This window comes from Natrix helvetica (genome assembly GCF_964273705.1).
Source record: "Natrix helvetica genome assembly, chromosome: 1".
NCBI lineage: Eukaryota > Metazoa > Chordata > Lepidosauria > Squamata > Natricidae > Natrix > Natrix helvetica.
In genome coordinates, this window is record NC_138548.1 from 144,067,567 (window position 1) to 144,139,655 (window position 72,089).

Genomic DNA, 72,089 nt, shown 5'->3' on the forward strand with positions numbered 1-72,089 from the left:
AAGCAATTGGTCAAGGCCTGATATTGCATACAGCACAAACCAATTAGCTAGGTATAATTCAAACCCAACTGAGAGGCTTTGGCAGGCTGTAAAAAGTATTTTAAGGTATTTGAAGCAAACAATGCACTATGTGCTGTACCTTGAACCTAATGAGGAGCTAAAGCTGACAGCATATGCTGATGCAAGTTTTGCAACAGATATAGACACAAGAAAGTCAACGTCTGGAATAGCTGTATTCTTGGGTAAGACATTGGTTGGATGGAGATCCATTAGGCAGAAACATCTGACTCTGTCTACTATGGAAGCAGAATTTTCATGTCTATCACTACTATGTACTGATATAATATGTTACAGTTACTGATAGATCTAGGAATAGAAGTAAAGATTATATTATTGTGTACGAGGACAACCAGGCAGCTATTCAAATGGCTACTAATTTGGCAGTTAAAACTAGAACGAAACATACAGATCTGCGATATTTGAATGTATGGGAGAGTATTAAAAATAAACTCTTATATCAAGATATAATAGTCCTAAATATCAAGAGAAATTAGCTGAAGGCTATATAAATACCAAATGAAAATAAATTTGATGGACGGTTTCTATAAGGAGAATTCTGGTTTTGGGATTATGCCTTCCTAAAATAAAATAAAACCTATTAAACAAAACTGAAATCTTAGCCACAGCATGGGAAATTAAATACCAAATACTACTAAGAGCCATTTAATTAAACCACTTCTCTTAATAATGCAGAGGAGGAAGTAGGTTATGTAATTAAAGACAGTACATTTGGACATGATAACTGAAAATCTAAATCATGTAATATACAATGGATTGGGGGCAGGGAGCAAAAGGAACCAAGAAAAATAAAATTTTGGATTATTTTTTAGAACAGGAAATGTTAACAAAATGACATTTTTCAATTAATCCTTAGGCAAACAGCTGATGTAACTTCTATAATATAAAATTAAACAGAACATATTTCTGCAAATAATATAATTGCTATTTATGTGAAGTTGTGCAAAATTGAAGAGGTTAAATAGTTCACCAAGGCATCAACCCAAAACATACCGTATCTCCACATCAACTTTGAAGCATAAGAAAGAAGAATAAAATCTTTAGAATGGAATTTACAATCCTCAAACCTGTGTATTATTGAAAATCTTCAGGGAGCTTTCAAACATGCACGGATGAAGTTTGAAAATATTTTTGAACAAGAAGAGTTCTGCAAGGGACAATGGTAAAAATTTCAAAAGAATAGAAAGACAATTTGCCATAGGGAAGTGCTTTGTAGTATCACCTGAAAGCATTCCAAACTTTAGCACCTATCACATTTATTCTTTTCTGTTTTGAATCTGCCAATAACCACACAAAAGTAGTAAATATGCATTAATAATTGCATAAATATGTTTAACTTTGTATAATATAAGAGATGTCAGCTTCTGTTCACTCAGGATTCAATGAAACACATAATCTGTATCATACAATAATTTCTATGGATATACTAAGCAAAAATAAATATAAGATCACTCTAGTCATTCTTAATTTGGGGCTCTTAAGATTTTTTTTGAACAAGTCTCATCAAACATGAGCTTTGGTGCCCTAAGTGACCATTTGCCATAGACCCAAGTCCTTCTACCCATTTTTGGAATGCTTCAATATGATATTCAACAGTCAGATATGGGAGAAAATTATTATTCTCCCAAAATGTATGAAAGGTTAAAAATTAAGCGGCTGAACTTGTCATCTGGAAAACTTGACAACCCGGTTCGTGAGCTGAATGCATGCAACGGGGTGAACTTCTGTTACTTGCCCCAGCTTCTGCCTACCTAGCAGTTTGAAAGCATGCAAATGTGAGTAGATAAATAGGTACTACTTTGGTGGGAAAGTAAGAGAGTTCAGTGTATAGTCATGCTGGCCACATGATCACGGAAACGTCTTTGGACAAGGCTGGCTCCCTCGGCTAAGAAATGGAGATAAACACTGTCCCCTAGAGTCAAACACGACTAGATAGGTGAAGGCTTTACCTTTGTATTAATAAATCCTATAGATGTCAGCTCTTCAAGGTAGACTGGGTTAAGAAACAGCTTTCACAAGGACTACTGGAACTCTACTATTGTAATATCTGGAAAGCTTGCTGCAGTTTCCTTCTGCATTCCCTTATATTACGTAGCATCAGGACAAGATTATTTTAATTTCTTTTTTAATTTTCTTATGCATACTTCATTTTCATGGCTGAGATTTTATTTATAGTCTCTTTTATCTGTGAAGAACTCTTGCATTCCTTCACCATCTTCAATTCTGCCTTCTCCTATGATAAGTTACTAGGATACAGAATATCAATTGCAGGCTCTTTACACAGATGTTTCTTACCAGATATGTACGATGCTTTAATTATTCATTACTCTGCACAGCTAGAAATGTATTTTGGATTTATATAGGAGTGTTCAATTAACTTCTAGACGGAAATGGTTTCTGTGCAGTAATTAGGTAATATAAAGAGTGCTTTCCCTTCTTAAAACCAACAGATATTCCAAATGGGAAATTCTTTGCCACTTCCGTAGCACGAATACAGGTAAACCTTGACTTACAAATGGTCATTTAACCACAATTTAAAGTCACAATGGCCTCAGAAAGGGTGTTTTAAACAGTTCTGGCTGTCATAAAATGTCTCCCTCCCCCGGTCATATGATTATATTTGGGTTTGTATGCCACATGTATGAACTGATCATACATGTGAGCTATTGGCAACCGGCTCATATGTAGGACTGATTCCAGCATCACATGGTCATATGGCTGCAATTTGATACTTTTTGCTAGTTTCTGGCAAAAAATGCCTTTTGGGTAAAATAAATTCGGACTTAGATCCACAATTCAAAGACTGTTGTAAAAATGGTCATAAAATTGGATCTGGTCACATGAATGCCTTAACTTCACAACCAAAATTCTGGTTCCAACTGCAGTCATAAGTTGAGAACTGTCTATATTTCCTTTTTGGATATGTAAGAATATGCAAAATGCAAAGGAAGAAAGAAATGAATGGTAAGTCAAAGAAATTAAGGATCTGAGACAAGAGAAACAAAATTAAATATGTTGACATATTTACTACGTTAATTACCAGCAGAATTCCAGCCAACTCAATGGTTTACTTTAAACTTTTAAAGCTCTAGATATCTTGGTGCCTGCATACTTAACCAGAATTAGCAAGTCTGGTATTCAACTTGTGTCCCCATTCCACATGAAGTTAAGGGGATGGCAGGCCAGACACAGAACTTCTCAGTTATGGTCACATGGTGGAACAACTTGCCCACTAAAATAAGGATATTGCCACCTTGTTTGAGATCCATTGATCTGTCTAGAGTGCTGGGGTGTCAAACTCGGATCTGGCCCACGGGGTGCTTAAATCTGGCCCGCAGGGCCTGTCTGGAAATAGCAAAGAATCAGCTTGCGGTGCCTCTGGCAGCCAAAACGAGACATGGGTGTGTGTGTGCCAAGTGTTGCAGGAGGCCATCCAGGCCAAAAATGGGCTGGGGAGGCCATGCCCCCCTGCACCGTTTTGGCCAGCAAAGTACTGCAGGTGTCCGTTCCGTCTCTCCACCCTGTGGAGAACTACAGTATTGATCCAGCCCTCAAAGAAATCCAGTTTGACACCCCTGGTCAAGACCATCTTATTTTTTTTCTCGTAACATCGGCCTGGCTGATTCAATCCTGCAGGGCTAGCGTGCTATAGATGCCTTCCATTAAACAAAGCTATCTCTCAGGATCCCAGAAGTGTCTCTCCTTATAGTGGTGGCTGCCTTTGGAACAAGGTTCCCCCTGAAATCTGGATAGCCCTCACTCTACTGTTGTTTCAAAGAGCTGTGAAGTTCTGCTTTTCACTCTGGCCTTCACTGAGGGAGAGTGAGACTCCTCTGTTCATCATCCTTGCCAATTTCCCCCTTAATTTTCATTTTATACTATACTTTCTACTTTGATTGTTGCAAGTCATCCAGAGCCATTGAAAATTGGGTGGCATAATGTTTAATCATTATCATTATTCTGAAATGCTCTGGGGGCAGGCAGTGATATAAGTTTTCTTTGAAATTTTAATTGTACGTTAATTGTACTCTGTTTTTATTTGGAAGTTAGATAATATAAAAATAAGCCTGCACAACTAAGTTTAATTTATGGCAATAAAGCATTCTATGGAGATTCTAGTCATCGAGGTCATAGTAGTCCCAAAGGTGCTTTTTTAAGAGGCACCAGTTGCCTCTTGAAAAAGCACTTTTGGGACTAATGCTACAGTATTCACTATACCTCTATGTACTTTTCTATCCTTGCACGTACTTCATACATTGCCTTTAAAGTATTACGGTATGTGAAAGATAAAATGGACTGTTTTATTAAAAGTAGAAACACCCCCTCCCCCTAATTCATCTTCATTAAACTAAACAGTTTCTTCTCTATATAGAATTGCATTAGGTGTTCCTTGCTAAGTAACTTCATAATGGAATACTTAGGAGGGTGATGAAAAAAATGTTATAACCAATCAACACATTTACAGCGTTTGCAGGCATGTAAAACAAAGCTTAAGTAAGACCATAAGCACAGTTGCAGTTTAATTTAGAGATGTTTCACTTAACAACTGAGTTGCTACTCCCAACTATGGTTGCAAAATGAGGATGCTTGTATTTGTTAAGTTGGTAGTAAATTTAATTAAATTTCCTAGCATACATTTATTTCTATAAATAATTTTTAAGGCATCAGAGTAATTTCATACACTCTACATCAGTTTAGACATACTTATAGTCTAAATTCTGATGTTATAAATTTCTTGTGCCTAAAGCAAATCTATTTAGACATCTACATTGAGAAAAAGTACTGTACTTCAAAAGGAAATCTATTTTAAACAAATGACAGATTTAATCAACTCTTTATTTACATAGAAATATGTGTACACATATATTCTGTATTTGTACACATACATTTCTAAGTATATATACATGTATAATTTCCACATACTCTACAATAAACAATCTCATTTGTATTTAAAGTAGCTACAGAATTGGGTAAAAATACAAGTTCAAAAATAACAGCTTACAACTAAATTACAAAATCACCCAGTAATGAACTCATAAATTTTAGCAAGAAATCCTAGCTTATATACAGCCAGATCTAGGCCACATGATACAAATGTGAACTAGAAGTTTTAGTTAAGTTTTTACTTTAGTAGTTTTCTTATTTGAGAAGAAAAAGCTGGGGAAAAATTAATTTGGCAAATCTCTTCAAGACTAAATAGGGAAGTGATCAGGTTTTTGATCACATACATGAAAACATACACATTTCCAAACTCTTAATTTCGAAGACCATTTCTTTCTTTTAACAAAATGATTTTGAGCATACATGTTCCTGCTGAACAGTGTGGGTGGAGATAGAAACCAACTAGATATATAAATGCCTGGGATATACTGGTTGGGAGGTGTTTATAATGCAATCTGGAGTTCCTCCCTGCTGAAAATCATGGGAAAATGTCAATTTCCCCAGATCCTGGAGAGGAAGTCCTCGGTGTCAGACATGTAGGTGAGACAGCTCTAATATTATTATTATTAAATAATATGGAACGGGCTACCTTCTCACTACATGCCAAATTACATTTCAATTTTCCTCTTCTTAAATGGCTGATTGTAACAAAGCAAATCTAATAGTCTGGACCTTACATGAGAAAGCAGCTATTTTCTCTCCTTACTGGTCCTTGAACTTTTGGGCAGAGGGTTCCTGCCCCCCTTCACAGGCAGAAATCTCATTTTACATACTTTGATTGAAGATGCCACTGCCATCATGGATTTATTCTAAAAACTGTTTGAATCTTTAATCTTTCATATCCCTCAAATATGATGGTAAATTTATTGAGTATCTTATTATCAGGCTGTTAAAGTTTGTTATTCATTTTGCAAAAAATGCATTATATTCATAGCATAATGAAATGGAGCTGTTTGCTTGCCTGCTTCTGTATGTGGCTAACAGAGTAATCTCCTATCTTCTATGAAGAGAAAACCTTTGAATCCCAAAAGTAGCTGAGTGGGGTTTCATGCAATGTGAGAATTGTTTGGTTATTACTTTTGTTGCAACAATGAATAACTTCTATCTCTTTCTATAGGTAGACATGCTAGAATCTGCTGTATAAATACTTGGGTGATATATCATCACATGTGACAATCCCAAAATGCACAAAGGTGCATTTATATGCAGTTTATATGCCACTTTCATTTCATTTCTCTTGCGGATGTGGAGAATGAAGTTCTCAGAAAGTTTAGTGATAGTGACAATTTCCATCTATCCTCTTCTCTCTCTTCAACTAAGCTCCAGAAAATGTGGAACAGATTTGTGAATGGGAGAAAAAAGGAGAAAAGGAGAAAAAAGAATTTATTTCTGCCTCTGGGAGAAAAAATGATGGATATAATCAAATATTCTCTGAAGCAATAGTTATTGGCAAATTTTTAACATTTTTTTAAAAAAGTAATTGGAGGATTGAGATGATACTATCTCATTGATGAAGCCTACCAGGTCTGAGATAAGTTAATGCATAGGTCACCTGGAAGCTACCTGATTTCAGCCAATTGATTCCTATCCAAAGGTAAAATGTTAATATTTTACATAAGCAAATCTTATGTAAAAGATTCATTTTGAAAAAAATCACTGCTTTGAAAATTTAAACAAATGTACTTTGTCTGAAATTTTAGTCAATGAAAAGCAAGGTGGTAAAAATCTCATCATAATTTTATGTTAGGTTTCTTCTTCAAGGTTTTCTATAATGATCCTGGCAAGGGTTGATGATACTAAAAAGGCAAGTCCATTTGTATCTCTACATGATTCCATTTCAGAGAAGGAGATTATCATCCCTGCTTCATTATCTCAATGAAATCAGAATTATACTTTATTGCACTGAATGAAAACAGCCACCTTTAAATAACTTGTGATTCTAATTTTAGTATGCTTTCAGAATGGCAAAATTGGTAGACACTCCAATTTCTGAATTGCATGACTAGACTAAATGGGCATTTCACTAGAATTCTGTCCTATCAAACTATGTGTTCTTTCTACCCACTGATTTTGAAAACAAAATCCGTTTTTGTTTTCATGAATGAAGAATGGCACTGTCTGCAAATCTATATAGTGAGAAACATATCCACAGAAAAAAATTATCCAGTTCTCTGCTCCTATTACAACATGTACTTTACCGATATAAACATGGCTTTAGAGGTATGCAACTGACTTACCCAATTGTTACATAAAGGACAGTTTTGTCAGATTATAGCTAGAATGGTTGTAGGTATTTAATAAGCAAATAATACTGCTTGTGAATGATTCATTCATGAACAAATTATGCAAATCTCATAGAAAGTCTTCTAATTTTAAATTCCTATAGAATTTTTGCCTACGTTTTAAGCAAAATTCATGGCAGCACATCTGAGAGATTTCTTTCTCTCAATGTTTCTCCCTAATCTCATAAAAAAAGGTTTGGCTACTTTCAGAATCCATTTTGATAACATCTCTACATGTTAGAGAGCCTGAATATTACCTTTGACAAATTTGCTGGTACTGGCAGTTTAACATTTCTAAAATGCTAACAAAGAATGTTTTTTTCCAATACTACCAGCTGAATCTGCTGTTGCAGCAAGTCTTAGTAAGAGATAATTTGTGTCTCTTCCTTGCAAAGAATTTGGCTTTTCACACTTATCTATATACTATTAATATTTGATAAGATCTGACACAATGAGAAATTAAATACAAGTACTGTATTGTGAAAAAGTGATCTTTTGATTTTTGGATATTGAAATATTTATGATAACCCCAAACCCTTCAGGCTGGTCCACTCAATCAGTGATTCATCATGAAATCACAACTGCATGGCTAAATAGGGACTCTGATCTGAAGCCTTATGAAAATGTTACGTGGTGCTTGATCATGATGGCTCATTGACATATGCAAGTGGTTACATGATGTGAATCAGCCCACAAGTGATAATTTTCCTTTAGGGAGAAGAAAGCTGCTTAATTAACCTGATTAGGAACAATGCCTTAAGAAATTTAAAACTAGAACTTCAGACAGATTTTTTTTTTCCTGATACAACAGTCACTGATGAAGAAAGAGTACATCATCCCGAGGATAAATATGGTGTCTCGCTGTGGTAGTTGTAATCAGGGCAGACCTTCTGCACTAGTTTGTAATCAACACTGTAGAAAGCAATGTAAATGCAGATGACCTTAAATGGTTTAGAACATAACCAGGACACATGGCTTTGGGTCTGCTCTTGGTAGCAGATTTTTGAAGGGTCAAAGTTACACAATGCGGTTTTCTTAGCCCTGTCAGTTTTCTCATACTCAATTCGGCAGTTGAAAGACTTGGATTCCTTAGTCTCTAGAGTTGATTGAGGGGAAGATTCAAATTCCACCACCTTGGAAGGTGGCACCAGGCTTACAGAAACATTTCCAAGACCTGTTGAATTGTGCCGGAAATAAACACTAAAGGTTCCATTGCCATGATCGACAATCTTCCCTGTTATCAGAAGATTCAACTTCACAGTTTTGATGTTAGAATGGAAGTCGCCCCATCCAAACATTTTTTTAAACTTTCCAGTTTTCACAATTGGTCTGCGTTTAGTTCGTGCAAGAGATTCCTGAACTTCAGTGATATTGGATAGCCAATCCCAAAAGTTGTCCGTGTTGTGTGAATATGGCATCCGCCCATGTTTCATTGTTGGAGAGGGCTTCACAAAAAGGCGTAAAGGGTTGATGATCCGAGAATGGACTACATTAGCAACCAACGTATCTGCAGCATCTTTATCCTCCCAGTCCAATAAGTCTGTCGCCTGGATGATTTGCTTAGAATCACAGAATATCTGTTTCAAAAGAGAAAGAGAAAAGAATTTAAGAAACACAAACACGGTATTTTTTAATCATTGCTTTCTTTTCAGAAAGAAAGTACACAAAAGTTTACAACATTGCTGAACTATTGTACAATGTTCTGATTAACTGAGCTCAGTCTTGCTGGATTCTATTTAGATGTTATTCTTCTCTTATAACTGTTAGAGTTGTGAATTAATCAAATTATTCATGTTTCCTTCTCAAACTCTCATTAAGAACTATTACACCTTCTCTTTATATAATCTTATGATGTAAATGTGTGAGACTATTCATTTTCTTTTTGTATCATGTATTTCAGATTATAAGACATTACTATAAAACAGAAAACTTCTTGTTTTACAAGAGGACTATACAGTATATACACATAGTAAATAAAATAAATATCTAAATTGGAAGTACTTCATGAATAAGTGATAGCACTCGTGAATTATTCATTCATGAATATTTTAAGAATCATAATGTTAAACACAGCAGTTTTACTTGCAAAGTCAATCACACATTTTTGATAATATTCTTCTTGTACTAGTATAAAAAGCTTCTTTCTCTTTTCAAAAATATATGTTGTAAAATTATTTATTTATTTATTTTAAAAAAATTATATGGCCACCCAAATCACTCTCAATGATTTCAGGAAGCAAGGTAAAAAACTAATATAAAAATAATAAAATGCAATACCCCCCTTCAGTCAATCCAAAAGCCAGTTGATGGGCTCCATCCCACTCTGGATTGGCCAGGTCCTTTGCCAAAGCCAGATCTTTGGGGGCTTGCGAAACAGTGTCAAAGCAGGGGGCAATCTTATCTCCACAGGAAAAAATTTTCATAGGGAGTGCGCCACCATAAACAAGGCTCTTCTTCTTGCCCCCCCTCACCCCAGATGTACCTCTTTAGGAGAGGGGACCTGTAACCTTCCCTACTCTAGTGGGTTTGGTAGATGTGACCAGGTAAAGATGATCCCTCAAGTAACCTGGTTCCAAACCACGTAGAGCTTTGAAGGTGACAATCAACACCTTGAATTGGACCCAGAAGCAAATCGGAAGCAAATGCAACTCCCACAAGAGACATGTGCACAACTAGGCCTGCACAAAACCACATGGGTTGCTGCATTTTGAACCAATTCTGGATACTTTTCAAGGGTAGCCCCATGCAGAGTGTGTTGCAATAATCAATATGGGAGGTGAGTAGGGTTGTGAGCAACTGTGAGCAGGGACTAAACAAAGCTTACTTAACATTGCTTAAGAGTTACTAAATATTATTTATTGCTTCTATATAATTTTGTTATTGTTTCTATATGACAATATACCTTGTGTATTCATCCCATCACATTTAAATGTAAGAGTTAATGCTCATAAAACTTTGGTAGTGACATGATAAGCAATGAAAGAGGAGGGATACTATATTATTTAATCCTTCCAGAAAACTAGAAATGCCTCTACTCTGAATTGAGAGATGATTAATAGTGAAATACAGCAGACTTAAAATGTTTTACTTGTCCTAAAAGTGGGCTAATTTTCTTTTTTATGAGGATTGGATTACTCATTTTTCTGTATGTGAACTGCAGCATATTGTATTTGAAAAAGGTACATTATTTTAAAATATTAATGGATTTTGTGATTTAATTAATGGTAATTCTAGGTTAATCTAACTGTGAATATGTATAAGAATATTTTGATTACTGTTTCATCTCTTATTAAAATGATTGTAATTGTTATTATAATGTATTCTTATGTAAAACTAGTATATTATGTGTGTCTGCATAATATCCAAATGTTTTTTTTTTTGCAATTAAATAATACAAAGCAATATTAATATGGAATTTTCCATATTCCTTAATTAAAAATCCTTCCTTCATACGACTTGTGTTTATTACTATCTTCCAGTCTTTAGAAGGCATGTCAAAAATATTTCAATTTCTATCAGTCTGTTTCTGAACTATTTACTCAGACTCCTCAATAATTTACATTTTTCAATGTTTCAATATATATTTTATAGCCCCTTCTCCCCCATTTCTGCCCCATGACACAAGCAAATTACAAAATGAGGTTGACATTTGATGTTGAGAGAAGATACTCAGGTATATTTCTTTTTCTTTTCTTTTTTACAATGTAGCCTTGCCTTAGATAAGCAGCAATACAGTACCAAATTCTACTAGGAGTGAATTTTAGTCACGTCAGTGCATAATCAAAAGTATATTCTGGTTGGAAAATGACCCAGTCCTTATTTCTCTCAAGGCATCTGTGTTAAGATATAAGCAAAACACTTTCAAGGTATATTATTGGCATTTATTTATTTATTTAGCATATGGCAAATATATGGACTTACAGTGGTTCAAATGTTAATGTACAGTCCACCCAGTCATTCAAGGAAAGGTGGTCTATGTTGAAAAAATATTGGCATATAATGTACGCTTACACTATTTCTCTTCTATAAGTAAATGTCTCAAAACAATTTCCTTAATGTATGTATTTAATATGGCTGCCAATCCCACCATAGCAACTTTATATCGCTAATTAACATATAATAGCACAATATATAATATTTTAATATATGATAACTGTTTAAAAAAAAATCTATAAAGGCAGAAGTGTTATAGAAAACAATATATCATACATTCAGGACTATGAATGGGTTTCAACTAAGTTCCCAGACCTCAGGCCTGGAAACACATCCATGTCTCTAAAGCCTTCCAAAAGACCAACAAAGTTGGGGCAAAATGGATTTTGGTGTCAAAGGGCAGGCACCGTAAAAGAAAAGACCGATTTCTGGGTCTCATAACACGGCAAACTGTAATTGACAGAACCCAAAACATACCGGAACCTAGGCACATTAATAACCAGATATAGTGAAAACAAGTTCCATGTCCTTCACCTTTAAAAATGAATCACATGTAGTTTGTTTCATCTACACTATACTCTAGATCAGTGTTTTTCAACCTTGGCAACTTGAAGATGTCTGGACTTCAACTCCCAGAATTCCCCAGCCAGCATTCGCTGGCTGGGGAATTCTGGGAGTTGAAGTCCAGACATCTTCAAGTTGCCAAGGTTGAAAAACACTGCTCTAGATAACGTAACAAATGGAAAAAGCAGCTCCCTCCACCAGCAATGACATCATGATCCATGATAATGCTATATTGAAACCATTGCATTGGCCTGGTTTTCCTAATTTAATAAATGAACTGCAAGTACACCAATTGGTACAATTCATATATTGACAACATAAAGCAACCTAAAGGTAGAATTAGGCATAAGCAGATAGAATAAAGGTACACTGATGACTTATTAGACTCCCACAAATACATGGGTTAATGCATCTGATTTTGGAAAATGGTGAAATTATCTTGTGCAGATCTGATAATTACCTTAGCTTACAAAATATAAAGCCTCATTTAGAACAATAAAACAGAATCAAATAAATTAATATAATATAATCAAATCACCCAAACCCCCAGCGACAGCACATCACACGAGCCATTTAATGGGTTCCACCCAGCTCTTGGTTCCCCAGGCCCGCTGGTACAGTCAGGTCTTCAGCACCTTCCAGAAGAGTGCTAGAGTGTTTAGTTTAGTTTAGTTTATTAAATTTATAAACCGCCCCCTCTCCCCAAAGGGACTCGGGGCGGTGTACAGACAATAAATATATACTAGACAACAAAACAAAGCACAAGTGGGGGGGGGGCATTCTAATCTCTCTGGGAATGATGTTCCAGAGAAGGCCCTTCTGGATCCAACCAGGTGTATCTCCCTAGGGCAGCAATGGCGAACCTTTTTTGGCTTGCGTGCCACAAGTGGAGGGAGTGCAGGGGGGTTGTGTGCAGGCGTGCTGCACCCATAATGCAATGCGCGACCCCCAGTGCGCATGCCCGCACAACAGGCACTCCCCCCCATTTTTACATGTTTTTTTCGCCCTCCTCAGGCTCTAGAGGCTTTATAGGAACCTGGGGAGGGCGAAAAGAGCCTCCGGAGGCTTCAGGGACTGCCTGGAGGCTTCCCTGAAGCCTTCAGAACGCTTAAAATGACCCTCCGAGCAAACTGTAAGTGACTTCCGGTTTGCTCGGATGGTCGTTTTAAGCACTCCGAAGGCGTCAGGGAAGCCTCCGGACAGTCCCTGAAGCCTCGGGGGGGGGGGGCAGGCTCTTTTCGTCCTCCCCAGGCTCTTATAAAGCCTCTTGAGCCTGGGGAGGGCAAAAAATAGCTTTTAAAAATGGTGAACTCAGCTGGCCAGCGTGCTCATGCGCACTGGCCAGCTGACAGGGCAGCGTGCTCATGCGCACTGGCCAGCTGACAGGGCAGCGCCTCGCGTGCCCTGACAAATGGCTCCGCGTGCCACCTGTGGCACGCGTGCCATAGGTTCGCCATCACTGCCCTAGGGGATGGGACCCGCAACATTCCCTGACTCCCCGCTCTGATGGGTCGGGTCGCTGTGACCGGGAAAAGAGGGTCCCTCAGATAACCTGACCCCAAGCCATGAAGGGCTTTACAGGTGACAACCAGCACCTTGAATTGCACCCGGAAGTAAACTAGCAGCCAATGCAGCTCCTGCAGGAGAGATGATACGTGTGCACACTGGGGTCTGCACAAAAGCATGCTGGCCACTGCATTTTGCAACAACTGAAGCTTATGGATGCTCTTCAAGGGAAGCCCCATTTAGAGCATGTTGCAATAGTAAAGGCGGGAAAAGAACGTTGGTCTTACCTGAACGTTTTTTTCTGGAGATGTGGAGGGAGGGGTCACGGCAGGGTTATCGCAGCCTGATTGGTCCATTTGACTGAGAGAAAGCTTCTTAACCTTCGGCTTCTCCCGTTGGTTCCCAGTTTCCGCAATGTCACGGTCAGCACCTGTAAATCAAACACAAACAAGGGCAAGCCCCCCCGGGGCCTCCCGATTCTACACCTCCCGGACCCTGTCTAACTAACTAGGGCGGGAATGTGACCCCTCCCTCCACATCTCCAGAAAAAAACGTTCAGGTAAGACCAACGTTCTTTTTCCAGTAGTGTGGAGGGAGGGGTCACGGCAGGGACATACCCACGCTACGTCCCTGGGCGGGCAGACTGGGTCCCAGGTGAAGAATCGGACACCACCCTCTGAAGGACCCTCCGGCCAAACGATGCCTCAGCCGAGGCATAAACATCCAAACGATAATGCCTAATAAAAGGCGTGGGGGAAGCCCAGGCAGCCGCCCTACAAATATCCTCTAAGGGCGCCCTGGTGGCCCAGGCCGCAGAAGAAGCGGCACTGCGGGTGGAGTGAGCAGTGATCCCTGATGGGGGAGGCTTCCCGGAAGCTCCATAAGCCTCAACTATGGCCAACCTTATCCACCGTCCTATGGTGGAAGACGACACCTTGCGTCCTAACGAGCCTGGGTGAAAAGAAACAAACAACGCCTCGGTCCTCCTAATGCTCTCCGTTCGCTTTAGGTAAATGCGAACCGCCCGGCGGACATCTAGCTTATGCCACACTAACTCCTGCTCCCTCGAAGGATTGGGACAGAAATTCGGGAGCACAACTTCCTGGGCCCTGTGAAACTGTGAATTCACTTTCGGAATGAACGAAGGATCTAAACGAAGGACCACCCTGTCCTGGTGAATTACACATAGGTCACTACGGGAAGACAGGGCCCCCAACTCTGAAATGCGCCTGGCCGATGTAATGGCCACTAAAAACACCACCTTAAGGGTAAGCAGACGCATATGTATCGTTCTAAGCGGCTCGAACGGGGAGCCCGTCAGAGCCTGGAGAACCAGGGTCAGATCCCAGGTCGGAAATCTATGAACCGGAGGCGGACGGATATTAGCCGCCCCCTTCAGAAAACGCTTAATCAGGGGGGAACGGGAAAGAGTCGGAGAACCTTCCCCCCCCAAAATGGTGGCCAAGGCCGCCACCTGTCGCCGGAGAGTATTATGCGACAAGCCGTCCTCCAATCCCTTCTGGAGGAATTCCAACACATCCGGGACGGTAGCCCTAGAGGGATCCAACCCCAGTGGGATACACCATTTTGCGAACGCCCTCCACGTGGCGTTGTAAATCCTAACCGTGGAAGGCCTCCTAGACGCCTCTAAGGTGGCAATGACCCTGACGAGAGCCTCCGCCCCCTCAAAATCCCCCGTTCAAGAGCCAAGCGGTCAGATGAAGCCACTGTGGCTCTGGGTGATCCACGGTACCCTGACGCAGAACGACCTCCCCTGGGGGAATCCTCCATGGATCTACTACCGACAGCTGGACCAGGTCCGCGAACCACGGTCTCCTCGGCCAGTACGGGGCTAGCATGACCACGAGAGCCCTCTCTGTGACTACCTTCCTTATCGTTCGGGGAATGAGGGGAAGGGGAGGAAAGGCATAAAGAAGGCCCGGAGGCCACCGGCTCCTGAGGGCGTCCGCTCCTTCCGCCGAGGGAGTCTGGAACCGGGTGAAGAAACGCGGCAGCTGGGCGTTCTCGGGTGAGGCAAACAGGTCCACCAGCGGCAAGCCGAATCTGATGCAGATCTTCCGGAACAGCTCCGTGCCCAGTTGCCACTCGCCCTCGTCCAGAGTCGTGCGGCTGAGCCAATCCGCCTGGAGATTCGACACTCCCGAGATGTGCTCCGCTACGATCGAGGCCAAATGCCTCTCCGCCCATAGTCCCAACAACTGTGCCTCCCGCCAGAGAGCGCGGGAGCGGATGCCCCCTTGGCGATTGACATGGGCCTTCGCCGCCACATTGTCCGTGAACAAGAGAACATGTTGCCCCCGCAGGTGATGACGAAAAGTCCTGAGGGCAAGTCTGGCGGCTTTCAGCTCCAGCCAATTGATGTTGTGGCGGAGATCCGAGGCAGACCAACGCCCCTGGGTCATGTCGGAGTCCATCACGGCCCCCCAGCCGAAAAGGCTGGCATCCGTCGTCACTGTGACTCTCTCGGGCTCCCAAAAGCAAGCCCCCTGTTGCAGCGCTGGGGACAGCCACCACCGAAGAGAGAGTCTCACCTCCGCTGGTAGAGGGACTGGCCGCAAGGAATTGCTCATCATCCTTCTCTGGACTGGGATCAAGGCCCACTGGAGAGGTCGCAGGTGGAGCCGGGCCCAGGGCACTATCCCTATGCAAGAGACCATCTTCCCCAGGAGCTGAGACAAGGTCAGGATGGAAACAGACCTTCTTTTTCGTACGGAAGAGACCAGCTGGCGTAAGCTGGACAAACGTTCTGGAGACAGGCGGACCCTCCCTGACTCTGAGTCTATCACTGTCCCTAGGTGTAGGATCTGCCTGGATGGGGACAGGTGGCTCTTGGGAAAGTTCACGGAAAACCCCAACACCTGAAGCCAACGGATCGTCAGCCGAAGATCCGACTTGGTTCTGGATAAGGACCCTGCCTGAACAAGGACGTCGTCCAAGTAACACTGAAGTCTCACCGGGACGGAACGCAGGTAAGCTGCCAGTGCTGCCAGGACTTTGGTGAACGTCCGCGGAGCTGAGGCCAGACCAAACGGGAGGGCCCGGTACTGGTAATGCCTGCCCCGGTGAGAGAACCTGAGATAACGCCGGTGAGACTGAAGGATGGGGACGTGGAGATAGGCCTCCGTCAAATCTACTGAGGCCATGTAATCCCCCTTCCGAATGCCCTGCAGAATGGATTTCAGGGACGCCATCTTGAACCGCCTGTATACTAGGTAGCGGTTCAGGCGTTTCAGGTTGAGGATCGCCCTCCAACCCCCCGAGGATTTTGGAACTACAAACAGGTGGGAATAGAAGCCCCGCCCCCTCTCTGGCTCCGGAACGACCTCCACTGCCCTGATTTCTAGAAGATGGGCGACCGCGAGGTCCATGAGGCGACGTCGCCTCGGGTCCCGAGCCGGGGGAAAAACTTTGAAAAAACTTGGGGGTTTGGAAAGGAATTCTAACCTTAGGCCGTGGCGAACGGTCGCCCTGACCCAACCGTCTGACGTGATCCGATCCCACTCGTCCGCATACAGTGCCAGGCAGCCTCCGATGGGATGACTCGGGTTTGAGTCATTTCCCTCTGCGGAAGGGGCGACCGCCCCCCCCACGAAAGGGCCGCTTGGCCTGCGGCTGATATCTAGAACGGTCCTGAAAACTCTGCCTATTGAAAGACCTGTCCTGTCTATACGGTTGGTATCGCTGGTCCTGATCCCTGTCATAAGACCTGAACTGGGGTCTGCGATAGGGATGACTACGGGACTCCGCCTTCTTGGTGGATGTGGGCATAACTTTCTTCTTATCTTTATTTTCCACCAAAATCGGGTCTAAAGAAGCCCCGAACAAATTTGGACCCTCAAAGGGGGCAGCTACTAGATCCCACTTGGCTTTATAGTCCATCTGCCAGTTCCTGAGCCACAGGAGCCTACGAGAGGCCACAGAGGTGGCCAAAGCACTTGACCCAAATCTAACAGCGTCTAGGGTCGCATCAGCCGAATACTGACACGCTGCCATTATTTTAGCCAAATCCTGGTGTACCCGCTCATCTTGGATCGGGATACGGTCCTGAAGCTGGCGAAGCCACATAACCGTTGTACGGTTGAAGTACGAGGCGGCAGCCGCCGCCCGCACCGCCCATGCTGAGGCCTTGAAATTTTTACGTAAAGTGAGCTCCGCCCTCTTGTCCTCTGGTTTAAGCTTGTCTGCCGCGTCCCCCGAGACCACTGGGGAGGATGAGACTAGAGCTGCTATGGGCTGATCTATACTCGGAAGCTGAATAGCCTGCACAAACGACTTTTCCATGTTATAGGCGCGACGGTCGTTGCTGCCAGGCGGAGAAAAGTTAGAAGGACGGGCCCACTGACTAGTAGCTACCTCCAAAAACAGGGGAGGAGCAGGGATCTCCTCCTTATTGGTGGCTGTCGCTGAGAACATGACCATGTCCGGATCAGTGGGCGGGGGGACTGTGGGGTCCCCAGTGCCCACCTTGGTAGTCCTCCTAGCCTTCTTAAGTAAAGGCTTGAACATGGCCTGAAGGAACAGGTTTGAGGAACGAGGCGGCTCGGGGGCCGCATCCTCCTCCTCCGAAAACCCCCAATCATCCCTCCTCGCCTCCCCCCTTGAGGAGACCTCACTCATGAGGGAGGGGGAAGAAGCCCTAGACCTAGATCTACCAAAAGGAGTAAGCCTACTGTGATGATACGGCCTGTCCCTTTGGGCTATGCCCCTAGAGATGGCCGCAGAAATAAGCCTTTGAGGTTCTCAGGAAGGTGTTCCAGATCCTCCTCATCGCCCTCTGAATCATAATCTGGTGCCACATGGGCCCTGCTACGTTTACTGCCCCTACTCGGGCCTGCAGAGGTACCCTCCAATGGGTCCTCCCTATCTGCCCCTCTAGTCCCCCGGGAAGGAGAAGGAGAGCGAGGATCCCCCCGCCCCTGACTCCTATCAGATCTACCTGAGGAGTCAGATGAAGATGAAGGGCTAAACCCCCTGGCCACAGGAGGAGAAGGACAGGAAGCCAAAGCACGTGGGGATCCGGATCTAGGCCCAGGATCCCGAGCCTGCCTTTTCTCGGCCCTTTCAATAACTTTTTCAATGGCCCTTGATCGCCTGAGCTCATCTCTCTGCAGAGCTCTTGAAGGCCTTTCCTCTGCGCAAGGCCGAGGAGCTCGAGGCCTAACTGTGGGGGTGGGATCCGCCCTATCTTCGCCCGCCTGGGGTGGCGCGGCCTGCTGGGACTCTGATCTCTCCGCCATCGCCCCACTCACGTGCTCCAGGTGGTAAACAGCCGAAAAACAGGGAAAATCAGCAGCCACAGCCCTTTAGCTGGTGAGAAGACGCCTGCTCTGGGCTGCCTGCGATGCTGCTACTCGCACCAGCACGATCCTCCGGCCTCTACGTGCTGCAGGCCCAGCCACGTGTGGTAAAAATGGCCGCCGGCTTCTGTGGGCGGTCCTCCGACAAAGCGCGCCCAAAAATGGCCGCCGACCTTGGCTGACGCTTCCCGAGCCTCTGGGCGACCGCTCGCAAGCTCGCCGCCCCGATCCAAGCCTGCACTCACTGGGGGAGCCCAAAAACCCCCGTAGGCAAGAAAAAATGCCCCCGCGCCTCTGCCGCAAGCCGCAACCGGCCCCGGGATCAAGGCGACTGGAAAGGAAGCCGATCTGCCGCTTTCGCGCCGAAAAACCCCAGCGCGCTGCGGCTCCAGTCAATTTGAACGTGTCGCTGCAAACTAGGCAGCAAAAGAGGTTATAGGATCGCCCAGCACGCCCGAGACTCCAGGCATCAGTCCGGGCGATCCCCTGGGAGAGGAAAGGCACGGAACGCCCCCCCCCCTGTCTCTCAGCCTTCCGAGGGCCGTAACAACAGCCCTGCAAGGCAGACCAACTAGCAAAAAACTTTAAATTTAGAATGTTCAATTTTTTTACCAAATCCAATACTAAAATACTATAAAAACTCTCTAACTAGGAACCAAACCTGAGTCTTGGACCTTGACTGAGAGGAAACTGGGAACCAACGGGAGAAGCCGAAGGTTAAGAAGCTTTCTCTCAGTCAAATGGACCAATCAGGCTGCGATAACCCTGCCGTGACCCCTCCCTCCACACTACTGGAAAATGACTAGGGCAGTGATGGTGAACCTTTTTGTAAATGTGTGCCAAAGTTGTGCATGTGCCCCACATCCACAATGCAATGCATCCACACACCTGTGTGTGCGCGTATGACCCCCGCACATGCGTGCATGATACACCCCCCCAAGCCTGGGGAGTTTTCGTCCTCCCCAGGCTTCAGGAAAGCCTCCAGAGCCTGGGGAGGATGAAAAATGGTCCCAACCAGAAGTTCTGAAATGATCTGTTTCCGGAGGGCCGGGGAATGCCATTTTCACCCTCCACAGGCTTCAGGAAAGCCTCCAGAGCCTGGGGAGGGTGAAAAATGAGCCCAACAGACCAAATGGAAGTTTGGAAATGATCCATGTACCCATGCCTGCAAGGGGCCATTTTTGCCCTCCCCAGCTTCAGGAAAGCCTCCAGAGCATGGGGAGGGTGAAAAACAGGCCAACTAGAAGTTCAGAAATGATACGTTTCTGGCTTCTGGAGGGCCAGGGAAGGCCATTTTCCCCTTCCCCAAGTTTCAAGAAAGCCTCCGGAGCCTGGGGAGAGCCGGAAGTAGGCTGAAGCCTGGGGAGGGCGAAACCGGCCTCCCCCAGCCCCCAGAAGCCCCCCAGGCTCCGGAGGGTTTCCTGAAGCCTGGGGAGGGCAAAAACAATCTCCCCTGGCCCTCCGGAAGGCCAAAAAACTGCTAGCTGGCACACGCAGGCATGCTGGAGTTAACGGCTCATGTGCCGGCAGAAATGGCTCCACATGCCAGACCATAGGTTCACCATCATGGGATTTGGGCATGAGTGACTGTGAGTAGGGATTGTTGGTCCAGGAAAGGGCGTAACTGGCACACAGTTACGCCAGTTGGACTAGAAGACCTCCAAGGTCCCCCCCCAACTCTTTTTTTCTGTGTTCTAACTCATCTGATTTTTCTGCTTGGAGATTAGGATTTATTTGAGAAAACATGGCAGAGGATATTACAGCTAGGCATTACTCAAGTCCTCTGGGAATATCCACAAGGGGTCTTTCCAACATCATTATTACCATTTTTTTAAAACAGGAACTGCATCAAAGGTTTGACAAAAAAATTATTGTTTATTGCTAAAAAAGGACGCCTTTTCAATTGTTTAGGAGTAATTAAATTGTCCCCATTCAATAAAGGCTTAATTTATACCTAATCCTAAATTCTGTTGAGTGAAAATTTTAGAGGTGCTTATTCACATTCTTTTCTTGGAAGTAATAATTTTAAGAGTGATTTCCTTATAGTTTCCATTGATATAGGTTTTCACTTGATCAGGACAAGCTTCAACAATTACACAAATTTTAGGGAAAAAATGCAACGGGGGACACAGAAACCAAGCTGGCTGTGGAGATGGAGGCCACAGCCAATGAGTGGGTTGGACTTTATGACCAGATAAGGATTATAAATATATAACTTGGAATATAAATGGAGCTAATGCTCCACAAAAGAGAAGAAAGCTTTTCTATCATTTGGGAAAATTAAATTCAGTTATGACATATTTGCAAGAGACTCATATATATAGAAGAAAAATCCCCCCTCCCCAGAAAGGCATAAATCTTTTCCAATAATTTGTATGATATAGTTCTGAAGGGATCTAGCATATACGATAGGAAAGGTAGAGATTTTACCAAAAATATTTTCAGATCATAATCCATTTATGTTAGCTTGTATTTTAAGGTTTGTTTTTGAAATTTACTACATACTTTTTTTAAAAAAAAAAATTGTGCTGTGTTTGAGTTTTCAGTAGAAGTATATCCAAAATCCAGGTGGTAATTGGAATTTACAAATAGGTCTAATAAGTTATATGAATCAACTCCCTACAGCATTTGAAATTGCAAATTTTGCTTCCCATCTAACAATTGATAAAGCACCTTCAGGTATTTATAGTTCTACTTCACTAATGAAAAGTGGCTAAAATCCCTTGTTCAATAGTTTAGATAATTGGATTGTGTTAATTCTGTCCTGTCGCCTTTAGTTTACCAAAATGACAAGCTACCTCATAGCAGGAAAATAGCACAGAGGGAACCCTTTCATGAACAAATTTAGCAGCATATGAAATATTCTGTTTGTAAATAAATATTTAAAAAGAACTATCTAGCTTTTAGAAGTTTAGATACACCAAAATCTCTGCTAAAATACTGGATGCAGATCCTACTCCGTAAAACATCAGTGATAAAGCTTCTACCAAAACTATATATCTTCTGAATATTTAGGAAATTGTCAGAGCAGCATAATAGGAAAATGATAGAAAGTGGGCGAGGAATGACAGAAGTGAGCGATATATCAATATACTAATTGTAGATATTAATATTTTCCAATGTAATATATCACTTTCTGAAAAGGTAGCAGAGCTGATAAATGTTAGTAGCAACTTTAAACATGAGGGTGGAAAAAGGAAGATAATTATAAATTGTGCTTAGTTTTCCTAAAAGCTTCTTTTTCCTTTATGGTCTTTTAAAAAATTGTTACTCAAAACACCATCCAACAGATGAAAGAGAGACCATCTAGTAAGCATGAATGAAAGTCAGATAAAATCTATACAGGATAATGGATATAAATGGGCCCTCTTTTTCTTATCTGTCAGTACATTGGGAATAATTTCTAGATGTACAGCAGAACTGTGGGAGACCTAAGTAAATGGTGCCACTTAGCTATAGGGTATTCATCTTAGCAATAATCAAACCCTTAACTAATACTTTTAGAAGATTCCAGCTGCATTTTTTCTTACTTCTGCTTTCCAATTCTGGTATGAATGTCCTGAATCTGATCTGAAACAGTGGTATAAATATTAATAAAAAGAGTCAAAAATTGTGCAAAATGGAGCGTTGGCTTACCTGATACGCCCATTCTCTGGAAAGTGGAGACTGTGTGGGTTATTCTCATGTACCATCCAAAAGAATTGAGTCTGCAAAGTTTAAGTCCCGCCTCTTCCTGCTGCCTTCCCCAGCTTTTTTGACAAGGACTAATACGCAGACGTGCTCAAACAGAAATGATCTCTCCAAGAACAACGGACGGACCCCAAGGGTGAGGCTGGATGCTCTCTCCACTTTTCCAGAGAATGGGAGTATCAGGTAAGCCAATGCTCCATTCTCCTGATCCAGTGGAGACATGGGTGGGACATACGAGAGCTTGTCCACTATTACAGGTGTGAAACTGTCCGGGACGAGATACCCTGTCTGATCCTGACCTGTTGTAATACCCTCCTCCCAAAAGCCGCATCAGCCAATGCATACCTATCGATCCGGTAGTGCCTAATAAAGGTGGACAGCGATGTCCATGTGCCTGCCCTGCAAATCTTGTGTAAGGGAGCCCGTGTACCCCAAGCCACCAAAGTGGCTGTGCTACATGTTGAATGGGCTTGTGTGAGTGCTTGAAGGACAAGGGGCAGGTCCCACAATGGATAGCGGTGGACAGTAGGCGGACGTAAATTGGAGGCACCCTTCAGGAATTGCTTGATGAGCGGTTCGTGTGTCAGGGACTTGTTGGGCCCGGCAAACAGAAAGAAGATAGGACTGCGACCTGTCACCGAAGGGTGTTAGGTGATAGACCCGCGGACAGTCCCTCCTGTAGGAAGTCAAGGATGTGACGTGTCAGTGCCTGTGGAAGGGCTATTTTCCTGGGCCAACACTATGAGAAGAAGGCTTTCCACGTGGCATCGTCGATTCTATTTGTTGATGGCCTCCTTGCCATTTGAATTGTGTTGATGACCTCTGGGGAAAGGCCTTGTGCTGTCATTGAGTGCTGCTCAGCCTCAATGCGGTCAACTTGACGTACTGTGGATCAGGATGAGCTATGTCTCCCTGAGTCAGAGATGTTCTGGAGGGAGGAATCCTCCACAGGGGAGCTGTTGACAGTGACAGATCTGCAAAACACGGGAGGCGCGGCGAGTGGGGTGCCAGCAAAATCAGCTCCACCTGTTCCTCCAACATTTTTCTGATGATCCATTGGATCAGCGGAAATGGCGTAAAGGTGTAAAGAAAGCCCGGAAGCCAACGACATCAGAGGCATCCATCCCTTCCATGTCCGGAGAAGGGTACCTTGCGTAGAATCTGGGCACCTTCCTGTTGCTGGTGGTGGTGAAGAGATCGACCACTGGTACACCGAACCTCCTGGTTAACTCCCAAAAATGGGATGTGTGGATCTCCCATTCCACCTGATCTACTTGCAACCAGCTCAACCAATCGGCTGCTTCGTTGGCTGAGCACGCAATGTGCTCGGCTTGCATGGAGAGGAGATGTGTTTCTGCCCACTTATCAGTCGCTGGGCCTACATCATCAGCCGTTTGGGTCGGGTCCTGCCCTGCCTGTTGATGTGGGCTTTTGCAGTCATGTTGTCCATAAGGATCAACATGTGTTTCCCTTCGACAGCTGATTGGAAGTGCAGTAGGGCTAGGCGGATCACTCTCAGTTCCAAGAAGTTGATGGTCTGTTGCCATTCTGTCTGGGACCATTGGCCCTGTGCCAGATCTGAACTGGAGTGAGCGCCCCAGCCTAGGAGGTTGGCATTGGTGGTGATCGTCACCCAGTGGAGCTCCCGGAACAAGGATCCCTTCGTTATGTCTGCAACGTCCACCAGGTCAGAGAGTTGTAGACTTTCGGAGGCAAGAGGATTCTCACTGATGAACAGCTGCTGTTGTCTTTCTGGAATGGTAGAAGCAGCCACTGGAGTGGCCTGCTGTGAAGTCTGGACTAAGGCATGATCGCAAAGCACGAGACCATCTTGCCTAGTAACTGAGACAGCTGGAGAAGTTGGACACAACACTGCCTCTTCACCTGTAGAGCTAACTCCATGAGGCTCTGCTGATACTCCCTGGATAAGAATGCCCTGCCTTGTTGGGTGTCTATGAGAGCGCCTAGATGAATGATGCATGTGGTTGGTACTAGGTGGTTCTTTGTCAAGTTTACGGAGAAGCCATGGGTTCTGAGGACATTCAAGTTCTCATCCAGATCCCAGCGGGCCTGACTGGGTGACCTGGACTACAGGGAAATGTCATCCAGGTAGCACATAATACGTATGGGGCGTGCCCGCAGGTGGGCTGCAATCGCTGCTAGCAGCTTGGTGAATAACCTGGGTATTGATGAGAGACCAAATGGAAGGGCCTGATACTGATAATGTTTCCTCCAATAACAAAATCAAAGGAACTGCTGGTGCTCGAGATGGATTGGGACATGGAGATAAGCCTCCATTAGATCTATTGAGGTGAGGAAATAATCCCCCTGGGCGCCCTCTAAGATGGTCATTAGAGAGTGTATCTTGAACCGCCAGTAGACAATGTGGCGGTTCAAGGCATTGCAGTAATGTAGACTCTCTAGACAGGCACACCTGGGCCTGTCCCTTAGCCTACACCAGGAGGCCCCATTGGGCCTCTGTGTTACCAACCTCATTGATAGTAAAGAGAGACTTGAGAGGCTTGGGCTGTATATGGCTCATCTTCTGGACTTGGGAAAGCTGTCTGGTCCTTTCCCCTAGAATTTCCTAATCCTGGTAGTCTGGATAGGAATACTCCTAAGGCAGGGTCTGGATAGGAATACTCCTAAGGCAGGGTCTGGATAGGAATACTCCTAAGGCAAGAGGAATAAATGCTGGAGCATCCAAAATGGTGGTCACCACTCAAGTCAAATTCAAAATGGTGACTGCAACTTTTTGTGGCTAGTTTAGGGGTTCCAGAGCTCCAAAATGCAGCGAAATCACCCCACCCCCCTGGCTAGCCACGCTCCCTCACATTGGACTTACAGGGGCATCTGCAGCCTCAGATGACCTCCAAAGGTCGTCAGCTGCCGACTGCAGTTGGAGCCGGTGCGCATGGCGCTGCTCTACAAGGAACCAAACTCAGGAAGGGCTAGGAGTGAACAGAACACGATCAGAGGAAAAAAACTGACCTTGGATTATCGCCAAGTCACATGAGCGCCTGTTCACTGCCGCCCGGGTCCCGTGGTTTGGCGCCTTCTAAATGCCAGTGAATGATGCTCTGCAGGGCTGGAGAGGGGGGTTGTGCAAGCAGCTGTTCTGCTGTCACCCGCGCGCTTCCCAGCCTCACGATGCCCTGGCCCAGCTCTCTCCACAGAGCCGGGGGACTTCCGCTGCTGCATGGCTTTTTCTGTGGCCTCCAACCTGATTCTTTTGGCAATGGCCGCTCTGGGCGTACGCTCTATGGTTGTATGCTCTGCTGGCATCTGGCCCACAACCGTAGAGCATATGCCCAGAGCAGACACTGTCGGAAGACTCGGTTTGGAAGCCACAGAAAAAGCCACGCAGTGGTGGCGGCAGCGGCAGCAGAAATCCCCTGGCTCTGTGGAGAGAGCTGGGCCAGGGCATTGTAAGGTGACAGAACAGCCGCTCACACAACCCCCCTCTCCAGCTGTGCAGAGCGACATTCACTGCCATTTTGAAGGCGCCAAGCCGCAGAAGCCGGGCGGCGGCGAATAGGTGCTCACACAGCTTGGCGATACCCCAAGGTATGGCGCTGTGCCCTGCTGGAAAGGGGGTTTGTTTGCTCATGAGTGTGGTCGCTTCATGGCTGCTGTGTTGCACTGCTGGAACAGCGCAACACAGCCATTCACCCATGTGGCTGTGTCCGGCTCTTTGGGAGCCTGCTCGCAAGAGAGGAGCCGCCCGGCAACCCCAAAACAATAAACCTTCTCCTCATAATAAGGCCGAAGCCATATTTTGCGTGTAAAAAGAAAATAAGACCTGTCTTATTTTTGTGGAAACACAGTAGATGAGAGAGAACTAATATATATAATAATCTATGTATGATTGGATGGATGGATGGATGGATAGATAGATTTCTGTTTTCCTCAGCAAGGTTATGAAACCCAAAAAGCATGGTCCACTGAAATAGAACAGTGTTCAGCTGAAATTAGCCTGTTATTGAAATGGCCCAAACAAACCAAGGCAAAAATTGGTAACAGCGTCTAGCAACATCAAAGCACTTGCAACACCCCTATATGGCTCACACAGAATCCTAATTCAATTTATTTATTTAGTTAAAATTCCAGTATTGTTTCATGAAGTTTCAGAGATGATCGCAACAAACCTTTGTGAGAAGGTGATTTTGGTATTATTTATTTTTCATTCTTGTTTCATGATGGTAAATAACACAATGGTATTTGCCACTTGAATCAGCCTCCCATTCTTGAAGTAAGGGTTTTAAGGGAAATGTGTCATCTCCTTCCAATACTATTGAAAGTTTCTATGCTTTCCCTCACTTTCCAATAACTTCTACCAAGTTTCAATTTTGTTTGCCAGCCATTTTGTTTTCTTCCCTATGCATTCTGCTTCTCAGCTTACATTTTCATTTCTGACTCATGGCAAAGCTTATTCTCTATGTCGATGAAGATATATACCATATTTTTTGCTCCATAAGTCACACCAGGCCATAAGATGCACTCTCATTTTTGGCCTCCGCGGGCCCTGTTTTTGACCTCTGTCCCATTTTTTGGCCTCTGTGTGCCCTGTTTTTTGCCTCCACATGGAGGCTGAAAATGGGGCATGTGGAGGCCAAAAAGGGGGTGCATAGAGGCCAAAAATGGCCAAAGGGTGGGGGCTGGTGGGTGGATGGGGCTTCAGCAATATTTGCTCCATAAGACACACAGACATTTCCACCCACTTTTGGGAGACAAGAAAGTGTGTCTTATGGAGCAAAAATACATAGTATGTAGCCAGAGAGTCAATAAGGTTCGTTGCTGCTGGCTGGGGAATTCTGGGAGTTGAAGTCCACAAGTCTTAAAGTTCCCAAGTATGGACACCCCTGTCTTAGGTGAATGGTTGAGTGTGGCCTCCCTGGTGATCCTGTGAAGTGGCCTTGATCTTCTTGGAGACTGATGAAGGAGCAGCATAAAAAAAGGGGGAAAGGTTGTGTCTAAGGCCCTTTGCTTCTTTTGAGGGAAGGATTTTCCATTTTAGCATAGATTCCTTCATTTCCCTCTCAAACCATCTATCTTCCCTGTTCAAAATCTGAACAGTTTGGTCCTCAAAAAAGTGTCCTTTTTCTTTTAAGTGAAATTATACTGATTTCATAGTAAGTAGCAGCAAATTATACAAACTCGTTGACAAAAGACTAATGACTGCAATCACTAATTTGAATGCCTGAAAACTATCTAGGTGTGCATAGAATTACAGTGAGAACACCGTGCATTTTACGTTTGAAATTATTTCCATGTTTTTCCCCTTTTAAAACATAATATTCCATGATTATTATGAAGACCAATTAGAACATTTGAAAATAGCTTGATTGTACTTCAACAATTCCACAGGCTACTCATCCAGCTTTGATGGAAATCTTATTAAGAAAACATGATTTGTTCTGCTTCCACATTGGGATACCTATAATAACATTTGTTTTGCTTTTTGATAAAAGTGGGTGAAATTTGCAAAGTTGACAGAGAGGGTTGAAGTAAAATAGTCAGGGTCATGTGCTTTTTCACTTAGTGAATGCATCACTTTGCTTAATGACTGAAGGGGAAGGAAAATCATAAGCCTCTCATGGCCATGTGATTTTGTCCTTTGAGACCATGGCAGTCAAATTGACAATGCTAAATGGGGTTGCTAGGTGAGGACTACCTCTACAAACACAAAGGCTCATTCAGAAAAAGATCAGCTTCAGGAAGTTTATGAAGGTGCAAACACTTTGGGAATTGAAAAATAATGTCTTGCCATCCTGCTCGTTATGGGGACTTAACAGAATTCTGCATAAATTATTGATATAGAAGCTCCCTACTGAATCAGGTGGAGGTAGTGCTTCGTTTCTCAACTCATTTGTTAATCCATGAGCATTTCTGTTCTAAGTATATATATTCACAAAGGTAATAAAATCACACAAACAGTCTCTTTGGGGGGGAAAAACACCATTAAGTGTCTTCCATACTTCTTGCAAAAGCAAAAGATTAGAATGAAGGAATTTTGACAGAGTTATTACCTGACTGAAAGCTGTAATTTCAGCACAGATGTAATTGGGAGCTATAAAGAATATTGCCTTTGCTGTCTGTTGAGAATATCTACACTCAACTGTTGACCAGCCAACCCAGAACATGTAGATGATATTTTCCAAAAGCAAATTGTAGATCTTGCAAAGAGTCGTAATAATGATTCAAATAGTGTTGGGTAACATTTGTTGAAAAACAATATCTGTCTATCCAAGTTCTTGGGAAAGACTCAATAAGTGGACAAAATTTTTTAAGAGACAGTACGGAAGATATGAAAGGGGGAGGGGCCATGGCTTTGCCAACAGACAGGGGAGAGGAGGCAGCAATGAGACTCAGGTCACAGAAGTGAATTGAAACCACATTGCAATTGTTGATACAATGAAATGGTTAGAAGTGATACAAAGTAAATGATTGAAGATGTTAAAGAATTTGAGGTAAACTTTAACTGCTAATATGTATGTAATAATGATATTTTGATATATATAAAAGTAAGAGAGAGATATGAGATCCGGGGGGAGCACCACCTTCCATATGATGTAGCTGTCAAAATTTTTCTCCATACTTATGTACCCTTTTCCCCAAAATATTTGTAAAAATCAATAAAAACTTTAAAAAAAAATAAGTGGACAAAAATTTCAAATCTAGTCTAAACATCTGGCTGACTAACCATGTTAATATAGTTAATAACATTATAATATAATATAATAATAATTGCTCACAACATGTTGCTTTTTTCTGGGCATAAATTTATTGAGAGTTTTTGCAGAGAAAGTACCATTGGAAAGGCTCAAAATCTGTAATAGAGCTATAAAATCCATAAATACACTTTGGAACTATTCAGTGGATTTATACTTCTCTGTATCAAAATCCCTGATTCTATGTTAGACTCAGGATTCCTCTGAAATAGACCATCATAGAAACCTACAATGAAGAAATCCCATAGAGTGTTTTTTCACCTTAGAATGAAGTAGGAATACAAATGTAATAAATAGTACAGCAGGGCTCTCCAAACTTGTTAACTTTAAGATTTGTGGAATTCAACTTCCACAATTCCATGCTGGCTGAGCAATTCTGCAAGTTGAAGTCCACGAGTCTTAAAGTTGCCAAGTTTGGAAACTCCTGTAGTAGAATGTTGGAAGTAGACTTTTAGTAGTAGACCAATGGTTGTGTCCTTTTTCATTCCTGCTTTAAAAAAAATAATTAAAAATTATATGCATTTTTTAAAAAAGCAACTGAACCAAGTGTTACTGAGCAGCACATTGAAAATATTTTCTATTTATCTTTTAAGAAGTGTAAAAAATTCTCATTTTTCTGGAAATGCCAATCCACAGGCCAGTGCTTCAAAAGTTCCCTGGACAGCCCACAAATTAGGGTTTTTTCTGGGTTGCTGATTGAAACAAGCTAGCATTTGTTTCCCAATGGCATTAGCTGACCACTTCTACTGAGTTTTAATGTCCTCCCTTCTTGAGTATTCTTTAATACCCGTGGATTTCATTTTACCTTTACTAAAATCAATTCCTTAAAATACTAATTTCAGATTGTAATTATATGTTGGTTAGCTCTGTTGGCTGAAAAACCTATAAGGCTGATAGCTGCCAAACTGCAAGTTCGCAGATGTTTCACTCCCCAGGAGACACCACTGTGCTTAGAAGCAATCTTCAAAAAGATTTAGAAAATGGGCTTTTAAGAATAAAGCAATTTTTAAGTGATTGTAATCAGAAAAATTGTGGCCAATAAGAGAGAAACTAGCAAGAAATAAATATATTAATGTCTAATCTGTATGCCACTTAGCTTTGTTTAATTTTTTAAATTAAAATTGTTCTAAATCAGTTTAGATATTCTTAAATCTTTATAATCTGGCTAAGCAAGGTATATTTTACTGAACAAATAAGGTTTATCTTTAGACAGCAGGAACACTGTTAATGAGTTAAGACTTAAAACAAAAAGTATCTCTTTAGATATGATGTAAGTCAGCGGTGAAATTCAAACATTTTTATTACTGGTTCTGTGGCCGTGGTTTGGTGGGCTTGGCAGGAGAAGGATACTGCAAAATCCCCATTCCCTCTCCACTCCTGGGGGAAGGATATTGCAAAATCTCCATTCCCACCCCACTCTGGGGCCAGCCAGGGGTGGTATTTGTCAGTTCTCCGAACGACTCAAAATTTCCACTACCGGTTCTCCAGAATCTGTCAGAACCTGCTGAATTTCACCCCTGATGTAAGTACAGTAAACCTTTGATCAGATTATTTAGTGTGAGGAAGGGCTATCTTCTAAAACTTAATGTCTGGAATGTAATAAGATTTTATGTGTACATAGTTTACCTTTTTAACCAAATATATAAAATTAGAACCAAATACATTTTTATGTTTGCATATGCCTGATATATATGAAGCCCACTAAATTAAGTTCAATTGAAATTAAGGTTTATTATATACAACCAACAAGGTCTCAGCAGTTTAATGTGTTTCCAGAAATTGAAACTTTCAAAAATGCTATCGACCATGAAAGAAAGAATAAAAAAGGTCAGAGAAGGTTAATACTTCTTTGGGGAGTAACTAAATTTTATAATGTGAGCTTTTGAGTTTTGTAGCAGTTTGCAGGTTCAATTAAAAAAAAAAAACAGAAAATGGGAGCAGGGAGACAACAAAAATGGAAAGAAACTATTGATGCTCAAAAGCCTGTATTTTCTAATTAATTTAAGATGGAGTGCAAAAATTCTGCTGGGTGCAAAACAAACTTCAGGATCCATGTATAATGATTCTAATCAAGATGTCATTCAGAGATATAACTTAATTTGCAAAGTATTTTTTTATGTACACAGGTTGTCCTCAGGTTACAACTGCAATTGTTGCTAAACGATATAGTCAAAAAGTGCAATGTCACATGACCACGTCACTTAGTGAGAGCAATCCCAGTTGTCTTTGTAATCCAAAACTCATGGTCATTAAATGGAATTGGAGGGAATCCCAAGTAAGGAATGCAGGCCTCCTTCAGGTAGGTAGAGGTGGCCTGGTACAGATCACACATACATTGAGGGAGAGGGCTGCTGCTGTGGTGTGAACTCAAGGAGGATGGTGAAGTAAGGTGCAGGGTGCATATGAGTGCAGGAAGACCCAGGAAGGAAGGAACTGGTGTGTCTGTGAGCGTGTGATAGCTCCCTCGGGCACTAGCCTGGACAATGAGGCTCTGGGAACATCTGACAGACAACGTTGATCCAGAATGTTTCTTTTTATGTAGATTGGTGGGAGGGGCTACAGCTGGGTTTAGTCACAGACTGATCCATAGACTGAGGGAAATTTCTTAAAATATCCTTCCTTCCCTATTGGCTCCCAGTTTCCTCGAGGTCGAATGGAGAAAACTGCAAAAACATCATGCAAGAAAGACAAACAACATACCCCACAACCGCCCCTCACCTTCTCTAACCTCTACACTAGGGCGGGATGTAGCCCATCCTGCCAATGTACATAAAAGAAACATTCAGGTAAGGACCAACATTCTTTTTCCTGTAGATATGGTGGGAGAGGCTACAGCTGGGACATACCCAAGCTAAGTCCCAGGGCGGGATGTTGACCCCGAGGGAGTGGACGTTGCCACCTGTTGAAGAACCAGATGTCCAAAAGTTGCGTCAGCCGAGGTGAAATGGTCCAGTTGATAGTGTCGGATAAAGGGCGTTGGAGACGCCCAGGTGGCTGCCCTACAGATATCCTCCAGAGAGGCCCTAGTGGCCCATGCAGCCATGATAACAGCACTCCTCGTGGAGTGGGTTGTAATGCCTTGGGGGGGGGGGTTGGCCTATGGCTTCGTAACCCACCATGATGGCCTGACGCAACCATCTGCATATCATGGACGAAGAGACCCTAGCTCCCAGAGTGCTAGGCTGGAAGGAAAGGAAAAGGGCCTCCGACTGCCGGAAGGGGGATGTACACCTGAGATAAATGCGCAAAGCACGGCGGACATCTAGTGTTCCCTCTCATGAGAAGGAGAGGGACAGAAGTTAGGGAGTATGACCTCCTGGGATCTGTGAAAGAGGGAATTGACCTTCGGGAGGAAGGTCGGATCTAGCCTAAGTACGACCCTATCTTGGTGGAATTGACAGAGATCATCCTTGGATGACAGTGCCCCTAATTCAGAGATTCATCGAGCCGAAGTAACGGCGACTAGAAAGGTCACCTTTAGGGTCAAGAATCTGAGGTGTACTGCCCTGTGAGGGCCCTAAGGACTAGGGAGAGGTCCCATGTTGGAAACCGATGCACTGGAGGAGGACACAGGTTTGCCGCCCCTTTAAGGAACCATTTGACTAAGGGAACTTGGGACGAGAAGCGGCCATCCCCCGCCAGAATGGAGGACAGAGCAGCCACCTGTCTCCGTAAGGTGTTATGAGAAGGACCTTGGTCTAAGCTGTGTTGTAGGAATTCAAGGACTTGAGTAACTGAGGCTTTGGCCAGAGAAAGATTGAACCTTCCACACCAGGAAACAAATGCCAACCACGTCGAGTTATAAATCCATGTGGTCAACGGGTGCCTGGAAGCTTCAATGGTAGAAATGGCCTTGGCTGACAGGTTAGCATCCCTCAGGAGATGCTGGTCAAGTGCCAGGCGGTCAGATGAAGCCACTGGGGCTCCGGGTGGAATAGGACCCCCTGGCAAAGGGCGATCTCCTCCTGAGGAATCCTCCACAAGGGAAATACGGACAGTTGGACAAGGTCCACAAACCAAGGGCATCTTGCCCAATATGGGGCTACCAGAATGATGTGTGCCTCTGTATCACTACCTTCCTCAGGGTCCCCTAGATTAGAGGGGGAAAGGCATAAAGAAGGCCCGGAGGCCATGGACCTCTGAGGGCATCTGTCCTCTCCGTATTGTTTGCTGGGAAGCGGGAGAAGAACCGGGGCAGTTGAGCATTGGCCGGGCTCACAAACAAATCCACCAATAGGGAGCAGAAACAGTGGCAAATCCTGTGGAACAGTTCTAGAATCAGCTGCCACTCGCCGTGGTCACTCATCGCCCAACTCAACCAGTCAGCCTGATGGTTGGCTATGCCCGAAATGTGCTCCGATGTTATTGACGCCAGGTTCTCTGCCCAGAATCTGAGTTTCTGAGCTTCCAGCCAGAGGCAATTGGAGTGAGTCCCCCCCTTGACAGTTTATGTGAGCCTTTGTAGCTACATTGTCCATCAAAAGGAGCATGTGGTGATTGACGATAGAGTCCCGAAAATGAAGAAGGGCTAGTCGGGCTGCCTTCAGTTCTAGCCAGTTTATATTGTGGCACAGGTCTGAGATTGTCCAACGACCTTGCACCAGTTTGGATTCCATCAGGGGCCCCCAGCCATAAAGGCTCATGTCCATTGTGATCGTGATACGATCCAGATCCCAAATGTTGGATCCGCGATGCAGGGCCAGAGATGACCACTACTGTAGGGACCAGCGGAGGCCCGATGATGAGTGACTGTCCGGAGCGAGTTGCTCATGCGCTGGCGTTGATAAGGGATGAGTGTCCATTGGAGTGGCCAAGAATGAAGATGGGCCCAAGGTACTATCCCTATGCATGACGCTATCTTTCCCAGCAAGTGGGCGAAGATCAGGATGCAAACTGATCGACTTGTGTGGACGTGACGTGCCAAGACTTAAAGATTTCTGAGACATTTTGAAGAAAGTAGAACAAGTCCCGCTACAGACACTAGGTTTGGTTCTGAGAAATAAACAGACTTACTCCACTTGTGCTATTTGTGTGCATGTACATTTACTGGGATGGGACAGTTTGTGAATGTGAGCACAGGGAGGCTCTGAAAGAGGGCACAGGGTGTGTGCATGCTTGTGTACAAGTGTACAGTGGCCCAGGAAGAAGGATGCTGGCGGGTCTCTACATATGTGCAAGCACAAGGAGGCCAGCAAAGGAGGGCATGGCATGCATGCCAGTAAGGGGGAGAAAGGAAACCTGGTGCATGTGAGTAAAGGAAGGCTGGAAGGGTATGGGAAACTTACCTGAATGGCTTATGATCTTCCCTTCTAGCTAACTCATTGTTTTTCCTTTTGGGAATCTGGCAGGAAAGGCTACAAATAGTGACCATGCAATACTGTAACCTGTCAAACTGGTTGCCAAACATGCCGGAACTTTGTAGCATTCCCATGATGATGTGATCAAAATTCAGATGGTTGGTAACTGGTTCCTACTTATGACTATAGCTGTATCCCAAGGTCATATGAACACCTTTTGCACACTTCTGATGAGCAAAATCAATGAGCAAGCCAGATTCACTTAACAACCATGCTACAAACTTATCAACTGCAGTGGTTCACTTAACAATAACGTCGTAAAATGGAGCAAAACTCACTGAAATGTCTCACTTAACTACTGAGATTTTGGGGTCAATTGTGGTCATAAGTCGAGGACTACCTATATCTGCATTAGTGATCTTAGTGTGAGTCATTCTACTACTACCCTTCTATATCATTTCAACTCCCTGCCCCTGCAAAGCCATCTGCACAGCATACAAGTGGGAAGCTACATGAATAAATCGTTCATTCATAGCTACATGAATGAACAGTTGTCCTATTATATTCATTTGTTAGTGATTCTGACGTATTCTGCATATAAGAATATTCTGGCGATTTAATTTCAACATGTACTGGCCCCTATTTGTTATGATAGCTATTCATTTAAAAAAAATATTTTTGTATATTTCTGTTTTTATTTTCTCTTCCAATGTACCTTGCTCTTTCAATCTAGGAATAGAAGTTTGTAATTATTTAATTAAAACTTGAAAATTTACATCCTAGCTTTGATAGGCAGGAAACTGGATAAATTCCAGAACTGTTGCAATTGTAACACATAAGAGATAATTAAGAAAGTATTACAGCCATCTGCCCCTCTGAGATTATAACTAATGAACTTCTAACAGCTGCTGCCAAAAAATCAAGAGTACTATCAACAGCCCATTACTAGACAAAGCACAGCTGACAAGTTTGAAGTGACAGATCAGTCTACCCAAGGATTAAAATAACAAGTCCCAGAAGATCTTTAAAAGATCTTGGAAGAGATTTCCATGCATTCTAAGAGCATAGAGACCGCTGATGGTATCAGTTTGCAAAACAATGGTCAGGAGATTTAACTTGCTTAAACCAAACTTATTAGTTCTCTGATTAAAGTTTAGTACAGAGAGAAAAAGTGTTACTAAAACACCAAACCAGGTCCAACTGGATATGTTTCCTTATGGAAGAGGGTTGAAGTGTCATATTTCATTCTGAATTTTTAGCTCACTTCACTAAACTATTAAGTTTATTTTGATTTTTATATCTGAGTTATTAAATGTTCTTTACATACAGAATGATTGAAAAATTACCTTGAAATACACACCTAACATTATTTGGAAGAATTTGTCCAATTGACCAAATTGGATGTAATACAAATATGGAACTTAAAATAGCCATAACGTATAGTAATGAGGAACTTTAATAAAGAATGCAAATAAATTATATATTTTATGGTAATGGATATTGAGTACGATCTGGAGCAAAAAGATACATACTGGTAACATGAAAAAGAATATTGGTCCTTACCTGAACGTCCGTTTTAAGTAGAATTGAGGGAGGGGTTATGCATGGGATATCATCTAAGCCTGATTGGTCCAGAGACTGAGGGAAATTTCTTTAATGCTCCACCTTTCCCCATTGGTTCCCAGTTTCCTCAATGTCGTATGAAGAATCTGCAAAAACACAAACAAGACAGACCGCCCCGACCCTCCACCTGTCTAGCTACCTAGATAATCCTCCCTCAATTCTACTTCAAATGAATGTTCAGGTAAGGACCAACGCTCTTTTACCAGTAGAACTGAGGGAGGGGTTACATGTGGGACATACCCAAACTCAGTCCCAGGAAGGGAATTAAGCCTCAGGGGGAGGGGCAGTCGCCACCTGCTGGAGGACCCTGCGCCTAAAGGATGCATCCGCAGATCCAAAAGAATCTAAACGGTAGTGTCTGATAAGGGTGGTTGGAGATGACCAAGTGGCCGCCTGACAAATGTCTTTGAATGAGACCCTAGTGGCCTAAGCCGCTGTGGTAGCAGCATGTGGAGTGGGAGGAGTCTTGCCAGAGGGACTCATAGGCGGAGGAGATAGCCTGGCATAACCACTTACCAATTGTAGCCGATGATACCCTGAGCCCCAGGGAGGCAGGCTGAAATGAGATGAAAAGAGCCTCAGACCTGCGAAAGGCTGCCGTGCGCCTAAAATAAATATGCAGGGCACGGTGTACATCTAATCGGTGCCAAAGATGCTCCCTCTCATGAGAGGGGGGCAGGGCAAAAGTTGGGAAGGATGACCTCCTGCACCTGGTGGGAGAATTGACCTTTGGGAGGAAGGTTGGGTCCAGGCACAGGACCACTCTATCTTGATAAAACTGACAAAGATCGTCTTTGGATGACAGGGCCCCTAACTCCGAAATGCGACGGGCAGAAGTTACAGTGACTAAGAACGCCACCTTCAAAGACCATCGAGGCCTCCAGGCGACCGCCACCTGAGGTGGACCATCCGCAACGGTTTAAATGGAGCCGCTGTCAGAGCCCTTAACACCAAGGGAAGGTCCCACGTGGGAAACCTATGTACAGGGGCAGCTGAAGATTTGCAGCTCCCTTCAGGAATCTTTTGATTAGTGGGAGATGGAAGAGGGGGGGAGGTCATCCCCAGCAAGGACCGAGGACAGGGCTGCGACCTGGTGTCATAGGGTATTATGGGATAGCCTCCCATCCAGGCCCTTCTGCAAGAAATTGAGGACCTGAGCCACCGAAGCCTCAGTTGGGCAAATATCCAGGGAAATACACCAGTTAACAAAGATGTACCATGTGGAATCGTATATTCGTGTGGTGGACGGTCACCTGGAGGCCTCGATGGTCGCTATGACCCGAGAGGATAGGTTTGCATTCCTCAGGAGGAGGCGCTCAAGTGCCAGGCGGTCAAGTGGAGCCACTGGGGCTCCAGATGGACTAGGACCCCCTGACACAAGGCGACCTCCTCCCGAGGAATCCTCCAGGGAGGGGAAATGGACAGTTGGACACGATCCGTAAACCAAGGCGGTCTGGGCCAATAAGGAGCTATCAGGATGATGGATGCCCTCTCTACCACTACCTTCCTCAGGGTCCCGGGGATGAGGGGAAGAGGGGGGAAAGGCATAAAGAAGGCCCGGTGGCCATCTGCTCCTGAGGGCGTCTGTCTCTTCCCACATTTCGGGCCGGGAAGCGTGAGAAAAATCTAGGGAGCTGTGTGTTGGCTGAGGTTGCGAATCATTGGCAGATCTTGTGGAACAGTTCACAGTGGAGCTGCCATTCGCTGTGGTTGATCGTCACGTGGCTCAGCCAGTCAGCCTGGTGATTAGCCATACCCAAAATGTGCTCCAAGACCACCAATGCTAAATGTCTCTCTGCCCAGGAACCGAGGCGTAGGGCTTCCAGCCACAGACTCCGTGAGTGAGAGCCCCCCTGACTGTTCATATGTGTTTTTGTTGCCACGTTGTCTGTCAAGAGGAGCCCATGGTGACCGGCAATTGAGTCCCTGAAATATTGGAGGGCCAAAAGGGCTGCTTTTAGTTCCAACCAGTTTATATTGTGGCGCAAGTCTGAGATCAACCATCGACCCTGCGCCAGACTGGATCCCATCAGGGCCCCCTAGCTGAATAGACTCGCGTCTATTGTAATTGTCACCCAGTCTGGCTCCCAAAACTTGGACCCGCGATGCAAGGCCAGGGACAGCCACCACCCCAGGGACATTCGTTTGCGTTAATACGGAATGAGAGTCCATTGAAGAGTCCTCGAATGCAGCCGGGCCCAGGGCACTATCCCTATGCAGGACACCATCTTGCCTAGGAGGCGGGCCAAGGTCAGGATGAATTCGGACCGACTTGTCCGTACCTGCTGAACTAGAGACTGGAGGCTGGAGAGACAGTCTGACAATAGGCAGAAGAGGCCCGCCCGGGGGTCTATAACTGTCCCTAAGTGAAGAATTTGTGTTGTGGGAGATAAATGGCTCTTGGGGAAGTTGACGGAAAACCCGAGATTAAAGAGTCTGGATGGTCAGCTGAAAGTAGAGGACCGCCTGCATCAGTGATTGGGCCTGAATGAGCACGTCGTCTAGGTAGCATTGGAGTCTCACCGGGACGGACCTGAAGTGAGCCGCCAATGCCGCCAGGACCTTCATGAAAGTGCGAAGGGCTGAGGCTAGGCCGAATGGAAGGGCACGATACTGGTAATGAAACCCGTTGTGGGAGAACCTGAGATACCTGCGATGGGTATGCAGAATTGGAATGTGGAGGTAGGCCTCCGTTAGGTCCACTGATGCCAAATGGTCACCCCGCCTGACGCCTTGGAGGATTGACCTGAGGGAAGACCTTTTGAATCGCCTGTAGACCAGGTAGTGATTGAGTTGCTTGAGGTCCAGGAACGCCCTCCATCCCCCCAAACTCTTCGGGACAACGAACAGGTTGAAGTAATTGCCCATCCCCTGTTCTGCCTCTGGAACCTTCTCCACCACCTGAATGTCCAGCAGATGTTGAATGGCTAGTGACATGAGGCTGCAATGGACTGGATCCTGAGACGGGGGAAAGGTCCTGAAGAATGTCAGGGGCAGGGAGAGAAGGCGTAGGCCATATCTGATGGTGGACCTGACCCAGGCGTCCGATGTTATCTGGTCCCACTGATCCGCAAAATGTTCCAGACAACCGCCTATGGGGAGACGTGGATTGGAGTCATTTCCCCTTGCGGAAAGGGCGCCCCCCCCGGAAGGGCCGTCTGGACTGGCCCTGGTATCTGTTTCTGTCTGGATAGAATGGTTGTTGAGTCTGTCTATCTGACCTATAAGGGACAAAACTATGCTGATGGTAGTCAGTCTCAGGTGCTTATAGGAAGGTCTACGATAGTGAGATGAAAGTGTGTCTGGTTTTTTGGCGTTAGTAGGCAACACCTTTTTGTTGCCTTTATTCTATATGAGAATAGATTTTAGACACTCACCAAAGAGATTTGGGCCCGAGTATGGGGCCGCGGACAAGTTCCATTTGGCTTTGTTGTCCATCTGCCAACTGCGTAGCCAGAGAAGACGCCTGGAAGTCACCGAGGTGGACAAGGCTCAGGACACATACTTAATAGAGTCCAGAGTGGCATCCGCAGAAAACTGCGTCGCAGCGATAATTTTTGTGAGGCCTTGTAAGAGGTGTTCATCCTGCATTGGGATGCGGTCCTATAGCTGACGGAGCCACATGACTACAGTGCAGTTGAAATAAGAGGCCGCGGCGGCAAATCTAATCACCCAGGCATAAAGCAGTGAAGTTCTTATGCAGAGTAAGTTCCGCACGCTTGTCCTCTGGTTTCAACTTGTCAGCTGCATCTCCTGACACTATTGTGGAGTTCGTGACTAGAGCACCCACTGGTGTGTCTACAGTTGGTAGCTGCAAAGATTGTGAGAAAGCCTGCTCCATGTTGTAGAAGCGGCCATCGTTGCTCCCCGGGTTGGGAAGTGTGGAGGGGTGAGCCCATTGATTTTTTACCACCTCTAAAAACAGAGGAGGAGCTGGGACCTCCTCCTTATTGGTGGCAGTATTGGAAAACATGGCTAAATTTGGATCTCTAGGCTGGGAAACTGCAGGGTCTCCTGTGCCTATCTTGGTGGTCCGCCTCGCCTTATGCAACAGTGTTTTAAACATAGGTGGAGGAAAAAGGCCGGGGAATGCTGGAGGGTCCGGAGGCACGGTGTCTTCGTCCTTTGAAAACCCCATGTCTTTTTGGGGGTCGTCCCCTAAAATGGAGCCTTCGCTCACCGCAGAAGGAGAAGCTGGTCTGGAACTCTCCCGACCATGGACAGCTGTGGTCTGTCTGGACCCGGAATGTGGCCTGTCCTCTGCCTGAGGCATGAGAGCCCTCTGGGCCATGCCTGTTGCATGAAATAAGCCGTTTGATTCTTTCAGGAAGGAGTTCTAGGTCATTGAGCTCCTCCTCAGTAGGCCCTGTGAGGGGAGCCTGAGGGGCAAGGATAAAAGCAGGAAAAAAGTCCCGAGAAGAACCTTCTAGTGGATCGCCCACTTCTTCTCTAACTGCTCTTGGGGAATCAGGAGGAGAGGGGAAAATCTTCTGTCTGGACTGCCTGCGTGGCCTAGGAGGACAGACAGAGGTAAAGAGGGACTGAAGCCCCTAGGAGGAGAGACCAACTGAGGAGAAGTAGGCCAAATAGGAGATCTGGATCTGCTCGGAGATTTGGGCCTAATTGGCTGGGCTGCCTCTCCGCTCTGGCAATCCTCTTTTCTAACGCTCTCTGCCTCCTGAGTTTGTCCCTAACTGTAGCTCTGGAGGTACGCGGGGTGGCAGAAGGCTTGGAGGCCGCCGCTCTTGATCTGGGCCTGTTCACCTCCCCCTCCCGGGCCTGCACCAGGGGCTCTCCGGGGGATGCACCATTTCAGGCCTAGAATCGCCCATCGCACTCATGTGGCCTTTTGTGGTGAATGGCTGTGAATGGCCAAGACTCCTGGCGAAGCTATAGCCTTGCGTGATCTTCTGGGGCTGCAGGCGGTACTGTTCTGCCTGCTGGCCTCGATCTGTGGCAGCATTGCAGGCCCAAGCCTTAAAATGGCCACCTCCACGTGTGCACCGCAAAGTGGCCGCCAGATGCTCCTGCGTGTAACCTGGGGAAGCCGGTGCGGCTGCGGCTTGTAGGGCGCTCTGCCAGCTCGCTCTTCATGCTGCGGCTTGACTTTGAAGCTGCAGCCCCACGCTAGAGGCTCGGCTCATCTGCAAAAGCTGTGGCTCTCCTTTTCAAGCCGCAGCTCTCCTTTTGAAGCCGTGGCTCGCCTTTTGAAGCTGGGGCTGGTGTGAAAAATGGTGATTTGGCTCCCACGCCGCGGCTCGACTCTTTCTCTTCAGGTGCGGCTTGTATTGATGAATTCTGGTCGCGCCACTTCTAAGGTTCACTGATCTTCGCAGCCGTCCTGCAGAGCTGCAATGACGAAGTCTGTCACCCCCCGCTAGCCCGGGGACCAGACAGAGCTCCCAATGCCTACGGGCAGGAGAGAAGCCCCAAGGGATCTCCCACTCCGAAATGAGCCGGAGATCCGGTCTCGGAGGGCAGCAGCTCGAGCAATTTGAAATTTAGAGTAGTCAAATAACCGAATTAAATCAATTTGTACTAATATTTCCTCTAGGGAACCAAAAAACCAGTGTTTGGACCAAAGACTGAGAGGAAACTGGGAACCAATGGGGAAAGATGGAGCATTAAAGAAATTTCCCTCAGTCTCTGGACCAATCAGGCTTAGATGATATCCCATGCGTAAGCCCTCCCTCAATTCTACTGGTAAAACATTAGAACATGAGTAAGAAGCACAAGTAAAACAACCGTATGTCACAAAACTAAAAACGACATGGAAGTAGACTTAGTCTTGTAAGATGATGTTAATCAATCTGATAGAAATTTATTTGAGATCTTTTTGAAAATGCTCCCTAAAAATGAGAGTTATGAGAGGGTCATTGCAAATCAGAATAAGAAAATTATTTCCACGTCACTATGACTTCTCTCATTATGTATTCAATAATATCAGCTGTACGAATGACATCCAAGTCATTCCTACCTTGAATCAATATTTTTATACGTCTCTAAGTTCAGGGGTCTCCAACCCTGAGGCTGCAGACTGGTAATGGTCTGGGGCCTCTTAGGAACTAGGCCGCTTCATCTTCGTATGCGTGAGATCCTGGGTGGTATAAATGGTTTGAGCATGTCTGAAATAAAACTGGACGTGTGTGGTATGGAATACTTTCACAAAAATGCTAAAATTAACTGATGATTATCTAATAGTAGGGAATCTTGCATATGATTTTAACCTAAGGAAACCTGCAATGAGACTATTCTCTTTTTCTCTTCTTAAAAAGTGGCATGTAAAAGCTTTGGTTGACGAAAGCTACAAGACAATGAAGGTTAAAAGGCAGAAACTTGTAGACTAATTATAAGCAAAGGACTAAAATGTATATCAGAAAACATGACTTAGTATCATCCAGGGTAGGTGTGCCCAACCCACACACTATGGGTCCCATGTGTCCCTGGGCAGCTAATAAATGTAAGATTGTAAACATTTAACTTTTTATACACACTCAATGCAGCCCAGGCAAACCAAAGAGTTGGACACCCATAATCTAGACTTACTGAAAATAAAAATAAAAAGTTGCTGATAAATGGCAATGGGGCTAATTAATGAATTAAGTAAGAGTTCTGGGAAAAAAATGTACAATGTTCTGAATAAAGAAGATCCGTGGAAAAAAGTTATTCTACCAAGTGACATGAATGGATGGGAGGAAATAAGATTAGCGAGTATAGAAAAGGTACTTGAAAGAATGAAGGAGAATAGTGCTTATTTGGCAAGTATCTTCTTATAAAAAGATCTATTTCAAGTGTGTAGTTTAAGTATAAATCTATCCATGAATGCACATAGTAAAAGATTGCAGGTAAAAGCATGACTGAGTTTATTGCCTAGATGAAAAATAGTGTACAACAAAGGGCAACCAAAGGTTCTGAATGTAGAATATACCATTATTTAATAAAAACTGAATTTTGGAAAAACAGGTATAAAGTTGACAAGCAAAGATATATGTGAATGCATCTAAATAGGGAGCCTGAAACCATGACTGGAATTAAGAAAAAAAAATGATTGAAGAATTTGGGTTACAATTGAACTGAAGGGCTCTTTGAAGGGTATTTTGGAGATTTGCAAGGGAATAGAAGTAGTATGGTTAAAAAAATGGCTGCAGAGGGAAGTGATATAACTAGAAAATCTTAAAAACATGGCTGCACATTTTGCTTGATGTATATGTCCATGGTAATTGTAAGAATACCATAACTATGTCCTTACAGAAAGTAAAAGGGAAAAAAAACCACAAAAGTGAACGGAAAATCCACATGAAGGTTTGTTAAATGTGTCTGAGGAGTTTGAGAAACTGAAAGGGTATAAGAAAATACATTGCACAAAATTTGTAAATCCAGTGGCACTGCCTTGAGCTGCAACATGTAGATGTATAATTTGCACTTCAGCATGCCACTGAAAAATGTATGAGGGAAAAAATAGTAGTGTATGTTAATTTAGAGAAAGTATATGATAATGTAAATAAACTTGAATTTTATGAAACTTTTTATATTATGGAGTGCAAGGTTAGTTACTATTCATGAAAAACACCAGTAAGTAATACACACAAATAATAGATGGGCTATATAGCAACTGCTTCCATAATGAACAAGGAATTTGATGCACTTTTATTTAATGTTTTCATGGATAAATGGAATGTTTGTGATGGCAGATGTGTCTTGTACACATTGTGATGATAAAAGGTATCCTCCATACACATCACTGCCAATCCTATAACATAATGCCCGCCCTACACGTGAACCACTTAAAGTGCCCTTTAATAAAGTATGCACAACAACCTGAATTAACTGGATGGAAATGAGGGCAAAATAAAGACGGAACCAAAGGGCCAGGAAATCTCATGGTTTATATTTACGGAACATATCTCAAAGATAGCATAACTGCCATGTTGCAGTATTAGGAAAAGATAAATTAATAAATAAAGAAGCCGGTCAGATGGGTTTATCAAAACATTGCAAGTTCATGCTGTAATTTACACTATGTTTGTCATTTTCTTCATCTTGTGTTTGTAGCATAGTAGAACAAAAGTATATAAGCTATTTAATATTTTGTATATTTATAATTGCAATTGTAAGCTATCTAGAGTTGCTTTTTGGAGTGAGATGGGCACATATGAATTTAATAAATAAATAAAATAAACTGTAATTCTGCTTTTATTCAAGGCTGCTCAGCAATCTGCCAATGTTTTCCTAGGGGCCCACAGTTCACTGTAAATGTGTTTGAATGCTTAATAAATTTATGGTATATCTTCAAAATAATTTAATTGATTTAAATGAGCTAAAATGTACATTTATACTGTTGTTTCAGCCACAATAAAGTAAATGTACATATACTAGTTCTAAGATTCTGTTCCCTGAATGCTTTTAAACAGCTAATATATTGCATGATGCAATGGGAAATATGATTCTGAAAATTAATGCACCAAATGCCAAGGTTTCTGTGTCTGACAAGGTAAATGGAGTGATCAATTGCAATTTATATATCACTAGCAAAAATTCTAACGAGTATATTTGTGAATATTGGTGAAATGTTTACAAAAGATAGAAGGAAAAGGTTAAGATATGCACAGCTAAATATAATAACGTACTTCTGCCTATTTTATTATATTAAAGTGAGAGTTTGGTATGTCATGAGAAACAGAAAAGTTGAATGCAGTTGTATGCATGTCTGCTAAAATATGTCTGCTAAAATAAGAAAAAAGTCAGAATAAATGGGTGAGAAATGAGTGTGGATTGCATACAAAGGTCTGAGGAAGTCATGGATGGATAGAGTTGATGCGATCCTCCAAGAATAATGTAAAAGAGCAAAGTGATAGAACAGGGGTTTCAAACTCAAAGCCCGTGAGCCGCATCTGGCCCACAGGGTGCTTAGATCTGGCCTGTGGGCCTGCCCTGGAAACAGTGAAGGACCTACCCATGGTGCCTCTGCCAGTGAAAATGGAGTTTGGGAGGCACACACATGGGTTTCTGGGCTCCATTTTCACTGGCAGAGGGTTTCAGGAGGCTGTCTTGGCCGAAAACAGAGCTTCAATGAGTGACGCTGAGCTGGCCATGCCCTCTGGTCACGCCCCCAGCCCCCTCAATGTCAACCACAACCCTGATGCGGCCCTCAATGAAATCCAGTTTGACACCCCTGTGGTAGAAGCAAGATGTATGGATGTAGTATGTAAAAGTAGAGAATAGTACAGTGAACATTGTTGATTTAAACTAGATTTATTTTTCTTCTTCTTCCTAAATTACCCTAATTTCTGTCCTTTCTAAGCTACTTCTTACTTTTAGTGTACTTTCAGTTACTTATCTTTTTTAGCATAGCTTCCTCAATGTACTTTTGCCTCAGAGTTAGTTGACCTGTGTGAAGAGTTGACTCTGTGCTCTTTTCTTACTAATACAGGGTATGTGACTTCAGGGGGAAGTACTGTGGCAAAAGACCAAGGAACCTTTCCAGATAAGGAGAGGACAGGAGATCGTCTACATATACTGCAGAATAGCTGCTCCTCACAAAGAGACTGAAGCAGTAGTTGAAGTGTAATAGTATGTGGGGATGACCTCGAGGGACAAGAGGAAGAGATGCTACCTAGGACATAATCAGACAAGAGGAAGAGATGCTACCTAGGACATAATCAGACAACCCTACCTAGGAAGAGTTTCCAGTAGCTTAATGGTCAGAGGAATAAACTTTGGAACAACTCGCTCTGATGGATCAAGCAGTTAAAAGTGGTGGTGGGAGAGTTGTATATTCAGATTTGCAAAACTGATGTCAGCTCTCCCAGGTAAACCAGATAAGAAGCACATCCAGATAACTTAATTCTACTTTACTGTAAGGTTACAGTAATAGTATCTTGCAAGTTTGAAGGCACAAATCTCCTGCCTGAGGGACTTTTCTAAACTTCTTCCTCTGATGGTTAAGGCACTGGAGTTCCACATCTCTTGTCTGAGCGTTTCCTAAGCAGCTCTACAAACTCCGTAGAGTCTCTTTGTCTTATCACATACTAAAGTATCACATAACATTACAGTGAGTTTTAGTGGGAGAAGAAGGTGAGATCAGCTACCTTGCTTGCAACTGTGGGAGAGACTTTTAAAATGCACTACATTCACAAACTTCACTTTATAATCACTTTGGAAATTGAACATTAGCTATTCTAAAGCTATTAGAGAACTTTGGAATGAAAAGTTTGAGAAGTTTTTATTGAATTATTTATCTTTAATTCTGAACAAAAGAAAAAGTAATTACAAGCTTATGAATATAAAGAATAAACAGCAAAAAGCTAAATAGGATTCTGTTGATTCCTTGAAAGTTATAAAAGAATTAAGGGTCCAGATAAATTTCAAATATTGACTTTTACAATATGCTTTTGGAATCAACTATAAAAATAGAAAGTTTTTCATGGGAGATAGACTTGTTTTGGTTATCCTGATAATAGCAAGTCATAAGAAAAAAAAAGATTTTAAAAATTGGACTGTAGAGGGGAACAAAAAATTTTAAAGGAAAAAAGCATACAAAACCTGATGGGATTTATACGTATTTATATAATGATACAAATGCTGTAAAATGAGAAATATTAAATGAAATCTTTGAAGAATGGAGCCAGAAGTCAGTATTTACACTGCCAGTATTGATGTTTGCTTGTAGGGATAGATTATATCTGAAATATGTTAATGAATGTAAATTTCAAATATGAAACAAATTTTATCTGATAAGATAGAGAAAATACAGAATGAGAAATAACAAATGATAGATCCGTGATGGTGAACCTATGGCACCCAGAGGTAGCACGCAGAGTCCTCTCTGTAGGCATGCGTGCCATCACCAGCTACTCTTTTAGTTTCCAGTGCGGGCATGTGCGCCAGCCAGCTGATCTTAGTATGTGCTGGAAATCTGAAGACCAGGTGGCCAGTGCGCATGTGCCCCAGCAAGCTGGTCTTCAGGTTTCTGGGGCTCCGGCACGTGTGCACACGCATGTTCCAGTTTGGGTACTCGGTGCCAAAAAGGTTCACCGTGATAGACCAAAGGACAGATTTGGAAAAGGATGCTTTGCTATATTTATAGAAGAAACTTGATGAAGTTTTAAAATTAAAAGGGAAATAAAAACAACGCACCATCCAAGAAAATGACTTAAAAATTATAATAAGATGCTGTACTATATTATATATTATACATAGGGAAACAACTGTACTCAATAGTTCTGTGACAATTTAATTTTAACAGATTTTCCAAAGGTCATGTCACTAGAACATGTACATTTATAAAAGAATTTGACTAGAACTTTTTATTGATAGCTGCCATGATTTTGGACTTGTCTTTAGCCTAAGGAATCTTTAATTCTGGATTGACAATCTAGTGTAATGTTAAAATTCTTTTTCAAATCCACATATACTCAGTTTGTGCTTTTTGGTTATCACATTTAGTTAAAAATGAGGATATCTATATAAATTAAATATATATACATTTAATATTTTGTAGATTGAAGGTATCCACTTAGATTCTTTCCTTTATACTGTACTATTGGAATGCATGAGAGACATCAGCAGATACTGTAAAATACCAGTTATGAAATTGACAAAATGAGTTCTGTATAATTTGCAGCATCTTTGCTCTTTGGACTAATAACATTTGCAGATGGGTCTGATGACTCTACCTCAATATTAAAAGTCCCCTTCTTTTCTACATTCACATATTAATGGATTGTTTCTACAAAAAGACATGAAGTAATTAACTACACCAGCTCCTTTCCTCCTTTTCCATTCTCTCTAGGCCTTCTTACATTTATCAATTTTCTACTGATGATTTTATAAACCAAACCTCTGGAGAACCAAACTGATTAGTCAATCAGTAGTACAACATTCTGCAGAATTTGAGCCAGTCGTTAATGAAACTAGGAATGAATGATTATCATTTCTTTTACAAATCATTTTCCCTAAGGAAATAAAGGTATTTTTTAATCCCTCGTGCACTAATCTGCACACTTTTGCACTTATTTTTAGTATTTTTAATTTCTAGTCCTATATTTCAATTTCACTTGCTGCAAACTAGTTCCCAAATACATTATTTTACTATGACTAGAATTCTGAGGCAGAATTCACAGCTGTTTAGGGATATGCAACTTAACATATACTGTGGGTTATAATACTCAAATTAATCTGCCATATTATCATTATTTTTGCAATTGTTGTTATTAGTCTTGTTCTAGACTGCTATATAGTCCAATTAAGCTTCTGATAGGAGTAAATAAACCACACAATTACATAACACTTTTCTCATAAAGAGTAGCAATTACATGTACTAGCTAAAAGACTGCTTCTGTATGGTGTGCCTTCAAGTGAGTGTTGACTCCAGTGGACCGTCTTGGCCTATCCCTTCAGGTTTTTTTTTTTTCTTTCCTGGCAAGAGTTTTGGAAAAGGTTGCCATTGCCTTATTTTGTAAGTCTGAGATAGGCTGGCACAAGGTCACCCAGCTGAGCCTCCCAGGTTCTAGTAGTGCCTTAATTATACCCGTGATGACGAACCTATGGCATGCATGCCCGAAGTCACGGAGCCATGTCACCTGGCACCCGATGCATTGCCCATTCCTCTTTTGGGTTTCTGGAGTGCATGCTGGATCAGCTGGCTTTTGTGCATGCGGCAATGTTGGAAACCGGAAGAGCTGGTCTTCCATTTTCCAGCGGGTGCATGTGTGCCGGCCAGCTGATCGGTGCTTGGGCATGCAGGTGAGTAAGCAGAAGACTTGCTGACTGGAAGTCCATTTTCTGGCTCGCTCATGCCTCCTGGGCAGCGCCTCTTCCTGGTCGCGGGCCAGATGACTGTGTGTGTGGATGCATGAAGTGCTCCCTTTTTGTCACTTGATGCCGAAAAGGTTTGTCATCACTGTACTATACCAAACATTTAGTATTTAAATAACAGTCCATTCATGGGTCACTGAATAAGTATTTTTTAATTGCAGTATAGAGTATTTCAGAAATTTGAAAAGAAAGAAATTTAAAAATAGGAAAAAAAGTAGCTAAATTTCATTCTCATTTTTGATCCCTACTTCTTTATTATACAATAGACAAACATTTTAAAAATAATAAACTTTTATACTGTTCAATATTAAAAGAAAAAGGTCTGGGGCAGAAATTGCCAAATTGTATATCAAATATTTTGAGTAAGTTGGTTTATGGTTGCAGAGCAGGGCTCTTTTTGAAGTTTACAGCTGGCAACTTTAGAATGTTAAAATACTTAAAAGTAATTGCATTCTGTTTCATAGGGAGACAACATTTCCCCAAGTGTGACTTCTCTGCTTGAATAGGCACAAGAATGTCAAAACTGGAAAAAGTACTTCCATCTGCTGCAACAAAGGTTGTCCTAAATAACAGGAACTTAGAGGAACGCTAAGAGAAAAGTACAATACACAATACCATTTATGAGTAGAGTTAATGCAATTCCCATTTATTGTTGCATGGTTAACAGTACCTATGGTATACCATTGTATCATTCATTCATTCGTTCGTTCATTCATTCATTTCTACAACCTTTTCATCCCAAATGCATGACTCTGGGCGGCTAATAATAAATAAAAACAAGCTAAATAAATAAAAACTTTACAACAAAATAACAACGCATATAGCAGACAAGATTTTTTAAAAAAACTATAAGCAGTTAATATTATCAGGTTAATATGAGTTCAATCACGCATCCTGGGCTCACGTGCGATTACACAACCAGGTCTTAAGATTTTATGGAAAGGTCGGGGCAAGTTTTATTTCTGTAGAAATGAAGCTTTCCAAAGGGCAAGTGTCATGACAGAAAATGCGCTCTTCCTGGGTCCTGCCAAATGAGAGTCTCTAATAGATGGGACCTAGAACATGCCTTTCCTTTGAAAGTAGGATGAGTAGATATAGGTGGAGAGGGATGATTTCACAAGTAACCTGGCCCTATGCCAAGTTTTGCAAGATAAATATTTTGTGGCTTCAGTGTTTAACTCCTACGCACTGTGGAATAATGTTTTTTTAAAAGTAATTGTTTAAAAAGAAAGAGTGTAGGAGAATTCTCTCAGCAGTAACCTTTTGTGGAAGATGGAAAAGAACAGATGCACTGATGGAATACGGTGATGGAATGTACAGCTGAAAGAGGAATTAAGGAGAAACATCCTAACAATTAAGGCAATTACCCAGTGGAACAGCTTGCCTTCAGAAGTTGTAGGTGCTTCATCACTGGAGGTTTTCAAGGAGAGATTGGACACTTGTCTGAAATGGTACAGGACCATGATGGTGAACCTATGGCATGCATGCCCAAAGTGGCACGCGAAGCCATGTGTGGCCTTGCCTGTTTGTCTTCCAGGTTTCTGGCATGCATGTGTGTATGATGATCAGCTATCCTTCACACATACGGCAGTGCCGAAAACCAGTGTGTGCATGCTTGCCGGCCAGCTGATTTTCAGGTGGGCATGCACGCCAGAACCTGGAAGTTCGGCTTTCCAGAGCGCAATCCCTTTGCATGCCTGACAGTGCCGAAAACCGGTGTGTACATGCGCACTGTCCAGCTGATTGTCAGATGTGCATGTGTGCTAAAACCTGAAAGTTTGGCTTTTCCGGAGTGTGGCCCCAACAAGCATGCTTACACAACATTTCTGCATTCGTGTTGAAAAAGTTCACCATCACTGATGTAAGATCTTCTGTTTGAGCAGGGGGTTGGACTAGAAGACCTCCAAGGTCCCTTCCAGCTCTATTCTGATTCTGAGGAGGGGGGGATGTTGGGAGTAGCACTGGAGTTTCTTAGAGAAGAGGCAGCACATTCCAAACACAAGAGAATGCCCAGTCCTGAACTGGGTGGAAGAGGGAGGAAAAGATTCATGATAGCCACACTCTGGAATCTCCCTATTAAGTTTAAAAGTTATAGCTTTGGTCTGGCAAGATTCTATCAGGTGTAAGGAAATAAAGAATTAGACTCAATAATCTTACTATGTTGTCTTGGGACTAAGGCTTCACTGTCAGGCTGTGAAGCCTATTAGTTAACAAAAAAGAAGTCCTGCAACCCCCTGCTCAATAGGCTACGTTCTAGCGATAGAAAACTGGCTTCATTCAAGTGATTTCAAGAGGGGGATTTGGAGCACCTCTGTGGTTGTAAGTGGGCTAGCAAGCACCTCAGTTTTGATCACATGACCATATGAGGGCACTGCAACGTAAGTAATTTAGAGCACAGTTGGTAAGTCCATTTTTACAGCATCATTGTAATTTCCAATGGTTGCTCGTAAGTCAAGGAGTACCAGTAAACAATGATATCACATATTTTACTGCAGAGTGCTGAACCTTTTGCTAAGCATTCCATTTTTATGCATTCCCAATTTCCATCATAGCCTGCTTATATTCAGCAACTAACTTTCAACTACATGAAAAATATTACATATTCCAAGCTTATTTATTTTATCGCATGTTTTATCATATACCTCTCTAAACGAACAAACATTCAGAAAACGGTTTCCTACTTATTCATCCAATGATCTGCTGACCAGCAAAACCCCAGCTCCACATATCTCCTGCTTGACATAAAGTCACACTACATTTACCAAATATTGTTCACTATAATTTCTTGTACAATTTCGGTCAGCATTATGCCAAACACCTCTCAAACACATTTAATAAACTAATCCCCCATACATATTTTGCATTTTATTACTTTTCACCTCATATAAGAGGTCAGTAATGGCATTTTTCCAATTGTCATGCAGAAATGTACTCTATATAGAGAGATTTATTTATTTATTGACGTAATTTATATGGCTGCCTATCTCACAATAGTGAGCTGAGTGGGTACAACCCCCCCCCCAGGTATAAACAAACATGTGACATTATTTTCCATAAATTTACATCTATTTTAAAACATTTCTCTAGTTACACTAAATCCATCCACACCATTACCATTTTTCAGTATTCCCTAGCATTACTTTATTTTTTATTAATTTTAGCACTAACCTTTGTAGCATTTATTTCAGTTCTGGGTTTGACACATTGTTAAAATTACCATACAAATCTCTAAAATTGTTCTTTTATCACTTCCTCACTTCAGTTTCATCCCAAATCTTTTCATCTTTCTTATTTTTAATTCCATTCAATCTTCTGGAGTCTCTTTTTTTAGTATTTGTTTTTCTTTCCTCCCTCTCTTAACTTCTGATCACCCTTGTATCCTGCTTTTAATACTGCAACTCCGTTTTCACCATAAATAACTTAATCATGCTTTTACATCCATTTAATATTTGTATTAAAGAATTGATGCGTGAACCTTTTTCCTAAAATAATCACCTATCATCATTTTCTTTCATTCTTGGGTCATCAAATAATCCAATTACTTTTTCTGTAGCCTCTGAATCCATCCCTACCCATCCATTCTTGTTATTTCATAAAGTCTCCCCCTAGATTGCATTCATGCAAAATAATACAATATCCCTATCTCCTAAAATAAACCCTAAACATGCATTTTAGGCTTCTACTCATAATCAAACCTACAGTTCCCTACGTACAGTATATAGGTAGTCCTCATTCACTTAGTGACCCTTCGAAGTTACAACAGCACTGAAAAAAGTGATTTATGACCATTTTTCACTTATGATTGCCAAAGCATCCCCATGGTCATGTGATTTGCATTTGGATGCTTGGCAACTGACTCACATTTATGATGGTGGCAGTGTCCTAGGGTCGTGTGATCCCCTTTCGCAACCTTCTGACAAGCAAAATCAATGGGGAAACCAGATTCACTTAAGAACCGTGTTACTAATTTAACAATTGCAGTGATTCGCTTAACAAATTTGGCAAGAAAAGTAGTAAAATGGCGCAAAACTCACTGAACAGATTTCTCATTTAGCAACATAAATGTTGGCCTCAACTGCAGTTGTAGGTTGAGGACTACCTGTATTCATCAATTGCAATGAAGACAAGGCCATCTCGTATAGCTTCCTTTTTTTTCTTAGTTTCATCAAAAACAAACAAAAAAAACCCCTCACATCTGATTTTCTCTCTTTCATTTCTTTTCCATATAGTCTTCCTGTCTCTTAAGTTGAAATCATTGATATGCCATAGGGAGGCAATATGGATGGTGGTTAAGAGTTGGAACCAAGATTTACATTCTCTGAATGTTTAGCTTATTTTATGTGGTTTTATATGGACTTCCACATCTTTAACCACTTGGCAGTTTTTCACTTTTTCAGAAGACTGTCTAAAGCAGTTTACATGAGGATGCCAGTAATGTTGAAGGAAAAGTATGCTTTTCTTCCAATTTCCTCGATCTCAATTTCCCATTAATTCTGGAGTTAATTTTTTTTTTAAAAAAGCATTGTAGCCTGTCTGACATCTCCAGACATGACTTGTTGCTCCTAGTCATGACAAGAAGAAAAAGGGCTTCAAGTCCTAACTAACTCGTAATTTACAGATTTTACTATGTGTAGCTTCCAGCTATAGATCAGTAGTTGCTGCTGGTGCTGGCAAATATCAGTTTGATAATTTCTCTTCTGAAAGACTTGATTTGGTGGATAAAGGGAGGATTCATCAAAATCTTCTTCTACCTTAGAGAATTTCTCTAGATAGCTAATGACCCCGTAAATTATATTTTCGTGCAAGTTCTGACTTTATTCTAGTTTGTAGGCAGTTCTCTCACCATCATTTCTGTCAAGGATTCTATGTATGGTGCTATTTTTTTTCCTTTTAGTAGCAGGTTTTCTTTTTAATACTGTCAAAAGTAAAAGAAGATACACCTTCCATCTCTCTTTTTTAGAGTGTTGACTTTTTTAAAATTGCAAACAATGGATGGTTAACAAACATCTACATATTTGTCATACTGGCATTAAATCAGTAAGAAGGCGAATTTAGGCCTACAAATGATGTTAGACAGCAGTGTTCTCTTAGCAATGGCACAATGAGATTTGACTAAATCTGAGACCAAAAGAATGGGAGGTAGAGCTTCTTTCTATGATTTCTAAGGAAAAATGTTAGAAATCCTCTTTTTTCGGTAACCTGTTTGTCATTGTTGAAATATTTTAGCTCTTTAATATAAGACAAATATCAGATTCCATTAGCACTGGGAAAACATAAATAGTGCAATTCCTATCTAGTGATAACTGGGGAGGATAATTGCACATTATTACAACATAGAAAAGCTGTGTGTAGTCATGGAACAAGAAGAGATGGCAACAGACTAAGACAAATGAATAGAAATCAAAAACTGCATTTGGATTGTCATATATACTAATTGTCAAATTCTATTTTAAATACACTTCCTTCTAATTCTTCACAATATCTTCAGAATATTAATACCTCAGAAGTGCTTAATAACACAATTAAATATTTTGTCCATATTTAGGTAACACGTTCTTCATATTCTATTTTAAAATGTTCTTGGTTAGTACTGGGCTAATGTGTATGTAACACATCTAATTTTCCTTTTATAAAATGGTGTTTCTTGCCTGAATGTATGCATATATTTGGGCATGGATAATAAATATCTGAATAATAAAGCACCCTAAACTACATTTACAATAAGAAAAGTAATGTTTTTTTAAAAAAAAATCAATCTTGGGCATCACATTTCTCTCTGCTTTTAAATCAAAACTGAAACACAAAGAGTTTTTAATTACAAAATATCAAATAAAATATAAATGAGAACAGTATCATATTTAAATGTTTACAAAGCCTACTTTCCCATTATAGAAAAGACTTAAAACAAAGAAAAGTAATACTTATTTCCAAATTATGTTTATATCTTATAGAGATATCAGCAGTTAAACTCTATGAACTGAATATTTAAGAACATATAAGTTTCTTTTTCACAGCCTTATGAATTTTTTTTAAAATGTTAGTGGACCTACTTTACAGTCTAATGAACTGCATCCATTGTAACCGTCTTGATATTACTTTTTTATAACAAAATATACTTTGAACAGAAAAATCAAGGAATAGCATATAATGTTGTTCTTGCCATTTTTTTAAAACAGAAACCTTTATTTAAAGTTCATTTTGTAATATTAATTTTCCTGAAATATGCACTTGCATATTTTTTTATTTGTAAAAACAGTAAGTAGGAAAATGGGATACTAGGAAAATAATGTGTTTTTTAAGAAAATGATAAACATGCTTGATTCAATTTGAACAGAACTGCAGAATGGGTGATATAAATCTCCTTTATAAGACATTTTCCTGTAGATAGTGACTTCAATTCTCTTGCTCTTGTGCTCTGGTTATTAATATGGAACTGAATAATTTGTTACAATAGAAAACATAATGACTATTAATATTAGATTTAAAAAATAGTAGTCACTGACATTAATTCTGGACAAACCTCTTTCTGTCACTATTTAGGTGATAACTAGGTGTTTATTGACTGGACATGGTATTGTTTTAGCATATATTGACTACCATGTTAGCAAATGGTGATTTATATGAAAAAAATACCATTTGGTGGCTATTCACAGCATAGAGGAAAAATGCAAGATGTACAATTTTATTTTTCCATGCAATTTGTAGCATATGTTTCACTATTTACTTTAAGTACGCCCTCTGTATTTTAGACACAACAACAACATAATATGATGTAAATTTCTTTACAAGTTTCTTCTGTTTCCCTCAAAATTAATTACTACCAGACCCTAATGTATCCGCTGGATTTTTTTTGCAGGGAAATGAAATTTCCCTGCTTCATTCACTGTTTCCCATTCATATCCTTAACCACTATGTGATGTTTAGCTGGAAACTATTCTAAGCATTTACTCAGGTTTTATTGGTTTTTTTTTAAAGGAAACCACTGTGAAAGAAAGTATGTGCCTTATCGCAAGGCTGCAGCTTTGCATTTCATTGCTCTGATAAAACACCAAAGCGAAAGAAAGAAAAAGACCCACAATCTTACAAGACCAGCAGTCTTAAAAAAGGATTAGAATTTGAAATAAGCTTTTTCAAAAACTAATCAATCAACTCCTACTGTAATATTAGAATCAGCTCTTAAGAAGGCTATTTAATCCCTTCAAGGTTTATTACATATTCCATTATTGACTACAGTAACACAAACTCCCATACACATACCATTTCAGGTTGCATACAGCTGGGATGAAAATAAAACTTTGCATCTTGCTGTGTGCAAGCAGTTAACATTTTCCTGAAAAGGGACATTGATTCTTTTTAAAGCAAAAAAAAAAGTAATTGCAATACAACTTTTTAATGCTTTTCTTTCCGAAAAAGGGGATGTTTCAGTGCTATTTCCTTCTTTTGACACAGTATGCCATATATTTAACATCCAAAGATTTTTTTATTTGTTCTCTAAAATACATGCTACAAACACCTTCAGGACTCTATACCTTAATTATAAAGTTTTCTTTTCTTTATTTTAGACTACAGTCTGGTTTACTTGTCCCAACCCTTCAGCTTGACTGGGCTGTAAAAAAATGGTTTACTTCCACCCAAACCTGCTTCCTAAAAGCACTAAAGCCATTAAACTCAGTCACATCGTTATAAATACACGTTGCACCCATTTGCATGAGTAACAATTACAGAAGGACCAATTAACTAAAATCGAACCAGTTCAAGTTTACAGTAAATCTTATATCAAAGGAAACAATACAGTATATCAGGTGTTTCTAGGCTGAACTTTAAAAAATCCCGTTATATTTAGCCCTTAAGATTGTCTATAATAAAGTGCTTGTATATATGAACACTTTTCAAAATTGTCCTTCATAATCACCAAATGCCTAGATTTTCTGTACTACATATCACCCCAGAGCCTCCTGTGCAGAAAAGATATTTTGTCAACTAACTACAGCACCACTCAAGAAATAAACGAACTCTTATCAATCTGAGCATTGGGCAAAGAAAATCGCAACTTCCTGCCCGGGAAACCATTACTTATCGAGATAATTGAAAAAGAAAAAGTTGGTAATCTCCAATCCAAGTTTCTAAATCCTGCTCCAGTGACAGTAATTCAGTCGTGAATGCTCCTCCATTCTAAATCTTTAGACCCAAACTCGGACCATATTCACAGGTTAGACACCACAGGTGCTTTCCCGGGGTGCCCAATGAAAAACGCGGAAGGCACCCCCGTTTTGCTTCCTTCAAAAGCCAGCTCTTTCCTCGGAGGAAAGGTGGCCATGGCTGCCCCTGCTTTCGCCTCACACACAGCCTCAGGAAACACACCGCCCGGTTCCCGAACCTAAAAAGGCCCGCGGTATTCCGAGATTTCCCCCCTCCCTCCGCACAAGTCCGGCTCAGGAACGAGCGGTTCTCCCGTGGCCGTCGAAGAAAGTTTTCAGCCCCGGATTCGCGCCATCCCGCCGAACCTCCCTCATCGGGCGATCCCGGCTCCCTCGCTGCAATGTCAGCAAGAGCCGAGCAGCCGCGAGACCCGTTCTCAAGGCAAAGAAAACCCCCGTTTTAACACTCAACCAGACCGGGTACAAAACTTAACGCGGAACGCCTATAAACTCGCATCGAACGGCAAGGTAAAAGAGGCGACCGCAAAATCCGGAACCCCCGACCCGCAAAATCCGGACGCAGCCGCTTCGCAGCCTCTGCAGCTGCTGCCGAAACGAAGGAGGGAAAGGGGAGGAGGAGGAAGAAGAAGAAGAAGAGGGGAGTCGCCCCCGGGCAAAGTGGACTTACGAGCGGGAGGAAGAAACTCTGCGCCACCACAACCAGAGGGAAAGGCTGCCGCAGGTGCACCATCGTCCTGGCTCCGGAGTCTTTTAAGAGAAGCGTCCTTTGCCTTGCCTGTGGCTCATCTCCACTTCGGAAGGCTGGGCGGAGAGCGCAGGGACATTCCGCGACGACGCAGCAGCAGCCTCTTTTTTTTTTTTTTGCGCCCGCTTCGGGAACCTGCCCGGCACGCGCGCGTGCACGCCCGCCCGCAAAGCGAGGGAAAGACTATATGGGAGCAGCGGACGAGCGAGAAGCTGGCCGGCCCGGCCAGAAAAGAACACCGCACCCCCCCACCCTCACCCCCAAGCGACCGTCTGTCGAGGTCACTCCTCCACCGCAGTCAGGCGGCGCTGGGGTGCGACTTTCTTTCGCACTGGCGTCCCTGGAGAGGAGGGGTGGGTGGTGAGCTGGCTGTCTGGGGAATGGGAGGGAGGCAGAGCTAGGAAAGACGCGGCGTGCAGGTTGTCTGGATTATAAACGCCAAAGCTTGGGAAGATCCCCGTGGGGAGGCGGGCGAGGGCGGGAGGGAAGGGGAGTCGCGCGTAACGGCGCCGTGAGCGCCGGGCGACTCTTCAGTCTCTCCCTCTCTCCCTCCCCCCCCTCTCTCTTTCTCTTGGAGAGGGAAGAGGGAGGGTAGATGATGGGAGGCTCGTTCGCCCTTGGTCCATCTTCGGCGCTTGCTTTGGAAGCGGAGCTTGGACGTGAGGAAGCTTTGCCACCCTGACTCTGCTCCGCAGCCTTCTCTGGGATGGGCGGATTCAAGATTTGAGAAAAGTGGCTCTGAGCACCTTGGAAATACACTATATTGCCAAAAGTATCACCCATCCACGTAATCATAAGCAGTTGTGAGCAAATGCTTTTGGCAATATAGTGTATAATTGAATTCCCTAGCTCAGTTTAAAGCAGAATTGCCTATCCTCAGGCTCTTCTCCCCCCCCCTCCTTCTTCTTCCAGTAGACTGTTAAGATGTGCACATTCAAAGGAGAGAATTGTGCGGCTAAGCCTGGACGTTTGAGTATGGCTCTCAAGATTTGCTTTTGGTAACTCCACATTTTCTTCCTTTCAGCATTATTGCTCAGAGCAAGGATTGCTCCTAGAGTGAAACAATTAGGAGTCAGGTGTTTTTGTTCACCCCTATGAGTCATGTGCAAAGAGTGAGGTAGACTGAAGTCTACTACATGGAGATTCTTGCCTTAAAGCGACAATAAGATCGCCTGTAGGCACGTTACAGTGTTTGTTGGTCCAACATCTTGTCCCAAAGGGGCCTCAAGGTTGGATGCAGGAAGCAACTACTGCTACTGTTGATGAGTAGTCAAGGCATAGCCAGTCATTGTGGGGTTTTGCAAAATTAAGCATAGGTCCTGTTGGTCCTTTTCAATAAAGTATGACTGCTTCCTTGGACAAAGACTTACTGGCCATGCATAATCTCTTCTCTTTTGGAATGCAGTACACCACCCATGTTTGTTTTGGAAATATTTCTTTACCTAAATAGGGAAACAGCATGACCATGAATCTTCCTGTTGGCTTCCCTACTGTAGGAAGCTGGCAGTGAACATCAGAAATTTTCCTTCCTGCTTCCCTCTCCCCCCCCTCTTTGTATCTTTCTTCTTTCTTCCCTCCCTCCCTTCTCTTCCTTCTTCCTCCCCTCTCCTCCACTTCCCAGCATGCAGATAAGTGGCTGCTAGAGAGAGGGAAGTATCAAGTAGGCAATGAAGACTGAGTGCAGAGGGACTAGATCATCCATTCATTGACTTTCTTCCTGCAAGCTTCCTCAAGAAAAAGACTTTGCCAGTGGGACGGTGGCAGGGAGTATAGGAAAATCAGCAATTACGTCAGTTCTTTCCTGATTTCCTACTGACTTATGGGAAGCTACTATGCAATGTTGAAAATGAGGATCATGTCACTGCTTCCTGAAGCACTGTGGCTGTTGCACTAAACAACAGCAGGGGAGTTGGTACTAAAGTAGCAAAAAGAAAATTCCCCACATTTCATTTCCTCAAGACTAATGGAACCTGGCATTCTATAAGGTACCTTGAGTTACCTTTGTTGGCAAAGCTTTGCTCTGTGAGGCAACATTTCTTCCAGTTGAAGGTTACAAAGCATCAAACAGATATAAGAGTTTTAATAATATACAGGTAACTGCAAGGAGTGGCCATTGTGCTTTTCCTGTGTCTCTTCTTCTTTTCCTTCCTTAACCTTTGGCCAAGGTCATAGGAAATATAGGCCACAGAGTGAAGGAAGAAAAACTCTCTCACTCTTGATGCAGTATCCCCTTGTTCAGATAAGTCAGAAAACATTGTCATTGTTATTGGAAGCACATTCTTCCAGTCACCTGCTGCTCCTCAACTCTATCTGATATCAGTGTGCGCTCCTGAGACACCTCTTGGGAAGTGCTGCTCATGTTAGCATGACATGATTGTACTAGTTATGCTGTACAGAATGACTATTTTCCTTAAGGAAAGGATTAAAGCTTCATGCATAGCACACCTCTGACAAATCTTTTAAATACATTGGGACTTATTTCTCGGAGAATATGGAAGGAAAATATTTCTATATAATAAATATATCCCATTTTTGCTATTTTTGGTGTGGGAGTGGGCTAGGGTTAAGGTTAATGTTAATATCCAATCTAATATGTTTTGTTCTATTTTGGTCCTATCACGTTATTTATTATCCCATTATACACAAGATTTCCCTTTTTAGCCACAGGCCTAAGCCTATCTAAGGAGTAATGTCAAAGAAATTAGAATGTATGTGTTTCAAGACCATTTTGTGCCTTTTTATAGCAGGTTGTTTCCCTGCCTCATACTACCTTTGAGCAATCCAGGCAGGCAGAAAAAAATAAAGCACTAAGATCATATATTAGTAGAAATGGAAAAGATGGTTTAAATGGAACACATTGCCCTTCTGTGCTTCTCAGTGTCTTTTTTAAAATGTGGACTCACTGTGACTTAACTCAGCAAGGACTCTTGGACCATAATGTGGGATATATTATAACAAGAAGAGTTATAGCAGTTAACTCTATTGTAGGAAGAAAGCCTTCTACATAATCCAAAACACAGCATAGCTTATTTTATCTACCATATTAACCTTGTTTCTGGCAGCTACGTTATGGGTTTGATGCAAATGGACAAGTATACGCGTCTCAGTCCCAAAGAAAGAAAACTTGATTGCCGTAAGAGCTGATGGAGTAGGACAGACTGGCCAGACGCGTTTACCTTAGCAGGTTCCATATTGTTAATTACACAGATTGTAAAAGAGCATGCCTTTTTTTTTCTTTCCATCTTCTCTTTTCAAGGATGTGTTAGACAGCAATTTGTGTAATAGCACACCGTCTGTCATTTTGGAGAAGCGAGACGGACTGTATTACCATAGCACTGTCACATAGAGAATCTTTATAACACTTCCAAAGTTGTTAATTCTTATTTATTCAGAAACTCAAAGTAACAACAAATGCTAATGAAACAAACACATACAATGAACAATTAATTGCTATTGTACATGCTTTCTGTTGGATCGGGTAATGGAAAGACACACAAGGCTAAAGGCAACAACAGCTCTTTATTAAAGTACAACAAGTGAGAACAATCCAGCGAAGGTTGAGTCTGACAGCAGCCCTTCTATAGGGAGCTGTCAGACTCTTCGACCAATGAGATTAAACCTCTGTTCCTGCCGGAACAGAGGACCTTGGTGGAAACCACTGTAGTTGAAGCAAGTATCTTAACACCTTCTGAATTAAAAACTTCACTCATTCATACATTTTACGTGTGTGTGTGTGTGTGTGTGTGTGTATCCGTGCATACCTCTATCCAATTCAAAATTAGTTGGCCAGACCAGGTTTGTGCTTCAGACAAATTGAGGCAGATGTCTATCATTCCCATTCTCTTGTTCAGTAAGATAGCTCCAAAGTACAACTGTTTCCACCCATTTTTCTAAAGTCCAGGATAGCTTGATGGGTTTTGACTTGTTACTTTTCCACTGAAATGCCTTATTTAGTTAATATGTAAACTCTGTCTTGTTCTGAGAACCACTCTCTTGTGTAGTCTTAGACAAGTCTTCATTCTGGCATTTTTAGACAAGCTGAAATCTAAACCAACTTCTTATACCATGATGGACTCATGTTGGATGGGACTTGTGTTTTCCATTTTTTATACATGTCCACTGTGGTTTAATGATTAAGGCAGTAGACTTGGATTGGGGAGCAGTCAATCCCATCCCATTGTACCTCATAGAATTGTTGCGGGATAAATTTAATGGGACATTTCCATGAAAGGCACCTCGAGGAAAGGTGGGATACAGACCTAATAAACAGCATTCATAACTTCACATGTACTTAGATGTAGATATGTTTGAAACGGACAGTTAGAAATATATATAGAAGATGTATCAAAAGTCAGGTTCTGTAGAAACTGCATCAAGTAATTCTCCTTAAATGTTAATGGCTTGCTATTTTCCTCTAAATATTTCTTTAAGAAAACATACTGTGATTGTCCTACAGTGCCTGTTTTTGGTATATCCTGTATATAATAAACTACAAATTAATATTAGTAGCAACAGGAGGACAGTTAGAGTTCAATCACTTTTTATATAACTTCTAATAAATCAATTAGAAAAATAACAAATTTAAGTATTGTATTAAGAAAGTGGACAGGATACATGGGGCTTTGAGTTCTGCTACTCTATATTTCAGATTTAAACAGGAGATGGCATGGATTTGAATTCAAGTAATGGTGAATGTTTCTTTGAAGGACAGAATATTTCTGCTTCCTCTGGAGGAAGTGATGGTTCATCCTCTCTTCAAGAAATTAGTACTAGATTCAAAAGTGCTGGATACTTTTTGCCCAGTCTCCAATCTTCTCCTTTTAGGAAAGCTTGTTCAGAAACTCATAGACTTAGAGTTCTGAAGACCCTTTGAGGGATCTGGATTTCTCTCAGTCTACATTCTGTTTGTAGCTTTGAGGCAGCACTGATTGCACTTGTTAATGGTCTGTGTTGGCCTTAGGATAGGTATCCATCCTGACCCTGCTTGATTTTTTGGTGGCCTCAGTCATGTATCCTTCTGAATTGGTAGAGATTTAGGAGTGGCAGGCATGTTTTTTTCAGGGGCTCTCCTTCCTCCAAGGCTGGTTCCAGGGTGTAATATTCTCCTTCTGCATTTTTAGAGACTTTCTTCATTCTGGGATCATAAAGCTTAATATGGTAATAGAAATGGTCAAACTATAGCAAACTTTTGTCCACATTGAATATATATGCTTATAGGAGCTTTACTAAACCAGGACTAATTGCCATCTGTGATATTTGCCTGTGGAAGAGTCAGAAAATGAGATTTCTACTGGAAATATACATTTTCCATCTAACTGTCACAAATACTACAAGTGACAAAAATACTCCAGTGACTTCATTGAAAAGGAAAGCCCAAGGCATGCACCGCACACTGAAATTCTATTATAGAATTTCTACATTCTACAAAAGTATAACATGTAAGAAATATGTTGATATACATACATCCATAAATACGTGTGTGTGAGAGAGTGTGTGTGTGTATTACAAAATTGATAAAGTGATTTAGAACTGAAAATCGCGATTTTTTGGAAGACGAGTATAAATATTTATCAAGCAGCTTTTATAAAAGGTAGGTGATAAAATGAGGTTTATTTGATCAAAAGTGATCTAATCTTTTCTTCAATCTATTTGTTCTTCATTTACTCAGATAAAAATGTCACTTAATAAAGTAATGTACAAACAGATACTATAGGCTATAAAAATTTTTTTTTAATTGCAAGCTCTTATTGCTTAACCATAGAATGGTTGCAACAAGAGTTCCCAGAGGTGAGGTCCCTTCCCCATTTTCTATTATACAGGTTATTCAGTGATTTCTGGCATCTCTCATCTATTATTCCTTCTCTTGCCAAATTCTGTTCACGGTTTGATTCTTTTCCTCATAAGTAAAAGTTCAATTGACTATTTACCTGCATTCTGAGTTGAATTATTTATCACAGAAGATATAATTCATATCAGAATCTGGTTTGTTTCATTTTTTTTCACTTTTCAGAAAGTATCTATCTTCCCTCCCTCTCCCATTGTTCTTATATTTTTTCAATGTCAATATAGTTCTTCAATTAGAATGTAGTCTTTTCCACATCTAATCCATATCTAGCAAAATCATTTTTATAATAGTATAAGGAATCTGAACTTAACCAGTATTTTGTGCCCTTCTTCTACAGTTATCCTTTTAAATCCAGAACTTAGAATGGATTAAGTTGCTAGGGCATGCAGTCAATTTATACTGTGTCACAGAAGTGCTGAAATTGTTCTAAACATAGTATTTATCATTTAGAGCAATTATGTACAATTTCTTCTATTCAACAATTCATTTCTATAACCCTTTTTTAATGCCTAAATGAATTAATAACTTTCTATTCCTTGTGTAAATAGGGGGAAAATCAGAGGAGAAGCATAAAATGTTTATACAAGGAAATGTATCATGACTCTTTGGACAAGAGAATTAATATGGAACTAGATTACACAAGAGTTAGTTCTGTCTGGAGGGATGTTTATAAGAATGTTCATAAAACAATGAGGAAAGGCATTCCTTGAACAGAATCTTTAACAAGAAATAAATCTGTAAGTTTCCATTGCAGTGTGCAATAATCAAAAGATATAGAGATTTCTATCCTAAGTACAGAACCCTGATTTTCTCAGATCTGATGGTGCCAGGCGCAAAATTGGTGCCATATTTGCGTCAACAGATTTCAGGAAAGGTTGGACTTGGACCATTAGTGGGAATGCAACAACTCTAAACTGATGATGCACTTAATTCTGCCCTATAGTTCTAAGCCTACTCTTCTCCTACAAATGGCTACATTATAAAATTGCAGTTGTATAGATTTCATAAAGCAATGTTATGTACAAACTTGCAACAACCATATTAATGCACTTATACGCTGCAGAAACCCTTATAAGGAGAAATACTAATATGTGGCTTAGATTGTACAAAAGAATATGCATTGTTATTATAGAATGTGCAATTTTATAATTAACATGTATAACCTAATAACCCTAATAACCCTTTCAGAACGGACCAAAATTATGTAGAAAACAAATGGCACAATACAGGTAGTCACTTGATTCTTGAAAATTCATTTATGTATTTGTTATATGAACTTTTCTACTAGCCTTTAAATATTTTCATGCATTATTAATCAAATAACCATAAGAGGAATTAAATCATGAAAACAAATCTCAACAATTCTACAAAGGAAAAATATAAAATCATTAGCAGAATTAAAACTAATTACCATTTAATGTGAAATAAATCCTATTGTATCCATATAAAGTCAGAATAGATCCCAAAGAAATGAACACAATGTTGTAGGCACAACATTGAAACCTTAAACCAGAGGTATCCAAACTTGGGAAATTTAAGACTTGTGGACTTCAACTTCCAGAACTCCCCAGTCACCCATGCTTAAACCTTTGCAAAATTCTTTTGAAAAAGTATTCTACAAAAAGTGGAGAAGAGATCATTGTTATCTGATTTAACAATTACCAAAACAGAGATCACTGTGTGCTATTTCTACCTGGATATCAGCATTGTAAAATAGACTGGACTAAGAAATAGACACCCTATAGAGATAAGGCTACTTTATTAGAACAGCTATAGTAACAGAATCTTGCAAGTCTGAATGTGCTTCCCTTCCTCTTTCTTTTATCTTCATGTGAATGGTGAGAGGAACTGTATGAACCATTTTATACATCACTGCGTTGAAGCCTGATTTTTCTGATCATTGCCCTTGGTAACAGATTTTTCCTTTCCTTCAAGGCTATCTTCCATACACATTTCCCCAGTAAAGTGAACTGATATAAACAGGTAAAATTTGATTTATCAGGCTGAGATATCCATGTCCTGATAAATCCTTAGGTGGCTATAGTGAATTCTTTCATAGAGACACTAAAAATATTTGGGACAAGAGGGAATCTTCCAAAATACTTCTTGTATAAAGAAGTGAGAATTAATTCAGGAGTATCACATTTTAGAGTTAGCTATTCAAATTAAAAAAAAAATCACTTCCTAAATCAGAAAGCTTACCTCAAAGATGCAAGACCATCTTATCTAGAGCTTATAGATCTCCTTAGTTTAGATGCCTGGAATTCATTAAGCTATCATGACTAAGAATTGATAAGACATGAATTGATAAGACACCACTAAGACATGGTTTCATGTTTTAGTGACCACATATATCATTTCCAGGATGATTTGTCTCCAACTTAACCATTGGGTATTCTAATGGTGCACCCAACGCTATGTATTTGTTCTGGAGGTCTTTTTCTTCTCTTTCCCAATACTATGGACTTCACAAGGGAGTCATACTCCCTTCTTTACTTATTTTATATAAAATATAATAATATTGAGCCTACTTCTTTGTGTATTGAACAAGAACTCTGAATAAATTGTTCAATGATCCATTAGTTTGCTTTACTTTCCACAGGAGTCTCAAAAGTCTTCCCTGATAACAAAGTTCAAAAGCTTTGGTTCTGCTTTTTCACATCAGTTTTCATTCCATGAAGTATAAACAGGGAACTTCACTAAAGAGTATAGTTAAAATTATTACATTTTGGGTTTTAAAATCTGACTAAGCCAGATTTTACTTTACTTGTACTTTATGGAAGTGACTTTAAAAAGTTAATTATGTAATGTGTGAAAAATAAAGGCATTTGTATCTTACATACAGTTTACAGTTGTAAAACAATAAGAATAACAAGAACAAACTATTTGGAAAGGAAGGCTAATCAACTAGAGAAGCACATAAAGTACTCCAGACACTATAAGAGTAACATATTATTTTCAGAAATATTCATATACTGACTTCCAGAGAGGAAAATGGCAGAATGTATATCTCTGAAATTGTGCTGAGGATGAGATCAGGATTGAGTGAGGTGCCCAATTTAATTGGGGTTTTGCAGGAGAAAGGAGAAGATAAAGATGGTGCACTTGTGTTCTAGAGTACCTCTCCTCATGAAGAAGTTTGCAATATCTGAAAGGATTCTGCAGGCACCTTGTGAGTAAGAATATCTGGGAGATAAATCGGGATCAGATCTGCAGCCTCAGCAGAATCTTTTAAAGGACACCAAACCCCACTTCTTAAATCACTTCGAAGCAGAGGTGAAATGCTACCAGTTTGGACCAGTTTGCCGGAACAGGTAGTAAAAATGCTACTGGTTCGCCCAAACCGGTAGTAAAATAAATGAAACCGGTTCAGGCGAACTGGTTTTTCCGACAATCAGCTGTGACGCACAATTTATATTAGCTAGAAAGCAGGATTTCCTGCTTTCTACCTAATACAAATCATGTGGCAAAGCGGATTCCCCTCCTTGCTGTTTGCTTAACTTACCTTTTTGATGCTCTGCGCATGCGCACTCACATTGCTACTGAACCGGTAGCAAAGGTAAGTGGATTTCACCCCTGCTTTGAAGTACAACTAATTAAATCAGGGGTCCCCAACCAGTAGGCTGCAGCCCATTACTGGGCCATGGCCTATTCAGAACTGGGCCATGGAAGCAGTGGGTGAATGCATATGCGCAGGCTCACTTGTACGTGCAGCTGGTGGGTGAACCTGTGCCACAGCTCTATTTGTGAGAGTGGCAGGTGCATGCTTTCCCCTCCCGCCAGTCCGCAAAGCCAGAAAGGTTGGACACTGCTTAATTAAATGCTAAAGATGTCAGAGAAGCAGTTTAACTGGAAAATCTGGTTAATGTTCTGATACCTATAATAGAAAAAGGTCAAGACTTAAAAAAAATTAGCTTGCACCAAAAAGCACAGTGAGAATCTGGATTTAAAACTTTTCAAACAAATAGGTCCAAGAACAGGTTTTTTTTGCTGTTCCCCAGAAGGGGGGCATGCGTTATTTATTCTAAGTTCCTGGAAATTAAATAAATAGCATGTATCTTAGCAATGAAAATCACTGGTCATCTTTCTTTAACAAAGGGAATAATGGGAAGAGGACTGGTAGTATTTGATTTTAAATTTTATTTTGCTGCCTGCGGTTTGGTTTGGATGAAGGAATGCCTGTTAAGAAATAAGAGAGTCTTACTGTAGTTTTAGAAGGTCATGGTTTGAGTTTTGGGTGTATTGTTTACTTATGATATTATACAATTAAAGTAATTGTAGATTTTAAAAATCATATTAAGAATGTTGTACTATAATTATGAAACAGATGCAAACCTAGGCTATGCCTGAAAACACCTTTGTGGGCCTCATCTCAAGAAGCATTTTACAGAAAAGAAGCAATGGGCAAAATTAAATAGTTAACCTAAAGATTTCTTAGTAAAAGATAATGGGGTACTTAAGATGAAAACAAAAGAAGAATCAAAGGCAGAAGGATTTAGGTTCTCATATGTACAGATTTAATATAGATTTAAAAAGTACCAGGAATAAAATATGATAAAATGGAATTTAAAAATGAATTATGTACAAATGATGAACATGTTACTAAAATGTAAAATCTTTTGTCGAGATTTGAAAGTGGAAGAATTAAGTTCATGAATGTATGGTAAATGGCCCAACAATTTTAGCTATAATATTTGAATGAATGAATGGAAAGAATGTGGTTGAAAAGTCTGAAATTCACATTGTCTTACAATTTAAAGGAAAACTTTTAAAAATGACATACTATTAGTATATGTCACCAGAGAAATTGTCCAGGTTGTATAAAGATACTTTTAATCACTGCTGGAAATGTGAAAAACATGAAGAGACGTTTTTAGAATGGGTGGTAGATTTGTGCAAAAGTGGATACTGCAAACAAATAGATATAATGGTGCAGAGTTTTAAAAATTAATTTTCAGATGAAACTGGAACTTTTCTTACTAGGACTTATGGATAGTAAGAAAGTCACATGGAAGACTGGTTTATGTATCATAACTGCAGTGAGGTATATGACTTGCTAAATGGTAGTTAAGACTTTTCCATCCTTGTGACTCCTGGGTGGCTTACAGTCTATACATACATACATACATACATACATACATACATACATACATACATACATGTAAAGGTAAAGGTTCTGCCCATATGTGCTAGTTGCTCCCAATTCTGGGGGGCGGTGCTCATCCCCATTTCAAAGCTGAAGAGCCAGCACTGTCCGAAGACGTCTCTGTGGTCATATGGCTGGCATGACTAAATGCTGAAGGCGCACGGAACGGTGTTACCTTCCCATCAAAAGTGGTTCCTATTTTTCTACTTGCATTTTACATGCTTTCGAACTGCTAGGTTGGCAGAAGCTGAGACAGTAACCGGAGCTCACTCTGTTTTGCGGCGCTAGGGATTCGAACCACTGAACTGCCAACGTTTCTGATTGACAAGCTCAGCATCTTAGCCACTGAGCCACCACATACATATATACATAAGGTAAAGGTAAAGGTTCCCCTTGCACATATGTGCTAGTCGTTCCCGACATACATACATATTAAGGAGGACCATGTGGCAGCCGTGGCAAGGGGGGCATTCCACCAGGTCCGCCTGGTGCGCCAATTGCGCCCCCTACTGGACCGGAGTGCCCTGCGCACGGTCACTCATGCGCTGGTGACGTCTCGCCTGGACTACTGCAATGCCCTCTACATGGGGCTTCCCTTGGGACGCATCCGGAGACTGCAGCTAGTCCAGAACGCAGCCGCGCGGGTCATCATGGGGAGTACACGATACTCCCACGTAACACCCCTCCTGCGCGAGCTGCACTGGCTACCTGTGGCCTTTCGGGTGCGTTTCAAGGTATTGATTACCATCTTTAAAGCGCTCCATGGCATAGGACCTAGTTATCTGCAGGATCGCATCCTACCACACACGTCCCTACGACCAATCCGCTCACACAGGGAGGGACTCCTCCTGGTGCCGTCCGCTAGGCAATGCCAGCGGGCGACACCTAGGAGTAGGTCCTTCTCTGTGATGGGCCCAACCCTCTGGAATGACCTCCCCCCTGACATCAGAACCACCACCGACCTCCGCTCCTTCCGTCAAAAATTAAAGACTCACCTGTTTCAATTAGCTGGCCTGGCACTCTCTTAGTTTTGCCTCCCGGGGATATATTTTAACTGGGTTTGGGTATTTTAATTGGGGATGTTTTTTAGGGTTTTCATAGCATATTTATTTCTTGTACAGTCTCATCTCCTCCACCTAAATGTTTAGTATTCAATTGTTTTATATTATTTATATTGTTATTCATGTATTTTATCTGCATTTTATCTGACTGTACACCGCCCCGAGTCCCTTTTTGGGAGAGGGGGCGGTTTAGAAATCTAAAGAAGTAAATAATAAATAAATAATAAAACCTTCAGCATTAAGAATTAAACATTACAAAAGGAACCTGTCTGGTGCAATAAATCAGGAACCAAGGTGGTTTAAATGAATGCAGAATTATTGCGTTCTAATACTCTACAAGAATCTGAACTATTAATGGTCAAAGCAAATTGGCAGTAGACAAGAGACAACAAAATTCAAGGTGGGCTGGACTTACGGTAGATCTTTTGGGTGTTAAGGGACTCAAAAGTGATGATGTACTTGACCCCTTCCTTGGGCTCAGATTTGACATCTACAAGACCCATACAAAGACGGGTTTGAGGTGGGATAGTCTCCTAAATTGGCAGAGCTAGATTTTCAGAAGTCCAATCAAGTGGGGGCAAATCTCACTCTCATCATGGGGGCATGATGTTCCAAAGGGTACTAGAAGCCATAGTACAGAAGGGTTTTCTCCTGGGCCCCATTGATCAGAATTCTTTGGCTGATAGGGTCCTCAGCATACTACTACTGCTGGAATGAGTGAGGTGGTCCCATCCCATTGGGGTGAGACGGTTCATCAGGCAACCCGCATCTATGTCATAAAGGCTTCCAAGGTTGCATATATTCAGTAATAAAGCAATGCAATGCAACAATAAAAATAAAAATGTTACAATATGATGTTTATATAGATGTATAAATATCAAAAGAGTTCCACTAACAAACATTTTTGCTAGTGTGTGACAACTCAAAATATGACGATGTGAAGACATAATAGTGCTGAATAAATAAATAAGGGCAAGGGGAGATTAGCTAGATCCACATCTAAAAGAGCTAAATAGCATCATTAGAATAGCATGAATAGCAATAGAACTACAAGTATAGCTGTCACATGGTCTCCTGCTACATTAGAACATTATTACAAAAATGTAAGATTCAGATATGCTGTTAGAAAATTAGGTATATAGCAGTTGATACATGAGATGATACTTAAAAGAAATTATCCTTGACCCATAATAATAAGTGTTAACTTCATTTTGATAGAGGAATTGAGTGGTTTTTTTTTTAAAAAAAAATATAAAGTGCAAATTACTACCAAAGTATTTATGAATCTTGTCAATAGAGGAGAATAGTTAGTGCTAGAAAAATGTCAAACATATCCAGAGACCAAGATAACTGATGAACACCTACAATTACATCGTGGTATAATGGTCGGTGCACCTTTCATCTTATATGACTAAGAAAGAGTAGAGATTTTCTATGGCACTTTGAGCTCTTTGGGTGAATGGGGAACACAAATTCAATAACAGGCTGTGTGGGGTTTCCCCCCCCCATTAAAATATGACCTACACCTTAAAATAATTCAGCTCCCCACTCACCCCCTTTCAACAACAATAAAGCATCTATGGCCCTTTCAAAAACTAAGTTATTTTTACATAAGCTTGTGTGTCTTATGCCCCACCTCATCAGATGGTCAAGGCAAAGTCCTCTGAGGTCTTGTATAAGTAGGTAGAGTCAGAGTTAGATGCTATGAGAGTCAGGGAAAAAAAACAATTCCCAAAATGGGCCAGGCAGTGATTTGTTTTACAAACTGCCGAAAGTTCAATGCCATTTTGATATATTATAAATCCATTATTGCATGCGTCCCTTCTGAAGAGGGAAATTTGTTTAAATAAATGATAGCATAGGGAAGAGAAATGAAGGAGAAAAGGTGAAGTATAGGATAAAATAATCATTATGGAGAACTAAATTGAATTGAATCATTTTGCAAAACAATGTGACAAAGTGTCCTGGTCTCTTTTTGATCCATGAGAATTAGTGTAAAAGTATTGTTTAATAATAGTTATAGTTAATGTTAAATATTAATTTGTTAAAAAGTTGTTCACTCACTGGAGTCCCTTTTATGGGTGGCTATACAAATATAAAATATAAATGCATAAATAATGTATAAATAAGTTGCTTTATGTTCCTTCCCTCCACGTCCTCTTCTTCTTCCTCTCCCTTTCCTGCTCCTCTCCCTCTTAGCAATAGCACTTTGACTTATATTCCGCTTTACAGTGCTTTATAGCCCTCTCTAAGTGGTTTACAGAGTCAGCATATTGCCCACCAACAATCTGGGTCCTCATTTTACCCACCCCAGAAGAATGGAAGGCTGAGTCAACCTTGATCCTGGTGAGATT

The 72,089-nt window shown here is 41.7% G+C and overlaps 1 protein-coding gene across 1 annotated transcript; it reads right to left on the reverse strand.

Annotated features, from left to right (window-relative positions):
* Window positions 1–4,760: 4,760 nt before the first annotated feature.
* NXPH2 (neurexophilin 2) lies at window positions 4,761–57,793 on the reverse strand. Its single transcript, XM_081961344.1, has 2 exons — window positions 57,606–57,793; window positions 4,761–8,878 (listed from the first exon to the last, which is right to left on the reverse strand). Exons 1-2 carry the CDS (start codon window positions 57,666–57,668, stop codon window positions 8,135–8,137), a joined length of 807 nt encoding a protein of 268 aa, XP_081817470.1. The 5' UTR covers window positions 57,669–57,793; the 3' UTR covers window positions 4,761–8,134.
* Window positions 57,794–72,089: the final 14,296 nt, after the last annotated feature.

What these genes read in the sequence shown, in the direction of transcription:
- NXPH2 (XM_081961344.1), bottom strand. Translation starts at nt 57,668, where the DNA reads ATGGTGCACCTGCGGCAGCCTTTCCCTCTGGTTGTGGTGGCGCAGAGT. An exon ending in AGAGTTTCTTCCTCCCGCTC is followed by an intron (nt 8,879 to 57,605) that starts GTAAGTCCACTT and finishes CTTTTGAAACAG; the next exon opens with ATATTCTGTGATTCTAAGCA.